The following is a 72089-nucleotide window of genomic DNA, read 5'->3' as shown; positions in this document are numbered from 1 at the left end:
CCAGAGGTCCGATGGATTGAAGTTTGGACGTGCTTCCCAGAGGTCCGATGGTTTGAAGTTTGGACGTGCTTCCCAGAGGTCCATTGAAATTGAATTTTGGACATGCTTCCCAGAGGTCCAATGGATTTGAATCTTGGACGTGCTTCCCAGAGGTCCAAGAATTTGAATTTTGGACATGCTTCCCAGAGGTCCGATGGATTGAAGTTTTGGACGTGCTTCCCAGAGATCCGATGGTTTGAAGTTTGGACGTGCTTCCCAGAGGTCCATTGAAATTGAAGTTTGGACGTGCTTCCTAGAGGTCCGATGGATTGAATTTGGATGTGCTTCCCAGAGGTCCGATGGATTGAAGTTTTGGACGTGCTTCCCAGAGGTTCGATGAAATTGAAATTTGGACGTGCTTCCTAGAGGTCCGATGGAATTGAAAGGTATTATTCATATCGATGTGTGTGGGCCTTTTACCCTAATACCTGCAAAATAAATACTTTCAATTAGTAACAGAGTTATTCATTGAAAAATTTTTGGCATACCTGGAGAATGCCCTTAGTTTGGGACATATTCCATGCTTCAATGAATGTTGAGGATGGGCAATTGACTTGATGTTGCACCACTGGAGAATATGGAAGAGGATGATAGCTTTTTGTTCCTGAAGAAGAATTTAATGAAGATTTTTTTTTTGAAATGAATTTGGAAAACTTGAGTTTTTTAAAGGAATTGAAAATTTTGATTGATGATTTTTTTTTTTTTTTTTTTGAAATTTGGTAATCTTGAATTTTTTGAAGGAATTGAAAAATTTTGATTGATGATTTTTTTTTTGAAAGCATAAGAAGTACGAGCCAATGCCCGTAGTCCCAAGGCCTTTTTTGAAAATTTCCTTCTTCTTTTTTTTTTTTTTTTTTTTTTTGAAATATGAAGATTTGTTCATTATCAAAAAGTGAAGAAGATGAAGATGGAGTAAAAGTGATGAAGATTTATTCATGATGATGTTTTTTGAAAAACCTATCCTTTGAATGAGAACAACTTTGGTTGGGAGTTGATGCAGATTACTGGATAAGTCCTTGCTTAATTCCTGTAAAAAGATAATTTCAATTAGCAATGGATTTATTCATTGAAATGAATTGAAAGTATTTAGCCAATGCCCCTAGTTTGAGGCATATTCCATGCTTAAATTGAAGTTGAGTTCATTTGATGTTGCAACAATTGGGGAACATGAAAGAAGATCACGGTCCGTCATCATTGGTTCCTGCAAAAAGGCTTTCTTTCTCTAGCTTGTTAGAAACCAATTATCCTGAAAACTTGCATACAATATAAATAGGCCAATGCTCTAAGTTTAAACATGCTTAATGCAAAACAAATGAGTTTAGCCTAACATGCACCCAAACAATTTTGTCACATTATTTTGACTTTGTTCTCCAAGGTTGTTTGAGTGAAAGGGATCGAGCCTCTGCAAGGTTGCCTATGTACCTCTGTCACAGAGGATCAGGTCAAGACGTAGTTCAAGAGAACTGGATTTTGAAAAAGATTGATTTTTTTTTTTGAAAAAAAGCAAATTTCCATTTTTTTTTTGAACAAGATGTGATCCTTTGAACAACTATTTTGGAAAATCAATGTGTTTAAGAACCAAACAAATCTCTTTGATTAGGAAGGATCAAGATCATTAAACTCATGTAATCAAATTTCCTACATCCTTTTGAACATCGTCAGATTAAGTCTCCAAAGGCAATCAAGAAATGAAATGTGATAATATTTATGAATCACATTGTTGGGTGCAAACAAGGAGAGTGCTCCAGGTTTGGAAGTTCTTTTGAGGATTTGAGAATTTGAGAAATTTTGTCTTCGGACATATCATCCTGTGGGGTTTGACAATTTTAAGCATTTTTCCTTTTTAATTCAAGAGAAAGATATTATTAGAGTTTAAGATGCGCCTACAACTAGCAAGACTTCAAGGAGGTCTTTACTCATGGGTTGTAATGTAGGCCGAGTTCAGGTTATGAAATGAAGGATATAAAAAGGCTCAAAATTTCCTATGATGTTCCCCCAAGTATGCATTACTCAAAAATCAAGTATTGGAGGAGTTGTCACATTTCTTCTTTGTCATCTTCTCACTAGTCTTCATTGGTCACTTGTATCAACATTTGTTTTTATGCTCATTCATCTTGAATCATACCTCTAGACTTTTATCTTGTAAAATCCTTTTCTTTTTAGATTACATTTTCAAGTTTCCAATTTGCTAGGATTTTACCTTTTTTTTTTTCTTTTCTTTGGCCCTAGCTTTTGCCTAGGCCGCCCTTTTGGGTTTTCAGCCTAACGGGCTTTCTTTTCTTTTCTTTCCCTTTTGGCCCTAACTTTTGCCTAGACCGCCCTTTTGGGTTTTCAGCCTAGCAGGCTCCTTTTTTTTTTTTTGTCTTTCATCTCTTGATTGAATGAACTTTTGGGGACCTTTTGCCCTACTTGTATTTCTCAGCTTAATGATTTTTGGTCATTTTGATGCACTCTTTAGACTTCTTTATTGCCTCAATGCACTTGCACCTTTCTGTGCTTGATGAATCTTTTCCTTTTTTGATGAACTTTCTTTTGGACGAACCTTCTTTTGGATGAACCTTCTACTCTTCTTGGCATGATGAATTTCAGGTTCTTCAAACTTGATGCACATTTTGTTTTCTCTCACATTGATGGAATTTCATTTCTCTATCCTTGATTGAGTGAAAAATCCTTTTACTTTGATGATCTCTTATCTTTAACTAAATGAATTCTCTACTTGTCTTTCATGTCTTCTAGGAGCGCTTTATCAATTAGTTTCAAAACTACAAGGTCAACTCCTCCTTAACATGAGATTTAAGCATGCATACTTTGAATTTTCCCACCCTAGGTTTAGATTTTAGTGGGTTTATGCAAAAAAGAGGCTAAGTGTTTAAAGGCTCAAATGGGCTAGCAATGGATGATGAACATTCTAGGTCATAGGAAATAATTTGGTTTAACCAAAGATGGCCTCCTATCCCTAGTAATGCTTGCTTGTAGGCACAGTGATTCAAGCTCTTTTAATAAATTCATCTTAAAAGAAAAAGTATGAATGCTCTAATGATGTGAAACAAAAGACTTTTGAAAATTGGATCAAGTGCATGGATTCTCGAGATTTTTCGATGGATGGATTTTTTGATTGCCTTTTAAGACCATTTCTTCTTATATTCTAAGTCAAGTAGCAAAAGTCTTTACATGGATCAAATGAAATTAATCATTCCTTGGTACAAGTTGATTGCTCAAGCTTTTAAACATCAAGATTCTAAAAATGTTTTGTCCAAGGGATCCTCATGTACCATTTTGAAAATGAGACTTTTTTTTTTTTTTTTTAATCTTGAAAGAAAGAAAAAAAAATTGGGTCTTTTTTAAAAAAGTCACTAGGAAGTTCAATGCCCCTAGTTCAAGGATTTTTTTTTTTAAAATGACTTAAGGGCTCAATGCCCCTTGTCCAAAGGCTTTTTTCATTTGGAAATTTTTCTCTTTTTTTGGGAAATTTGGAAATCTTGAATTGTTTTTTTTTTATTATATATATACACAAACAAAGCTCATTAAATGCTACATGAAGAATTTGAATTCAAAGAAACATAGAAACATGGAATAAACAATCAAACTTTAAGCTTAACCATGATGTTGCAAACCAAATGTAGAGTGAGGCAAAGTTGGGCCACTTGCTTCCTTTTGGTCCATTTAGGATGCTTGAGGCTTGGTGTGCTTGAACCTTGATTATGATGAAATGGCTTGGGCTTTCACTTAGAAGGCTTGAACATTGCTTATGATCTCTTGGTATCTGCTTGAAATGGCTTGGGCTTACACTTGGAAGGCATGCATCTTGTGAGCTTTTGGCCTTTGATGTTGATCATGAGTATACACCTTTGATGGGCTCAAGTGTTGGGCTTAGACTCATTCAAGAAACAAATTGGGCTTCCATTTCAAGTAGAGTTCAATCCTAGGCTTTTGGGTTTGAGTTCATTCACAACATACAATGTTCAAACAATCATGATGGGCTCAAGCGTTGGACTTGAGTCATCATGGTTCAAACAACGGCCAAACAAATGCGTAATGAAATGCAATTTACATGGACCGACCTAAAGGTAGGTTCTATAGGTCATTACAACATGGGTAGAAGGTAGGTTAAAGGTCCCCACAAGCTAGGACGTCGTACCTCCCAACTTGTGACGCCAGGAGCGCCGCGTTGGTCCGAACGGTACAGTTTGTCCCTATGAACCACCATGGCATAACCATGATGATCCTTGTCGCGGTGGGTGGTAGGTTCACCGCTGGGTATGTGAGTCTCAGGAAGACCACAATCCACGGCTAATACTACCGGGCTTCCAGGCTAGCACACAAATAAAATAAATTTCATTCAAGCAAATGATGGCATGACATGCAATATAATGACATATTAGACATATTATTACAAAAAGCAATAAACAAACAATGACATGGTTGGCCACCATAACCTAATTGAAGCTTAGCCCTCAATATCCCCAGTGGAGTCGCCACTGTGAGAGACCGCGCCCCCGGCCCGTTTTTTTGAAATGTGTTGGGCCAAACCCACGTGAATGGGTGGAGTCGTGTTATTGCCTCTCAAAATGGAGGTTCGACTAGTTATATTTTTCCCTTTAGATTAAGGGTTTTACAATGGAGTCGCCACTTATTTAATTATTGGAAAAATAAGAAAACCATGAATGAAAAATTCCTCATTTTATTAATTTGAAATTGAATTTACATTGATCATAGGAAAATTACATGGCTTTGGTCCTAGATACAATCTAAGATAAAGTACATGGCTTTATTTCCTAGTTACAATCTAAAAATCAAAAATTACATGGATAAGTATTTGATCTACTAACCCTTGATCTAAGCTCGGAGGCTATGTTACAAGATGGGAAGGTGTTAGGCACCCACCTTGCCCGGTGAAACCGGTCTTCTAGACTATGGTGGCCAACATTCATATCACATCATCCAATATGTCAATCAATTTGTATGTTGAATTTAATGTGTGTGCATGTGATAAACCCTAATTCAATTTATTAAGCATGACATTTGGATTAAAAAATGAACTCTAGTGAATGTGTGTGGATAGTGATAAACCTAGATTCAAGGATTTGAAAGAATTACTAAACAAACAAGTTTTTCATATTTTTGATGTGGATTTAAGATTAAATCTAGTGATATGCATGAACATGTGATGAACAATTAAGAACATGTGAAGAATACATAAGAACAATTAAGAACATTCAAACATATTCAAGAGAATTATCATGCTTTAATCTTAAATTCTCATCATGACAATATAAGCAAACAGTTATGGAAGGAGATTATACCTTCATGCAAGATCCATGTAATGGAGAAGGAGATTCTTGATGGAGGTCCTAAGGGTGGAGGAAAAGAAGAACTAGGAGAGGGAGAGTGAGTCTCACTCAATACCTTGAGTCTCAGGAAGACCAAGATATGACAAGACTACTCAACTTCACTAGAACTTAAGAGAAGAAAAGAGAGGGGGATTTTTTGTGTCCTTGGAATGAAGGAGAGGGGGGTTTATATAGTAGTGGTGGAGGAAATATGAATGGAAGGCCATTTAATGAGAGTTGACAAGGAATCATGAACCTAGACCTCATTTTAGCCTTTAGGGAAATCTGGTGCATTAAATGGAAAGATTGGTGGGAGTGAGGAGCAAGCCAAAATTCGGTTTTCCCGTAGCTGCTGTCACAGCCTATAGAGCCAATTTTGAAAAATCATATCTGCCTCAATTCTGATCGGAATTGTCTCATTCTTGTGCTCAAATTGAAGCCCTGGATGTCTAGTTTCTGGGAAAAATAACCTCATTCACAGATTCAAAATATTCTGAGAAGATATCAATGAAATGGTAAGCAGAGGTCATTTGTTAGAAAATGGTTTCAGCACAATTAACATTAATAGGTCCCCAAATTAGCTCCCAATTAACATTAAATGGCTCCAATCACTCCCATTTCAGACTTAATTGGCTCTAAATTTACTCTAATTAAAAGATAATTGAACAAATTACTCATTGAATAATTAATGTTTAACTATCTAGTTAATTAGGTGTGTGCAACCTTACCATAAAATGTAGTCCTAACCAATCAAATTATGACACATCATCGATCTCAAATTGATTATATTTATAACCAATTGAAATCAATCGTTCATAATCACATATAGTCAGACTCAATTTGTAATAGTGCATCTCAGCCATTCAAACTTGATTTGATGATAACTTTCAATCTAATGGTCCGATTAGGGCTCATGACCAATCGATTTGATCGTTACAATATCAAGATCATTTTGGTGAAATGAGATTAAGGATCTAATGACCAGGATCAAGATGCATATTTCCAATGTGAAATTACCCTTTTACCCTCCATGTGAGGTTAAATACGGGTTGCAAAACATGGTGTCAACAATGGCATTACTATTTCGGTTTCTTTTTCTGGGAGGGGAATGGACAAAACCCACTTTGATTATGCCCAAAAAAAAAAAAAAAAGCAATCACATTCACAGTTCCAAACACACCCATTTGCCTAGAAAAAAAAAATTATTAAAGAAAAGTACAACAATTAAACAAAACCTAGATGAGAAAATTAAAGTGGGTTTATGAGAGAGAGAGAGAGAGAGAGAGAGAGAGTTTTGTGAAACAGATAGAGCAGTGAGAAAGCAATATCTTCTTGGAATGATTGATCTGTTTGATTTTAAGCTTGTAACAAGCTTAAATGCTAAAAACGTGAATGAGAGTGTGTTTTTGGAGAGAAAGGGGAGTGTTTGATCTGTTTAGGGTTTTGTTTTTGTTAAAAAATGTGTTAGAGTAACGTCTGAAGGGAGGTGGGTTCCGGAGTAGTAACGAAGGGAAGCAAAGGTGGGTAAAGTGTCAAAAATGAAACCACGGATGGATAAGTTAAATTTAGGTTAAACCACAGATGGGTAATCTGTAATTATCCCCCACTTTATATTATACCCAACATCAAACATCTTATATTTTTTAACACTTCATTAAAATATTACTTTCTTTATTATTTATAATTTTTTTTATTGTAAATGCATTTCTTTCTCTTTCTTTCTTCCTCTCTCTTTCTCTGTGTATATCTTTTCTCCCAAACAAAAACACACAACCTATCACTCATGGCCACCGCCAGCCACTGCCATTATCAGAAAACCCAAGCCACCACCCACCATTAGAAAACCCAAGCCACTGCAAAACCAAAACCCAACATTGCAAAATCGAAACCTATTGCCACTTCCCACTGCCACTACCACCGCCACCACAACCTAGACCTACTCCCACTGCCCACTGCCACAACCACCACTACCCACAACCTCAAACCTCAACCACCAAAACCACCAAGTCACAAACTCAAAATCAAATCACAACCAAGTCACAAACTCTAACCCATAACTGCTAAACCACCAACAACAAATTTCATAAACCTAGACTCATTAAGAACGGAAAATTTTCACAAACTCAGACCCACGAAGAACATAATTGATTGGTCGACGACAGGCAATGAAACCAAATGATGGCATCAGGATTTGGCGTCTCTACCGGGTCATGATTCAAAGTCTAGGTGTTTTGAGTGGACCAATCAGACCCACACTGATTAACTCGATGACCCACGCCTATGAACCCAGATCCACAAAATCAAATCACCTCGCCAGACCACAACCATTGAACCATTGGACCATCGGACCATGACCCACGACCATTGCTGGACCATAACCATCGGGAGAGAGAAGAGAGAAGTGATAGAGGAAAGAGAAGAGAGAAGTGAGAGTCGATGAGAATATATATATATATATATATTTTTTTTTTTTTTAAACCAGCTACAGTGAGCTGTTATCAATAACAGTTCACTGTAGCTCAATGCTAAAATTTTTAGGATTTAGCATCTTTATTGTAGGTGTGTTTTTGTGATTTTAGGTGTTTAAGATGCTATAAAAAAATAGCATTTAGAATTTTTAGCACCTTTGATGAGAATGCTCTAAGGCTGTATTATGTAAACTAGGCATGGCTGCAACTGTTTACCATATTTGGCTTTAAAGAAATGTTTGGGGTATACCGCGAGCATGTTAAATCTCAAGATACCATTGTCAGCTCCATCAAGTGGTGTTGGATATATTTCAACCATTTACTTTTGTAATAAAGCAAAAGATACAACATACAGATCTAAATATAAGCAATAACACAATTAGATGTGATAGGCAAAAGCAATAAATAGATACTATATATATAGGAAGAAAACTGCAAATAATTAAAAACTCACCGACCAAATGTGTGAAGGATGAATGATTCAGATTAAGTCTTATGTTTGACACAATCATCTTAAAGCAAATTTCGTCCCTTACATAATCTATGGTGCTTTGAGACTCACAGACGTCTGCCTCCCTAAATAAAATGATCTACAGTACGGAGAAGAAGCACACAAGGTCTATGCTCTGCGAACTAATTTATGTCTCTTTCTCTCTCTTTGACTCAAATGAATGCACAAAATATTTTCTCACTGGAAGAGTTTCTTAAAAGTTGTTTTTCATGAATGAGGGACTATAAAAATATACATTACTAAATAGACATACTGTTTCAGAAAAAACTGTTGCATACAGACTTACTGACTCAAAAAATAAAATAATAAAATATTATTATTAATTGGACAAGAGGGCCTAATCCACACATGTCTAAAGCCCAACCTAATGTCCAACCCAAAACTCATATTCTCTATCATTTCCTATGTGGGACTCAAGGATTCTCACCAATTTAATATCATGTTCAAGTGGATATATTAGGAGTCAATTTCTTATTGACTCCATAATATTTATCTAACAATCCCCCACATGAATGGAAATTGATAAAACACAATGCAAATGATAATGCAACACACAGAGAGAGTAGAAGAAAAGTTACTGTATCGAGAGAAGTAGCTTTTGACTTTGAACTTTCCTTTGTGAAAGACTATCAGATATACTGGTTAACTAGTGAATATGATGTCTTGAACTGTTCAGCCATTTGAGTACTAAGACAATAGAATTCACACAGCTCCTTTTCGAACATATTCTGTTCTTATAGTTGTGTTCATTTCGGCCCTGAACATATCCTGGTAAATTCATGAAGTGCTTTAGAGCATTTAGCCTTAAAACTCTCATGGAAGCGGCCCACTTCAAACTTATATAGGCGACTCTTATTAAGAGTATTCTTGTTGACCTAAACATTGACATATGAGTATGAGGTATTCGTTAGTTTTCGCGGGGCAGATACCTGAACAAGCTTTGTCAGCCATCTCTTTGCAGCTTTAGACTGTAAAAGGTTCATGCATATGGAGATGGCATAAACCTCCTGAGAGGGGAAGAGATTGGGCTTAAGTTGTTGAAGGCAATTGAGATATCAAGGATTGCACTTGTCATGTTCTCAAAGAACTATGCTACTTCGGATTGGTGCCTGGGTGAGCTAGTGAAGATCATGGATTGCAAAAGAGTGTTAAAGGAAAGGGTGTATGTCTCAATCTGAGGTTCTAGAACAGAAGGGGAATTTTGCGGAGGCACTCCTCTATGGCCCTAAAGACAAGGTGAACATTTGGAGAGCTTCATTAATGAAGAGAATGCTTGGTTCTATAGAAGTTGACGTCCTTTTCAATTTGAAACCAATTTTTTTTTTGTTTGTTTAATGTTTTACTATTTATAGAAGACATCCATAATTTGTTATTGTGATTGTTGATGGGAATGACGAGGTTACATCCCACAGACGAAGCTAACACTAATGACGAAGAAAGCACTCGTGACGAGTTCATCATGAATAACGAAGAAGCCAGTCATCACTGACGAAGGCAGGGGAGTCATTCAATGCAGTCTATCAATGACCTGGGTAGTTACCAAATCAACCAGGCAGACCGTTGGGAGCCTCTTAAAAGCCCCATTATTGGACCAAAAGCGTTACCAGGGAAAGCATTAACAACCACAATGGCTAGCCCCTAAAGCCACAGGTATAAAATCTTCACACAATCAACAGAAGGTACGGATACACATTCACACTCTGAGAGAGCATTCTCTGGTCTTTTATCTTGCTTATCATTTTATAAGGTACTTTCATTATTCTGACTTTGGCAGGCACCACACCGGTGACCCTTATAGAAGACATCCGTATCAGTAAGGAGTTCCATCTGCCCACTTTGACTGACGAGCTCGTGCTTCATCAGTTTGGCACCGTCTGTGGGGAACGACATTTTCAGATTCATATTTGAAAACATAGTTTCCATCAACCCTCTATATTCAGATGGAATCCAACCCAGATCAAGCAACCTTGGCTCAGCAAGTTCAAGCCCTTGCAGTCACCATTGAAGAACTTACCAAACAGAACCAGGAAATGAAGCTATGACTCCAGCATGTTCAACAGGCTTAACAGGAAGAAAACCGGTCCAAGGGTAACCTGGAGGGGGAAGGGGATAGCCAGAGGAGAGGTACCCCTCACAGGCAGACTACTCCGGACAAACAGAGCTTAGATCTCCTTTGAGAAATGAGGAAGGAGATGGACGAATTAAGGAGCGCCATTAAGGAGAAGACGGACCGAAGCGTGGACAAGATGGTGAGGGCCACAGATTCACCTTTCACCACAGCGGTACTTGAATGCCCTGTACCGACAAAAGTTTCGCTTACCTCAACTTGAGCCATTCGACGGACTCAAAGACCCTCAGGATCATCTGAATACCTTTAAGACGACTCTAGGTCTTCAGCAACCACCTGACGAGATACTATATCGCTCCTTCCCCACCACTCTCAAAGGAGCAGCAAGAGAATGGTTCACGAAGTTGCCAACCTCGTTCATAGACAACTTCAATCAACTAAGTAGTGCCTTCTTGCGCCATTTCATAGGGGGGCAACGTCCAAAGAGGCCGGTAGACTACTTGCTCACTATAAGACAGGGGGAGAAAGAGACTCTGAGGTCGTATGTCAAACGATTCACCCAGGAGACTCTGGAGGTGGACGAAGCCGATGACAAGGTGCAGCTGACGACCTTCAAAGCGGGGCTGAGGTCCAGAGATCTCGTTGCCTCCCTCACGAAGAACCCACCAAAGACGATGACAAAAATGCTCCTGAAGGCACAGAAGTACATGAATGCTGAAGATGCTTTAGCTGCCATAAAGGATGCCGAGAAGCCAGGCGACAAGGCCAGGAGGGAAGACGACCGTAAGGGGCAGAAGAGAGATCGACCAGATCGTCGAAACAATGACGGGAACAGGAGGAAAGATGATAAAAGTCCTCAGACGGTAAGATTTACTCCTTTGGTTATGCCCGTTGACAAAATTTTCACGCAGATCAAGGACGAGCATTATCTCAAATGGCCCAGACCATTGCATTCATCCCCCAATGTCCGTGACAAGAACAATTACTGCCGGTTCCACAAAGATCATGGCCACAACACGGAAGATTGCAGAGACCTAAAAAAGCAAATAGAGGAGTTAATACGGAAAGGGAAGTTACAGAAATATGTGAAGAAATGAGAATATAGCAAGTTTAGGGACGACAATAAAATCCAGCATGAATCCTTCTCCCGGGATGACGACCGTCCGTCCCAGCCTCCGCACAAGGTGATCGGGGAGATAAACACGATTATAGGAGGGTCGTTTTCAGGAGGGTCGTTTAAATCACTCAAAAAGGCATACCTGAGATAGGTGAACAACGTCCACACCATACCTCCGTCAAAGCACCAACGAACATACCAGGACATGTCCTTCAGTGAAGGAGATGCCATGGGAGTGAAGCAGCCCCACAACGATCCCTTGGTCATAATGCTGAATATAGAAGGGTTCAATACCAAGAGAATCCTCGTCGATAATGGCAGTTCCGCAGACATCATCTACCTTCCGGCTTTCCAGCAACTGAGGCTAGACCTGAAGAGACTACGACCCTTTGACTCTCCACTCATCAGCTTCAGCGGAGACCAGGTATACCCCAAGGGCATAGTGACATTGACAGTGATAGTGGGGACCTACCCAGTGCAGCTGACCCGTCAGCTAGATTTCTTAGTGGTGGACTGCCCCTCATCTTACAATGTCATCGTTGGGAGGCCCACGCTCAACAAGTGGAAAGCAACGACATCCACCTACTGTTTGAAGGTAAATTTCCCAACAGATAATGGCGTTGGAGAAGTGAAAGGAGATCAAGTCCTGGCAAGAGAATGCTATCAAGCCGTCCTGGCTGCGAAAGAAAACCACACGTGGATGATCGAAGAGAAGGAAGAAGACAGAATGGAGGCCTTGGAAACGGTGGAATTGGTTGAAGGAGAAACCAACAAGACGACGAAGATAGGGACAACGTTAAGCCCCGAGATGAGAACAAAACTCATAAGGTTCCTTAAAGAAAACCTAGACGTCTTCGCATGGAGCCACGAGGACATGCCGGGCATAGATCCAAAGGTCATCCAGCATAAGTTAAATGTGAACCTAGAACGGAAGCCCGTCCAGCAAAGACGAAGAACTTTCGCCCCGGAACGAGATCAAGCAGTAACAGAGGAAGTTACTAAACTCTTGTCGGCAGGGTTCATCCGGGAAGTCTACTATCCTGAGTGGCTCGCGAACGTCGTCCTAGTAAAGAAAGCAAATGGAAAATGGAGAATGTGTGTAGATTTCACCGACCTGAACAAGGCGTGCCCGAAGGACAGCTTCCCTCTACCGAGAATAGACCAGCTCGTAGACTCCGGGCACAAGTTATTGACGTTTATGGACGCTTTCTCGGGATATAACAAAATAAAGATGGCTGAGGAAGACCAGGAGAAGACCGCCTTCATCACAAGTCAAGGACTCTACTGTTACAAGGTAATGCCTTTTGAGTTGAAGAATGCCGGGGCTACGTATCAGAGTTTGGTGAACAAAATGTTCAGCCAACAGATTGGCAGGAATATGGAAGTGTACGTGGACGATATGCTCGTCAAGAGCAAAGAAGAGCTCGCATATCTAGACGACCTGAAGGAGACATTTGCAACCCTCAAAACACACCATATGAGGTTGAATCCAAGTAAGTGTGTCTTTGGGGTAGCTTCGAAAAAATTCTTGGGATTTGTGGTGTCCCAAAGAGGAATAGAGGCAAACCCAGAGAAAGTACGAGCCATCATCAACATGACGTCGCTGAGGACCATCAAGGAAGTTCAAAAACTCACAGGAAGAATAGCAACTTTGAACAGGTTCGTTTCCAGGGCTATAGACAAATGCCTGCCCTTTTTCAAGACCTTGAAGCAGGCCTTTGCCTGGATCGACGAATGCGAAGCCGCGTTCCAGGAACTAAAGCGTTACCTGAGCAGTCCACCCCTCATAAGCCCGTCCAAAGAAGGGGAAAACCTATACTTATACCTGGCAGCGTCAGCCTCGGCAGTAAGTGCAGCCCTAATTAGAGAAGAGGGCAAGAAGCAGCTCCCGGTTTACTACGTCAGCCAAGCCTTCCAAGGAGCTGAGTCTAGGTACCCAAGGATCAAAAAGATCGTGTTTGCGCTAGTAGTAGCTTCGCGCAAGCTAAGGCAATAATTCCAGGCAAATCCCATTCTTGTAATGACGGACCAACCAATCAAAAAATCAATGAACAAGCCTGAAGCAGCAGGAAGGATGGTCCAATGGGCGATTGAACTTAGTCAATTTGACATCGAGTACCATCCCAGGACGGCGATCAAGGCGCAAGCTTTGGCGGACTTCATCGCAGAGTTCACTCTCCCAGACGAAGACAGGATTACCGACGAGGTAGATAGATGGACAATACAAACTGATAGTTCGTCAGCTCAGAGGAAGGGGGGAGTAGGGGTCGTCATAACCACCCCTAACGGAGAAGTGCTGAAATATGGGGTCCAATTAAAATTCTCGGCCACCAACAACGAAGCTGAATACGAGGGGATACTGACAGGACTGAGGCTTAGAAAGGCACTTGGTGCTAAAAACTTGTTGATCCAAAGTAATTCAAAGCTAGTGATTGGGCAGATTAGGGGAGAATACGAAGCAAAGGAAGAAAGGATGCAGAAATACCTCAAGTTGACGAGACATCTGACTCAGGAGTTCGATGTAGTGGAGTTCGTGCAGATCCCAAGGAGTCAAAATATGGGGGCTGACGAAGTCTCGAAACTAGCATCATTAGAAGAAGGGGAGATTAGCACAGATCTGGCGATGGAGGTCCAAAAACACCCCAGTATTGAAGAAATTGCAACATTCACCATCCAGAGCACAGACAGTTGGATTACACCCATAATATCCTACCTCCAAGACGGGTACCTCCCTCAGAACACGGAGAAAGCTAAAAAGATCAAGAAGAGGGCGGCCAGGTTCACGATCCTTAATGACGCCTTATACAAGAGAGGCTTCTCTATGCCTTACTTGAAGTGTGTCGACGAGGAAGAAGCTAGATACATCCTGGAAGAAATCCACGGAGGAATTTGCGGCGACCACGCTGGCCCCAGATCCCTGGTGAACAAGGTAGTACGAATAGGGTATTTTTGGCCAACCATGCAGGTAGATGCTGCTGAGATCGTCAAAAGGTGCGACAAGTGCCAGCGATACGGGAATGTGCAACGGCTTCTAGCAGAGAGACTGACGACTATAGCTTCCCTATGGTCATTCGCACAATGGGGAATGGACATCGTCGGCCCACTACCCCAAGGTAAAGGTCAGGTAAAGTTCCTGCTTGTTGCTATTGATTATTTCACAAAGTGGGTTGAAGTAGAGGCTCTAGCAACGATTACTGAGGCTCGAATTCGGAGCTTTGTGTGGAAGAACATAATCTGCAGGTTCGGGATTCCCTTGACGATCATATCAGATAATGGGAGGCAGCTCGACAGCCAAGGCTTCAAAGAATTCTGTTCAAACCTTGGAATCAAGAATCAGTTCTCATCCCCGGGGCACCCCCAGGCAAACGGACAGACGGAAGTGACGAACCGAACGCTGCTCAAGATTATCAAAACCAGGCTGGACGATGCGAAGGGTGCCTGGCTAGAAGAATTACCTAATGTCCTGTGGGCCTACAGAACCACAGCTAGAACCCCGACAGGAGAGACCCCCTTCAGACTTACCTATGGCACGGAAGCAGTAATCCCAGTAGAGATGGGGGTAACGAGCATCAGACGAGGAACGTTCAGTGAAGGACTCAATGACGATGAACTACGACTTAACCTGGACCTTCTGGACGAAGTAAGAGACAGCGCATCCAGCAAGATGACAAAGTATCAGAAAAAGATGGCCGAATACTACAACAAGAAGGTTAAACTCAGGCGACTGGACATAGGAGACCTCGTCCTGCGCAAGACCACCACAGCAACTAAAGACTCTACCCAAGGAAAGCTGGGTCCTACATGGGAAGGACCTTACCGAGTCATTCATTACTCAAGACAAGGAAGTTACTATCTGGAAACCATGGATGGACAAAGGCTTCCTCGTCCATGGAATATTGAGAATTTGAAAAAATACCACCAGTAAATGTAATAGACGAATGCATTCATTCTTGAATTTAATAAAAGAATTATTCCTCTGATGTCTTTGTGCAAGCAGGTCTAGTCAATCATAAGGCATACAAAAACTAAGTAACAAGATTCCGTCTCGACGGATGTAAGTTACTGACGACAACCCCAACGGGTATGAGACATACTAAAGTAACAAGATTTCGCCTCAACGGATGTAAGTTACTGACGACCACCCCAACGGGTATAAGACACTAAAGTAACAAGATTCCGCCTTGACGGATGTAAGTTACTGACGACCTTTATAACGGGTACAAAGGCTGTAAAAGCTAAAGTGATAAAATTCCGCTAAGATGGATGTAAGTCACTAATGCAGCCTGAGTGACAAAAAGTGACAAGATTCCGCTTTGATGGATGTAAGTCACCACAGGCACAATCCTTTAGCAGGTGCAATTGACAAGATCTCATCTGACGGATTCACACAAAAAGATGGGAAAGAGAAAAAGAAAAGGGACAAGAACCTTGCAACAAATTAAAACAACACTCAGACTGCATCCAAGCTCGTCAAAACAATCAAGTAACAGATCATTGATGAATAAAGAGATCGCAAAGTGCAAAATATGGGCGAATGCAAGTCGGTCAAAACATCTGTTAAACAAGTAAGTATACTTCATTAAAAACCCATAAACACTAGGCCATAAGCATTGTTTTCAAAATAAGATAACAATTAATTGTTCCGGAATTAGATTTACAAAAAAAGAAAAAGGCTCAAAACATGACGGGCATCCACCAAAAATAAACATAAGAAAATTCTCTAAGTAACAAAGTCAGGCGTCAGCAGCATCATCTTCACCAGTGCGTGCATCAATAGCAAGCTCAGGGGCATCACCATCTGGGGCAGAAGACTAAGCAGCTTCGTCCATAGCCATCTCTTTATCCACCTCCTCTAGGTCCAGACTCTCCATGTCGACCCCACCAGGATGCCTGACCAGATACCTCCTAAGAAGCTCGAAGCCTTTGAAGTACCAACTGAAGAGTACGGTATTGTACTCGTCAGTGGTCTGGAAAGCCTCCACAGATTTGGCAGCGATGGTTATAAGTTTCTCCTTGGCTGAAAGAAGCTGCTCATCCTTCTCCTGAGTCAACTTGCGCTCAACCCTGAGGTCGTCATCCAGTGTCTTGACCTTTTCTTTAAAAAAAGTTGTCTCGTCCATAGAGGCAATCAAATTCTTCTTCAGGTCAGAATTTTCTTTCTCCAAAGCCTCCATCCGGGATGTCAGAGACGCCATCTTGGCCTCTTGAGTGAGGTATTCGGAGGTAATGTGAAGGCTCTCCCCCAACACCTGGAAGAAATCATAGAGTTGTCAGTAAAAAAAAATAAATAAAAAAAAAAAAAAAAAAGAAGAACACCGTACTTGGACGAGCTTGTGGACGTAACGAGACGTGACCTCGTTTAGCGACATGTCGGAAAGAGCCCTCAAATCCGCTGGAGTGACGACCTCGTGAGCCCTGTCCACGGCCAGCCTCTCATCATCCCAAATTGTGGACGAACAGGTATTAACCTTCTCCTTCTCCTTGCCAGTCACATGTGGCCTTTTGGAGCCTGGAGTAGGGATTTCCTCTATTGACGTGATTGGAGAGGCTGTCCTCGTAGTTTCAGAAGCAGAAGCTATGGGAGGGACGGAGCTAAGGGGATTGGGGGCAGGGCCCTTCTCGGTCACACGCACGGTTTTCTTCCCCAGGTTGGACAGCGGTTCGTCCTTTTTGGACCTCATCTTCGCATACATGTCTTTTTAAAATTTGGTCGTCATCTTTGCAAGAGGAAAACGTTTAACAGGAAATCCTAAGTGTACAAGAGTAGAATTAACACTGACGAGGAAAATACTTACTTTTTTTTTGCCCTCAATGCCAATTTGACAAAGAACGTAAGGGGATAGGTCAGGACCGAGGTTGTAAAATGCGAGGGTCCGGGGATCAACCAGGTCGTCCCAGTTCTCGATCGTCCCAGCGTACCCGATTGCGGTCTCAATACGCTCCTTGTGCCTGCTCTTAAGCTTAGGCCGTCTCTTAACTATACCAGATAAAAGAAAAAGGAGTTAGAAATACTACAACATCAAAAATGGCCAAATTGAAATGACGGGGAGAAATACTGATGCACCTAAAGTCGGGGTTCCCTACCGACGAAGCAACCTTGGGATATCGCCCCAATCACTGCTGGATTGAGTCTCAAAATCATCCCCGGACACAAAGAAAAAGTGCGTCTTCCAGTATCTGAAGGACGAAGGTAAGCCCTTGACAATCCTCGTTCTTCTCTCCCAAGGGACTAACTCATAATACCCACACTCCTTTGACTCTTTCAACCGGTATAGATAGGTGAGTTCACCTACCCTGATCATATCTCTGTTGGAGGCCAACCATATTTGCATATAGTTGATCATGATCCTCCACGAGTTGGGCATGAATTGCCCTGGAGCAATGCCAAAATAGGCCAAAAGTTCCATCAGGAACGGGTGGACGGGGAGCCTAAGCCCGCAAGAGAAGGTTGACTCATAAAAACACACTTCACCCGGAAAAAAGTGGCAAGCCCTATCTTCGTCCCTGGGTAGACGGACACGAACCCGCGTCGGAAACTGGAACCTATCCTTGAATCTATTCACAGTTTCGGCGTCTAAACCACATGCCTCCCTGAGAGCATAAAAAGCCCTAACCTCCCGAGGAGCAGAGACGGCTGTGTCCCCTTCCACTGGGTCGCTATTAGACGACAACCCAGTCTCGAGGTCGCTAGACCTAACCTCAGACATCACTTCCCTCCTTACTAAACCCTCAAACCAATTAAGCGATTGACGAAGCAAAGGCAGCAATTCGCCCAAAACAACACTCAGACAATTTCCCTCAAACACAAAATTTTCCAAAAATGGGAAATCACCCAAAGACCCCCCTAGGCGCGCAAAAAGAAAGGAGATCGATGGGCAAGCTATCCTAACCTCCAAACTATCAACCATGGAAATACAGAACACAGAGGGCAAAAGAAAGATAACACAAGCTAAACCCCCACGAAAATCAAAGGACCGACAAAAGCAAAGGAAGAAAAGAAAGAGAGAATCAGAAACTACGCTACAACAAGGTAAAAGGAAAAGGTAAGGAAAAGACCAGTAAGGAACAACATACCTCCAATGGAGAAGCACCAAGGCGCAGCACAACGGTTGGGAGAAGAAGGAAGTCTCGAGAAAAACGGACAGAGTATTGGTTAAGTGTTTTTTTTTTTTTGTTTTGCTTTCTGAAAAGTAAAAGAAACTAGAAGAGGAACAATTTTGAATTAAGGCTAAAAAACGATTGAAAAAAAACCAGCGAGAAATCCAAGAGTCATACCCTTAACTCCACGAATCAGCATGCGCCACGTGGCCACGTTGCGTGTAGTGCCGCCACTGAGCATTAAATTCGAAACGGAACCCCAAGAGTCACAGACAGCTTAAGAAAACTTCTCATCTTCCGTGACCGTCATGACACGTCACAAACGACCACGAAACTTGGGGGGCAACTGATGGGAATGACGAGGTTACATCCCACAGACGAAGCTAACACTAATGACGAAGAAAGCACCTGTGACGAGTTCATCATGAATAACGAAGAAGCCAGTCATCACTGACGAAGGCAGGGGAGTCATTCAATGCAGTCCATCAATGACCTGGGCAGTTACCAAATCAACCAGGCAGACCGTTGGGAGCCTCTTAAAAGCCCCATTATTGGACCAAAAGCGTTACCAGGGAAAGCATTAACAACCACAACGGCTAGTCCCTAAAGCCACAGGTATAAAATCTTCACACAATCAACAGAAGGTACGGATACACATTCACACTCTGAGAGAGCATTCTCTGGTCTTTTATCTTGCTTATCATTTTATAAGGTACTTTCATTATTCTGACTTTGGCATCGGAGGCATTGTGGCAGACACCACACCGATGACCCTTATAGAAGACATCCGTATCAGCAAGGAGTTCCATCTGCCCACTTTGACTGATGAGCTCGTGCTTCATCAATTGTAATCTTGAAAAAAAAATTATTTGATTTATTAAGAGTTTTCTATAATTTGATGATCAAATTTTAATCGTATATAATTCGTTTGTATGTATATAAAATTTTAATTAAATTAAATTATATATATATTAAGTATAATAATATGAGAGAATAAATAATTTAATAATGTGTTATTATACCTTTTTTTTATTATTATAAATGTGTCATTATACTTAAAAACACTACCAAGAAAATATATATACATAATTATATTGAATATATTTAATTAATTGGGTTTTGATAAATATCTTATCAAATTACTATAAAACAAAAATCAAATCGTTTTTTGTGTGGTTATTGTAGGGTTAAGGGCCCAAATGGTATATTAGGCCTTGGGCTTTGGCCGAGAGTATAGTGATCCGAGAACAAATGAATGGTGTTGGATGGATCAAGCTTAGAGTCTAATGAGCAAGATACGGATGGGAGGGTGGTCCGAGGAGGAATGTCCCCTCAGATAGGTCAAGCACGGCTCAAATGTGTACCCTAAAGGTCCAAGATAACCTTCCAGGAAGCTCCAAAGATAGGGACGTGTGTCTCGAGTGTACCAGAGGGCTGGGAGCTTAGAAATATCTAAAGGAAAGCTGCTACCACCGCATTAAATGCTCTGCAACTAACCTTCTAGCTGCATTAATGTGGAGAAAATCCCTAAACAGTGCTGCCTTAGCTATCCCAACTTAGGGGTATCTGATGGGACAAGCATTCAAGTACTGACTTGGATGACCAACAAGTGGAGGACCAAGATCGTTCAAAGGAGACTATAAAACCTGGGAGACACTCCATGAAAAGGGGATCGGAAAAAGGAGAGAAACACTGTAGCAATAAGGAATCAAACTTGTAATAGAGCTTCAAGAGGAATTTATAGGACAACCTATTCTCTACAAATTTATTGTTTTGGGCATTTTGGGCCTAAGTCCATATACCTTTTGGGCTAAGAGTTCAAATCAGGTCCTTACAGTTATATATATATATATATGGTTGTTACTATGAAGTAGTTGGTTCTAATCTGCCATAGAAATATTGTAAATCAAATAAATTTCAATGAATATCGATTTTTGGCATTTCATTCCATTTTTATTTCCTCTTACAGCATTCACATCCAGTTTTTACAAATTTTCCCTGTGGGAGTCAAGGAGTCGAATATGAGATAGAAACTATGGGTCTAGCCCGAGGAGAAAAAAGGAGCCATACACATGTCAGATCTTGGCCCGAATCGAGGATCGAAACTCAAGGAAAAAAAATATAAAGAGGACAACCCATCGAGGAGCAAACATCCCTTGGGAATCCCCAGGCAAGCCCACAGTACTACTAGACAAGAAACCTAGAGAGGAGGAAGAGACAAGAAAGCGCAGGGGAGGGGAAATATCTAAATAAAGTAATCATCACCTCCGCATTAAATGCACTGTAACAACACAGGTAGCCGCATTAATAAAGGAATGACCTCTAAACAGTGAACTCACAACTTGCAGCAAAGTTTACCACCTCCAATACAACTCTAACGGGACAAGCATCCAAAAGAGAAAGCCTGGTTGTACAAGTCGAGGGCTAAGATGCAATCCTAAGACCTATATAAAGAAGAGGAATACCACCAGAATGGGGAAGGAGAAAAGAAAAGCACAAAAACTGAAGAACGAGACTTTGTATTAAAGACTCAAGCTTTTCTTTGATTAATACATCCTTGGCCAGACTTAAAAGGGCGTTGTTTCTTTATCGCTATATCTCTTTTGTTATCTTTGAAATTCTAACTATACTAGCTCTCTAACTAGACCATAATTACATGTCAAAGTTGATATTGCAAGCCCACACTCTAAAAATTAATTGTAATAGGCCTAAAGAATCTGACTCCACTATTCTAAGTGGGCTTTACGTTCCAGGACACGTACAATCCTATTTTATTATATCAAAAGTTACTTTATTTATTAAACCATACCATTTTACAACACCTTACCCCCCAAACTCTATTTTTTTTTTGCCATTTTATTTAAATATTCTTTTTTTATTATTTCTCTCTCTTCCTCTCTCTCTCTCTCTTCCTTAAAGTAACCAACAACCACAACACCACCACCATCACCATGCCACCACCATGCTAACACCACACCAGAACCATGCCACCGTACAACAACACAACCACCATGGAAACCCACCACCACCACCATCAATCATCCATCCCCACCACCACGAAAACCTTCCACCATCACGAACAACAAATACAGAGAAACTCACCCCCAAAACCAACAAGGCAACCCCCACCTCCACCACCATCAATCACCTACCACCACCACCACCACCACATCAGTCACAACCCCAACCACACCCACACCACCAGAGAAAAAAAAAACCAGCAAAAAAACAACCAACCACCACTATATATAACCCATCAACCACAACCATAATCCCCATCATCAACAACACAAACACCACCCATACCCAAATTAACTTAACCAAACTAGGACCATTAAGACCTCCACGGCCAAAACCCATCGCCAAAACCCATCACCAAAACCAATTAGCAAGCAGACCCATCACCACCCATGACCAAATCTGATTAGCAAACCCACGAACATGCCGTCGCAAACCATCATACCCATGCTGATCTCATAACCAAAACCACAACAACCGTTGATCACGCCGATCTCGCCACAAAAAATCACCCAGAAAAACACCACCACCACCGCCATAAGAGAGGAAGTGATGAGTGAAGGAGATCTCAGCTAAGGACTGAAGGAGATCTCGGCATTGTCAGAATCACTTTCTCGCTCATCTAGTGGCTGCTTGTCTCAAAAGTCAAGCTCATGCCTTCGTTGGAGCACGCTTCGGCCAACAACGGCGCCAGAAGAATGAGGAAGACGAGAGTGAGTCAGAGAGTGAGAGAGGGGGAGACGAGAGATCATAGATGAGGAAAGAGAGAGTTGAGAAAGAAAAGGAGACCATCAGACCAGAGAAAGAGAAGACAGTGGAGAGAGAGAATAAAAATGATTAAAAAACAAGATACAATAGTCTACAGTAATTTCCATAAGTAGAGCGCCCTTGTAAACACAAATTTTTCTCAATAGCAGAAAATCAATCAATTGAAAAGAAATATGGTTTGCAAATATAAATTTATATTGATAAATAATGAGTACAATCTCTATTTTAATTTTTTTACAAGAGAATGTCCTCTGATTCTATCTTCTTTGGACTCAACTCGATCAAGAATCTTCTTGACTTTAATTGGAAGATGGATTGATTGGTCTTCACAATAAATCTCTAGCTTTGAGCTTATTAGAGATTTATTGTCCTTCAAGTTCTTCAAGCCCTTCGAATTTTCTTCAAGTTCTTCAAAGATGCTTCAAGTTCTTCAAAATTTCTTGAGACGAAATTTCTCCAAAGCTTGGGCCTCTTGAAAACTTTGTGGTGAAAATGAGAGGGGATGTCCTTTATTTATAGTGATTTTAGAGGATAAGCTCCACTTTGAATTGATATACTTGAAAGTATGTAGTAGACTTTTAATTGGCCCAAATTTTTCTTAGAGATAATTATCTCTATTTATCTATTTTGATAAATATCATATTTTGATAAAGATAATAATCAATAAAGATAAATAATTATCTCTATTTAATTTATTTTAATAAAGATAATTATCTATCAATTTTGAATAGAAAATTTTATCTTTATATTATTTATTTTGATAAAGATAATTAACCATAAATTTTAAATAATTATCTTTATTTTGTGGGCCATATGACATGTGGCAAATTTTGATATGCCAATGTGATGCCAATTTGGATGACACATGTCATCATCTAATTTGATTAATTTAATGACATTAATTTAGAATTTGCCACTAAATTTTGATGTGGCATTTTATAATTGGCTTAAAATTTTGCCTCCTACAGCATTATAGCAAAATAGTAAAACTTTTAGATTTACAAGTCCAGGTAATGCATCATTTTTGTGCCTTATGGAAGACCGGATGTGAATGCTCACTAACTTCTAACTGTGGGTACACTTGTAATTAACTGCAATGCAGAGTCGGAGTTTATAAAGGAAATTGTTGAAACGATTTCGAAGATGCTAATAAATGGGGAATTATCTTCCACCCCTGGTCAACACTCTTCACCAATCATCCCGAAAACTTTTTTCTAAAAATACTGTAGATAAAGCTAAAATAGTGTAGTGGAGTTCATGAATAGTATTAAAAAGTGCAGTGGGACCCATGAATAGTACCAAAAATAAGTTGAAATTGCAAATAAACTAAAATTTTCAGCTTGTCCAAAATGGACACTTACCAACTTTTTTTTTCCTTTCTTCTTATAGTCCTTCGCTTTTTAAATTTTTTTTTTTTTGATAAGCTCTTTTTTTAAAATACTATCGGCAATCACCATTCTTTATTGTTTCTAAGTTAGGGGTCCAATGGACCAGCAAGTCTGGTTTGTGGAGAAGGTAAGCATGGCCCTCACAATTGGATCATTCTCAGCTTGATCTTTGTTAAAAGAACATGTAGTTTTTAAGTTTGATCACATAATTGATGTTTGGTTAGAGATGAATTGTCCTTTTTTTTCATTACTGTTGTGCCATCCAGACCAAAAGTAGTAGGGAACTTAGGATCCATCCATCCCTCCTTTTGCGAAAATATGCAACACTTCCACCTATATGATAAGTTCTTTGCAGTGACTACGAACTTTATAGTTATCATATCACATGCCTTGTTGCATGCTAATATATTAAAGATGTGGAAGCTAGGGGTGTCAACGTTCGACCCAACCTGTGAACATGACATGAACCTGACACGGGTGTTTGCGGATTAAGGTTGAGCCTTAGCGGGTTTGGGTCATATACAGGTAAACCCAAAAGTGACACGATAAGAAACGTGTCATAAGTAGGTCAACCTACGTAACCCACAATAGACACGTTTGACATGCCAATTTGTTTGTGTCTATAGACACTCGATTTTGCACCCATAATTTAATCTTGGAAGATGACTAGAGTGACCATTCATATACCCAAAATTTAGAGTTGCATTACATACATTAATTCATTCATTACATATCATAAAAATGATCTTGAGATTCTAACGGTAGTGACGGTATGTCAAATTTCCAAATCGGACCGTTGAATTAAAAATATCAAGAGATCAAGTTTTCATGGTCTACATGCATTTTGATTGGGTGGAATCAATCATGCACGATTAATTTAAATTAATTCTGATTGGTTAAACAATTAAAATTAATTAAATAATTTTGTGATTGGTTGTTGGTTAGTGCCAAAAATAGACCTGCTTGCATGAGAATAAAATGGATAATCAAATAACAAATAAATTGTGGATAATCAAGTCTTTTTGGAATATTTATCTACAAGATAATTATCACTTTAAAGACCTGAATATCAAGAAAAAGGGATTAATTTTTAGAATACGAATTAAAAACGTGTCTATGTGCAATCCCCGGCTCAAAAACCCTAAAAAAAGGAGTACAAATTGGTCCAAAACTCAAACACGAGCCTGGCACCCAAGAGCACCTGTTGGCACTCTTGGAGTGCCGATTGACCCAAAAGCTTGGCCTGGCCCGGGGACCCCCTGACTGAGATAAAGCCTATCTTTTTCAGATTTTTAGAGATAAGGACGTGTTTCAATTCGTATCTGATCTCTTTCAACTTATTTTTTAAGCATCCCAACCTTTATAAATAGAGGGGGAAAAAAAATCAGAATTAAGGGCTCTTCTTTTCTGACTTATCTGCTCCCCTTACGTTAAAGACGTTTTGGAGGCTTTTGCTTTAGGAATATCTTTTTTGTTAGTAAAGTATTTTAGACTTCAAAGAAGTGAATAAATTTATTTGATTTCTAAAATATTCTTTCATTTGAAGAGCACACTCATGCAAGAGGTATTTAGTTATTTCTTATGTTTTTCTTTTCTTTTTTCCATTAATTAGTATGTTGTTGTTCGTTGCATGAATGTGATTAGTATGTTTTATTATGCCTTGTTCTTAATACATAGTTGTCATGCTTAAATACTTTGTTGGAATTTTTTTTGACATGTTCTTTAACTGATTGTTAGTTTTAATTCTTTTCTTTGATTTCAAAATTTGCTAATGATCATCAAAGTTTTTTTTTTTTTTTTTCCTAAACTCAAAACTGATTTGTATTTTCATTAAATACAGATTTGATTTTTTTTTTTCTAATCTCAAAACCGATATGTATTTTTGTTAAATACAGATCTAATTTTTTTTTTTCTGATCTCAAAACTGATTTGTATTTTCATTAAATATAGATCTGATTTTTTTTCCTAAACTCAAAACTGATTTGTATTTTTATTAAATACAGATCTGAAAATTTTTCTAAAAAAGTTTTCTTTTTATAAAATTGCAGATTTTGAAAAGGTTAAAGTCTTTATTTTAATATGTGATGCATGCATAATAAGTTTGTCTCATGAATGTGAACCGTCTTTCAAAAGTTGTTTATTTGTTTTCAACAACAGATCTGATTTTTTTTACAAACTGAATCTCATTTTTTTTTTAACTTTTCAAAACAGATCTGATTCTTTTTAACAAAATCATTTTTTTTTTTTACAAAAATAGATCTAATTTTTACAAATCAAATATCTTATTTTTTTTTTTTAAACTTTACACAAAAATAGATCTGATTTTTCTTAATAAAATCTTTCTTTTTTACCCTTTACAAAAACAGATCTTATTTTTTTTTTTTAATTTTTAAAACAAATCTAATTTTTCTTTTAAAAGAAAACATATTCATAAGGCAGATTTACTTAAATTAATTTTTGTCAGTGTTTGTCGTGTGCATTATACCATATCATTCAACATCCTGCAAAAACGATATATAATGGTCATTACAGTCTAGAAGACCAGACTCTGCCTGGGCAGAACGAGTGCCTAACACCTTCTCATTCCGTAACCTAACCCCCAAGCTTAGGATTTTTGGATAGGTAGATTAGTGTTTTGTTTTTTTAATTTTAGTAGATTGTAACTAGGACCAAAGTTTTGTATTCTTTTGCATAGATTGTAACTAGGACCAAAGCCTTGTAAGGTTAATTTACCAAATTGTACTTTTGTTATTCAATCAACGACATTTGAAGTATTTGAACATGTAATTTTATTTATTTTTTCTTTTTTTTTTGTATAAAAAATAAGTAGTGACTCCACACCACTACCTAAAAGAGAGGTGCCCTTAAAAGCACTAAAATCTCTTTTTTTAGAGCACTCCTTCCTTCCAAAAGAAGCACGGTCTCTCACAGTGGCGACTCCGCTGGGGATGTCGAGGGCTAAGTTTCGTGTTAGACTTTAAGTGACCAATTATATACCCTTGTTTTTTGTATGATGTTTTTTTTTGTTTGGTTGTCTATGTCTTGAAATGTTTGTATGATATTTTTTTTTGTTTGTGTTGTCATGTTGATTGTTCAAAGTTTTCCCTAACTGTCATAGTGTGTAACATCAAAACAACACATGTATGCACTCATCTCAACAAATGGTGGTAGTAACCACAAATCACAGGTCTTCATTAGATTTGGGTACCTAGTGATGAACTCACCAACTCATAGCCCAAAGTCACTGGATCATTTTTTGTTTGTGTTGTCATGTTGATTGTTCAAAGTTTTCCCTAACTGTCATAGTGTGTAACATCAAAACAACACATGTATGCACTCATCTCAACAAATGGTGGTAGTAACCACAAATCACAGGTCTTCATTAGATTTGGGTACCTAGTGATGAACTCACCAACTCATAGCCCAAAGTCACTGGATCATTTTTTGCTAACTATAAAGGATAGACCATGTTGTTTGGACCAACATAATGTTCATTACATTACAAGTTGGGAGGTGTAACGTCCTAGTTATGAGAAACAATGAAACAACAAACCCACCCTACAATGTAATGACTTAGAACCTACCCTTAGGCCAGTCCATGTTTAAATTGCATTGCATGCTGTGTGTATTTGTTTGGTTGGTTGATTGATGTAGATGGGGACCTAGCTTTGATTGACCCAACCAAGCCTTTTCTTAGGGGATAATTTGGTCAAGATCAGAGGGAAGACTCCAAAGAGAACCTAAGACTGACACTCAAGCTAGTAGTTCCAATTCCAAGCCCATCACGATACTGAAGCCCGTGAGCATAGAAGATACTCCATTGTTGCAACATCACAATCCCATGTTCGACTTACAAGATAGTCCAAGCCACAAGAAGTCCGAAGACTCCATCACTATGGCGGAAGGGGGAGAACATCCAATATATTTTTAGGTTTATGGGTTTTAGCTCTATGGCTAAAGCAAAGGGTAGGAATTGATTTGTAAAGAAATCATGCTTACTGTGTGGGGGGATGAATTCAATTTTGGGCTGAGGCCCAAAGGGCTTGAAAGCTCATACTTGAAAGGACGGGCTAGACCCATCTATATGAGTCAATGAGTCATAAGGTGAAATGTCCCCCTAGAAAATTCCCGCGGAGTTCTAGATATGCCACCAACATTGAAGCTCACATCCAAGGTAATAAACACGAGTGACCTTGGAGTAGGCAAAGGAGTGATCTTGGGGAACCAATTCCTCTTTTAATCGAGATGCCACTCTCAACGGGTATACCTCGGGAAACACCCTAAGAGGATAACGATCACAGAGACTGTCACCTCTGCATTAATGAGAGGTTCTCTACCTAATCTCTTTCGCATTAAATACATATAGGACAACATGAACAGTACAGATACCCTCCCAAAAGTCTTGTTTCAGGATAAGAGTAGGGGAATACCATGGAAAGAGGAGGTAAATATCCCCAAGAAATCTGGCTGGGAGCAAGCCAGCTAGAGAAAGAGACCAACTGGAGAGAAAGGGAAAGAAAGATGCTTATAAAAAGGGAGGAGGTTGCAACCGGGGGGGGGGGGGATTGAGAAATATTGAGAGAACACTTAGAAAAGAGTTAAAAGGGAGAAAGAGTCATATGGTGCTTTTCTTTTCCTTTCTTTAATTGTTGTTCCCCTGTACCTCGGGAAGGCAATTAGTATGTCACTACTCTTCATATTTGTAATCCTATTCTCTTAATCAGTTGTTTGAGCTTCCCATTGTGGAATTTCCACCTTGTTCTTGTAATAAATAAATTGTGCTAGTCAGTCATACACAAAATCCCACTATTCCGAATAAATAGTGCTTTTTATTGTGTTTCCGTCCCCCACACTTACCTTTAACCATTGATTTAATCTTTTTATTGGAAATAAAATTATTAAGGGGAGAGACCAGGAAAAAAATACTAATTAAAGTCTCTTCTTCTTTTCTTTTTTTGGAGGGCTTCAGGGTTGGGGTTATACTCTCCACATGGCTTGTACATATGTTGCATAAATGTGAAAAGAAGAGAATTTTTTTTTTTTTTATCCAACTTCAAGCCATTGTAATATCTTAATTAAACTTGCCCAAGCATTGGAAAATTTATTGGTTTTGAAATTAAAATTTTTTATAGTTTAGTAATCTATTCATGTACCATATATTGTATAACTAATACTTGAAATATGAATGGAGAATGAGCAAGAAACCTGATTACTTATTAAGCAAAGGAAAATGTTGAGAAATGATAATATTGGCTATTTGGAAAGAACTTTTATACAAGAGAAGTTATGCTTTGATTTTTAGGACACTTCTTCAGTGGTAATTAGAAATGTTGGTCACTTGAAAAGGAGTTTGCAAACCTCTTTTAATTCTTTAATGGGAAGTGCCTTTGTTAACCTTCTAGTAGGTGCAGAATTGTCAACAAATTGTGTTGTTCTCGTCGATTTTATGCTAAATTACCAGAGTGAATATTTTCGAAATTCTGTCACCAAAATGGTTCATATTCCATGGTGCCTAAAACAAATTTATATCTAAAATGCCAAACTACTATAATTTCACAAAGACACGCATCTGCTGGAGTCCTTGTTTGAAAATTCAACTTTTACCAACTAGGAGACCCATTTTTACTTTATTCTGAAGGTAGAATTGAAGAATCGGAGACTAGAATACAGTTGGTCCTCATTAAGAAGCATTCTTTAGATTCCCCTATGGTTCTATATAACTTCTGTTTCTAGATATTTGCATTGATCTGCTTTCATCTTACTTCTTTTTAGGAAAGGAGTTGTGTGAGGGTCCTGTGCCTTGCCTAGATACGTGGTTTTTCATGTTATTGCTCATTAAGACACTTGCTGTTGATAATATTATTGTGGAAGAAGAATGTGAACTTATTGATGGAAGTGACACAATCCTACCAATCAAAGGATGGTAAAATAAGGTCTTGGGAAAGCGTGGCAAGAAGTAATAGATGTGATGTAAAGTTGATACATATTAATGGGCCTAATTTTTATTCATAAAAGAATCTTTCTAGATGGCCCACCTTTGCATTTGTTTAATTGCAAAGAGATCAGGTCGATCATGCTGAATTGGGTCACTCCAGTTGGACCTAAAAAAAATGATGTCTCTCTCTAATTTTGTGTTCATCATGGATTCTTTTTTTCAGTAATTTTTTGTTTGCTTTTTTAGACTAGCTTAAAGGGCCAAAATGGCCCATTAGCATTAATTTTTGAAATAGTTAGCAACAGAGCACTGTTTCGGAAATAATTAGGGAAGTACCACTTTTCCGAAAACGCCGCTATAGGGCACGAAAACGTCACTATAGGGCTTAAAAAACGCCACTATAGGGCCCCTTGAACCTGTTATGGGGACTTGCAAAAAAATTTTGCAGGAAAACGCCGCTATAGGGCCCAAAAACGTCACTATAGGGCTTAAAAACGCCACTATAGGGCCCCTTGAACCTGTTATGGGACTTAATAAAAAAATTTTGCAGGAAACGCCGCTATAGGGCCCAAAACGTCACTATAGGCTTAAAAACGCACTATAGGGCCCCTTGAACCTGTTATGGGACTTTATAAAAAAATTTTGCAGGAAAACGCCGCTATAGGGCCCAAAAACGTCACTATAGGGCTTAAAAACGCCATATAGGGCCCCTTGAACCTGTTATAGGACTTATAAAAAAATTTTGCAGGAAAACGCCGCTATAGGGCCCGAAAAAGTGGTATTTCCCTAATTATTTCCCGAAACAGTGCTCTGTTGCTAAATATTTCAAAAATTAATGCTAATGGGCCATTTTGGCCAGCTTAAAGGGCTTATATTCTATTTTCATTGTTGCTTTTTATTGTTTTTCTTCCATGCAAATTTGGTTCTAGTTAGAGCTCCTCCCTTATATTCCTGATCGGTCTTGATATTTGCCTCTATGGTATTCTTGTGAGGCTTCTTATATTCCGGTTTGTTTATTTGTTTTCTTTTTTTTATTATTATTTTTTTCAGCTATGCGACATTTGATTGTTGAGGCTTTAATGCAAGGAACCTGATGGGGTAAATTCTAAGGGACACATTGGTATATTCTTGGCCACGTCAAGAATGAATATGATCCTGTATTAGATACTTACAAAACGAAGGGTAATTAATGGAGAAGTGCTACGTTTACAAATATTTTCACAACAAATCATAGGTGATTAGTTGTTATTGACTTATTAGTTCAAATTTGAACTTACCACTAAGATTATTTTTTTGCCCCAACAATAACAACTTACCACTTAGGATTTATTGTAAAAATATTGTAAACATAACATTTCTTGTAATTAATGTGATGTATTAATGGATATTATGACATTTTGTAAAATTCATTGTTATTGGAAATTTGAAGTCCTTACTCCTTGGAGATATCAATTCTAAATTTCCAATATCTTTTTAGGGTTTTTGTGGATGTCTTATAAATAAGACAAGTTATACACCTCACTATAGTCATTTAAAACGTTATAAACAAGTTCCTCAAAAAAAAAAAAAAAACATTATAAACAATATATTATTGATACGAGTATTAAAAGAGAGTAATATGAAAACCTTGGCACAATACATTTGGTTTGAGAAGAAATATACTTATGTTAATACAAACTTATGGAAATAAATAATACTTGTAGGGTTTGTAAATGAATATTTTTTATACAAGTATTAAAAGTTCAAAATTACCTTAGAACAATATATTTGGTTTGAGATGAAATCTACTTATGTTAATATAAACATATGGTAATGAATAATACTTGTAGAGTTGTAAACAAAAATTGTTGATACGAATATTAAAAGTTCAAAATTAGTTCATTTAATTTTATTTTGAACACAAGTTGAACTCAAACTCATCACCAATTTGAATTTCATAAACAAATTTTGATCCAAATACAACTTTCATTTTTTGAATCCTTTGTTAAAGAACTAAAAATGAAAAGAAAAAGGGAAAGGAGTTTCCTTGCTTTAAGAGTTTTAAAAGAAAGATGATCAAAGTTGCTATATTTCCAAAAATAAAAATAAAAGAGGTCTAAAATAAATAAATATTATTATTTGGATTAAAAAAATAGAAATTAAAAAAAATCATAATTCATAATCAAATGATTCAAATTCTTGCATTTGTTGAAGATCTCGAAAACCCACATCATATTCATAGGAAGGAAGAACTTGAAGATTCGCAACAACGAGAAAAATAATGAATGTAAGAGAACCAATAATAGGAAAAAAAAATGGCTTAAATTAAAATATAGTTGTTTGCCTCATGAGTCATGATGTTTGCAAAAATGGATACTGTAATTTATAGCAAAATTTAGATTGAAAATATATGGCTTCAAAGAAAAGGAAATGCAAAAATATATATTTTACAGGTTTGGAAGAAAAAAAAATCTGATAAAATATATCAAAAAATTAGAAAATATATTTTACCTAATGGCTACATGAAATAGATTCACATGCTCTTTGAAGCTTAAATCTTGGCAACAAACTTGGTTGTAGTTTGAAGTTACAACTTCACTTAATATATTTTTAGTTGATGTGAATTTTGAAAAACCCACCATTGTATTACATTTTCTAAATATATTTTCCATGCTTGCAAATTTTCAAGAAGATTAAATATCAAGGTATGTCATTAATTATATGTTTAAATTTTAAGTTTTTGTAATGTAAAATCATATATAAAAAATAAGTTTATTGATCGAATAGTAAATAACATCCGATGGTATGAAATTTGAAATATGTATTAAGAATATAAATGACATGTAATCCAATGGTTGGATTTTCAAAATATATGGTCATGTTAATTTTTTTAGCTAGGGTGAGCCCACATTCTTAAAAATTGGATTTTTAGATTTTGCTAATTTAGGGACTGTTTGGTAAGAGAGTTTAGATATTGATTTTCAAAATGGTTTGAAAATTGTGGTATAAAAAGTGTCGAAAAATCACATGTTTAAAATGCTCATAATGCAAAAAAATGTATTTGACACCATGTTTCTAATAACAAATTTTCAAAAGTGAAAGACACAATTGAGCGTTTGATATGAGTATGTGTTTTTAAGAAATAAAAAGTGTGTTTGATGTGTTGTCACTTGTCAACATCTGCAAAAGATGCCTTGAACCATGAATACTTGAAGGAGAGGGATGATTTAATCCTTCCATAAAGGGATTGCGGAATATTTTTTTGCTGTTTGTACGAGATACTTCTACAAATTGAAGCTCACACTACTAGTATAGTTCTATCTTGCTGCTATTTTTGTAAATTGTAACACTACTATATTTCTAGTAAACAATGGTTCAAACGAAGGGAGGGGGAGGAATAGTACATACGTTATGTTAATGTATAGTTCTGAAAATACGTTTTGATAGATGAAACATAAATAGATAACATGTAAATTTTGATAAATAATTGAATCTTAATGTGAAATGAGCTTGCTGTTTTGAGGCTTAACACAAATAATTATGAACCTTGAATTTATCTATGAACAGGGGCGTAGCTAGGTGGAGTAGGAGTTAACAAAGCACATTTTTGGCACTTACACCATCTTTGGTTGGAGTGAAAAGGAGAGGATGAAAAATGTCAAAAGGGTGAGGAAAAATGGAGGGGAAAGTAGGAGTTTTACCATGTTTGGTTGAGGTGAGAATGAAATGGAAAGAAAATGGGAGAGAAATTTCAGCTTAGAACTCTGTTATGCCAAATGGTCTAATGGTGAGCACCAATTGAAGAAGGTGCTCGGTTTTATCTTAAAACCATCTAACTGAATTCTTTTTTATTTTTTTTATTTTACAAGCAAAATGATTGCCATCGGTCGATTGTTGAGCACCTCGTATGAAATCCTAATGCCATGTGGTCCATAAATTGGAGGAATTCATACATACTATAATTGCTGTGGATATGAGAAAAATGGGTAAAAATGAGCTATTTTTCTAACTTTTACTAAAGATTATAATGTACTGTTAATAGTTTCCACATCTTTCACTCATTAGCATGGAACGAGCCAATGTGATATGATAACTATAAAGTATAGACTATAGAGTAAAGAAAATAGCATATAGGTGGAAGTATTGCATACTTTCATAAAAGGAGAGATGGGATGAATCTAACAGAATAAGAAAAAATTCCTCTATTGAAACATCAATTATGCAATCATACTTAAAAAGGTATACGTTCTTTCAACAAATGGTACATGTCCACGTTCAAAATTCAAATTTTCTTTACTCATTGTAATTATCGAATTACATTTATATAAAATAAAATACAAAAAAAAAAAAAAAAAACAACAACAACAACAAAAACATAAATGTAACAGATAAAATGAGTAAAGCAGGGAAGGAGCCGAATGGGATAAATCGACTGGGGGAGGAATAGGTTTCACTTGCAATCCTTACTTGGCAATCTTAAAGTCTTATTGCTCTACACGCAACGTCAAAGATTTTAAATAAATAAAGCTAGTAGTTCCAATTCCAAGCCCATCACGAAATTGAAGCCCGTGAGCATAGAAGATACTCCATTGCTGCAACATCACAATCCGGTGTTCGACTTACAAGATAGTCCAAGCCACAAGAAGTCCGAAGACTCCATCACTATGGCGGAAGGGGGAGAACATCCAAACACTAAAGAACCCATGAACACTCAAGAGCTACTAAACACCATGGTAGCTAGTCAACTCCAATTGAGGGAGGACATGAATCTTATGGTACAACAGTTCCAGAACCTGAAGGGTGGCCAAGAGGAGAACAAGACCGATCATACTTCCCCAACCATGGAGGGTGAGAAGAAAATCAACGAGAGGATAAACAAGGTGGAAGAGATGATCCAGAGAGCTCGCAAGATGGAAGACCTCATGGACTACCAATCATTCTCACTTTTACCCGATGTGAGATTGCCTCTCAAGTTCAAGATGTCGACCTTGGACAAGTTCGATGGGACTGGTTGCCCAAAGTCCCATTTGAAGATGTACATGAGGGTCATGCAGCCCCTAGGAGCAACTGAAGAACTACTTGCTCAAATGTTTCAAAATACCCTGACTGGGCCGCTCTTAGGTGGTTCCTCTACCTAGATGATGCTAGAGCAAGGAGTTGGGAGGACATCTGCCACGAGTTTCACAATCAATATAAGTACAACATAGAGGTGGATGTGACAAGGAGAGATTTGGAGACCACTAAGCAAGAGCCGAAAGAATCTTTCTCCACCTTCATTAGTAGGTGGAGGTCCAAAGCTGCACAGATGATGAATAAGCCAAGTGAAAAAGAACAATTAACCATGGTTGTAAAAAATTTATTACCTGTATACCACAAGTATTTGTTTACTTAGTATTTTCCTAATTTTAAAGCTTTGATTGCTGCTTCCTTATTTTTGGAATATGCTATGGATGGATCACGGTAGGCAGCAACTAGTGCTGAGTGCTTCGGTCTTTCATTTACCTGGAGTGGATGATACTTTAGTTCTTCTGGCAATATCATTGAACCAGAATTATTTTTGCAGTTTTAGTAAAGGCTCTGCAAGATGTTAATGGAACCATGTGGCACAACTCATTTTTAGGTTTGTGGATTGCAACTCTACGGCTAGTGCAAAAGGTAGGAATTAATTTCTAAAGAAATAATGTTTGGGGGGGGGGGGGGGGGGGGGGGTTGTGTGTGTGGGGGGGGGGGGGCGGGGGCGGTGGGGTGTGGGTGGGGGGGGGGGGGGGGGGGGGTGGGGAAGTGGAGAGGGGGTGATACTCGATCTCTACATGTCTTGCATATGTGTTGCATTTAAAAAAAAAAAAAAAAAAAACTATTGTTCAACTTCAAGCCATTGTAATACCTTAGTTAAACTTGTCCAGGTACTGGAAAATATTTGTTTTAAAATATAATTCCTTTGTAAAAAGTTAAAAATTCTTATGAACTAGTAATTTAATGCGTATAACATATGTTGTATAACTAATACTTTTTTTTTTTTTTTTCTTTTTTTGAGAAGGAATATAACTAATACTTAAAGTAGGAATAAAGGATGAACAAGAGACTTGCTTATGTATTTAGCAAAGGAAAATGTTAGAATTGATAGCATTGGCTATTTGGAAAGAGCTCTCGTGCAACAGAAATTAAGCCTTGATTTTGAGGACGCTTCTTATAAGGGAATTAGGCATGCTGGACCCTTGAAAATGAGTGTGCAAACCTCCTTTGATTATTTAATGGGAAGTTCCTTTGTTCACCTTCAAGAAGTGCAGACTTATAAAGGAATTGTGTTGTTCCTGATGATTTTATACTTAGTGAATGTTTTCATAATTCTTACATTAGAATGGTTCATTTTCCATGGTGCCTAAAACTCATTATATCTAAAATGATAAACTATTTTAACTTAACAAAGACACGTATATACTGGATTCATTGTCTGGAAATTCAGGTTTTGCCAAGTGCAATACCAATGTTTATTGTTGAAATACATCACTCGTGTCTGTTTCCATGAATCAAAGCATTTAATATATTTGTAAGGTAGAGTCAGAAACTAGAATGTAATTGTATCTGAGGAAGAAAAAGATTCCCGTGGTTCTACATAACTTTTTTTTTTTTTTTTTTTTTCTAGATATTTACATGATCTGCCTCCATCTTACTTCTTTTTAGGAAAGGCATCCCTGTAAGGGTCCTGTGCCTTGCCTAGGTATGTTTTTGTGCATTTTATTGTCTATATTCCGATACTTGAGGTTGCTAATAGTATCGAGGAAGAGAAATGTGAACTTATTGATGAAAGTGAGCCCTACCAATCAAAGGATAGAAAAACAGGTTCTGGGAAAGCGTCCCAAGGAGTTAGTTACCAGCTTGCACTTATTGGGAGATTATGAGGGCTTGTTGACACCACCTCAGTCTGTTATTTCAGTATTGTATGGCTTACTTGTTTAATGGAAGAACAGACTTATATATCTGTTTTGTTGCTTCATGATTCCCTCCCACAGTGGGTTCTGCCTATCTTTATTTATTTTAGTCTGTTATGATTTTAATTGTTTGCCAGAGGACACCATTCTTTTTATTACCAGATTGCTATATTATCTCCAATTCCTGCAGAATACTCTGGAGTGAATGATAGCTATCTGATTATCCATGCTCCATTTTTTAATGTCCTTGTTGTAAGAATATCAAATGCTGATTGTGTTCAGATGTTCTAACTTTTACTAAAGATTATAATGTACTGTTAATAGCTTCCACATCTTTCACTTATTAGCATGGAAGAAGTCAATGTGATATGATAACTATAAAGTATAGACTATAGAGTAAAGAAAATAGCACATAGGTTGAAGTATTGCATAGTTTCATAAAAGGAGAGATGGGATGAATCCAAGAGTTATCTACTTCTAGATAGTAATAACAAAATAAGAAAAAATTCCTCTATTGAAACATCAATTATGCAATCATATTTAAAAAAGTGTACGTTCTCTCAACAAATGGTACATTTCCATGTTCAGAATTCAAATTTTCTTTACTTATTGTAATTATCGAATTACATATATATATATATATATATATATATAAACAAAAAAAATAAAAAATAAAAAAACAACAACAACAACAACAACAACAAAAACATAAATGTAACAGCTAAAATGAGTAAAGCAGGGAAGGAGCCGAATGGGAAAAATCGACTGGGGGAGGAATAGGTTTCACTTGCAATCCTTACTTGGCAATGGAGTTGAAGGCAATATTCGGCTTGTAGCTGCTGAAGACTTCAGACTTCAGACTTGTGACTCTTTAAAGTCTTACTGCTCCGCACGCAACGTCTGAGATTTTAAATAAATAAAAAAACTAGAAAGTCTTTTCGTCAGATTCAAAAAGTAACTTCAAAGGGCCCCGCTTCCGACTAAAATAGTCCTGTTTAACTTACGATACAGAACACTCCCTCGCATTTGCGTGATCGTATATAAGGCTAACTGGCCCACAAAAAAAAAAAAGACGACTCCACTCAGCAATAGCATTTTGAACAGATAAAGCATCATTTTGCGAGATGATTATTGAAGAGTCTTCACCGTCACCGGCACTGGGATTATCAATCTGACGACGGGATTGAACGGTGGATGATTCCCCTTTTACTCTTTTCCAAATGACTTCAACAATTTCCTCTATAAACTCTGGCTCTGGACTGCAATTAATTGAACCCACAAAATTATTCTTATTATTATTATTTTATATAATTGAATTTTGTGATCATCACATCAACTGATGTTGAATAAACAGAAACTGAGTTATGAAATAACACCATAAACCCTAATTGGATATTCCTCGAAATTTTATTCCATCAACGAAAATACTTCAAAACTAACCAATTTAATTTTTCTTATCTAACGTATTATCAAATTTAATATCCATAGAACATCTAATTCTATGATTTAAAATTTTTTGATCATCAGATTCTAGAGAAGGAACTCTTAATAACTCAAAATTATAATTTCAATAATATCATCAAAATATGGACATCATACCGAGATGGTTCCAAACGAAAGCCAGCCAAGTTTGCAACTTCAGTCAAAGCAGCCGTCCAACTCTCCACCTTTTCTTCAGGGCCATTGGAAAGAGACTCTGCAAAATTCCCCTTCTGTTCTACCACCTCGGATTCAGTTACATCGTAGAAAATAGGCAGCACCCTTTGATTTAACACACTTTTGCATTCCATGATCTTCACCAGCTCGTCCAGACACCAATCCGAAGTAGCATAGTTTTTAGAAAACACCACAACTGCAATCTTTGATGTTTCAATTGCCTTCAACAACTCAGGCCCAATCTCTTCCCCTCTTGGGAGGTTTATGTCATCTTTATAGACACGAATACTTTTACGGTCTAAAGCGGCCAAGAGATGGGCGGTGAAGCTTGTGCGGGTATCTGCTCCACGAAAACTAACGAAAACATCATATTCATATGTTGGGGTCGATAAAGAAGGAGACATGGTTGCAACACACAAATCGAATCAAGAGCAAACGAGCAAGAATCGGTTGTTTCTTTCTGATTTTTCTCTCTCACTCTAGTTTTTTTTTCTTTTTTTCTTTTTTTGGCTTTCCGATTTCTCTCTCTTCGTCTTTTTTCTCACTCTAGTGCAAATTTTCCAAAGCAGTGTAAACTTGACTTTGGCTTTTTGGATGAAGGAAGATGCCAGGAAATTGCCATGAAAACGCAGGAGGATTTGGGTCTAGTTTTACACTGCGTTTTCCTTTTTTGATGAACTTACACTGCGTTTTCTTTTGTTTTTTATTTTTTTATTTATTATTTATGGACCACTGCCTTTTCTTTTGTTGTTCCTTGCTTTTACAAAAATCAACATGCGGAAAAAGTTAGTATTCTAATTATTTATTGTAAATGTGAGATGAAGTTAGGTGACTGACTTGTTGATCACCAATTTTTTCTGAATTTATTAGATTACTGGGCCTTATTGATTTGTTTTTTATTTAAAACCTATGGAACGATAGTTCTGCTAGAATTTAGTGATTTGGAATTTTCTAATACAATATAAACTATAGAAAATTTGTGGGGTTGCATTCATTTTATACCTCACGAAGAAATGTTTTTACCAGGTTCTGACAGTCATGCCGTATTTGAAATTTATGTTTGTAAAATTACATCATGCAGGGTTATGTTACACTTGAATCTTTATTACTATGAAAAACATCATAATACCTGTTATCAATCATAATACTTGTTATCAAATTGAGAAATAAAAGACTGCTGAACGTTTAATGTCAATCTGTTATCCAACACAATACTTGTTACTCTGAGAAACTTCAAGCTCATATTGTTCATGTGTTGAGAATAGGAATTGAAATCTATGATATCTAATCTCTCATTGTTCCTCAATAGCTCAGTAGTAAAGCATTTGCTTGTTAATTGATTGGTCATTGGTTTTACTTGACATGTCTAACAAAATTTAGTATTATAAGAAGTCTTGATCTTTATATAGAAGGGTTGAGGTATACACTACTGTTCATCTATAAGTTCCTAGCATAAAGTTGTTAGTTTAAATATATATGGTGGGTTGAAAGATATGCAAAAAAACGCATGGTTGACACATTTCCAAAGGGTGGATCCATTTAGCGTTCTTGTTTATATACAAATTACATGTCCTATGGCCTTAGATGATGAGTATGTGATAGCCACAATTCTTGTGTTTCTTGTATGACTCATGGATCTTTTGTAACACCCCCTTTTATTTCTTGAATATTTGGATTTTAGGCTTTAGTGTCAACTTTATGATGTTAGGTTTTAGAGTCAACTCTATGGTGCCTTTTCTTTTTGTCTCTAATATCTTTTACAAATTAAATTCATGGGACTAGTTGGCCTGCGTTTTGGCTCCCTATTGATTTGTTTTTGGAAGATGATATGGATGGATCACAGGAGAGCAGCAACTAGTGCTGTTGAAATTCTTACTATTAGGATTTAGGAGTCAATTCTTATATGTGAGTGCTTTGGTCTTTGATTTTCCTGGAGTGGATGATACTTTTGTTCTTCTAGCAGTCTTATTGAACCAGAATTATTGTTGCAGGTTCAATAAAGGCTCTGCAGGCTGTTAAAGTGCTAATGGCACTACACATTTTTAGGTTTATGGATTCCAGCTCTACGGTTAGTGCAAAGGGTTGGAATTGATTTATTAATAAGGGTTATGTTAACGAGTGTCCTTAGGGTACTTATTAATAATCAATTTTAAGAAAGTTTTGATATCACTTTTATGGGAAATGAAAAAAGTTGTCAAAATATTAATTACTTTTTTTTTTCATTTCCCATAAAAATTTTCTTTAAATAGATTATTAATGAGTGCCCTAAGCGCACTCGTTAGCATTTTCCTATTAATAAATCATGTTTACCTTTAACCATTGATTTGATACATATTTCTTGATGTGTCTAATTTATTTAAAAAGAATTTTTCTAGATGGCCCACCAAATCCCCTTTATTGTTTATTCTTAATTCATTCTTGAAGTTTTCTATAGAGAAAAGTCTTTTTAGGTACGTTTGAATATCGCTTATTTTACTGAAAATTAAAAATTAAAAATAATAAAAAATTAATAAAAAGTTACTGTTCACACGTGGGTTACTGTTCATATAACTTGGTACACTATTCATGTAAAAAAAAAGGGGGGCTGAAATGCAAAACATCCAAATGTGGACGTGATCCAAATGCTCACTTAAACTAAAAGATCAAGTTGATTATGCTGAGTGTAGACACCCCATTTTACAACTTGCATTTAACTAACCGGTAGATCTTCAGATTTGTGATACAAAACAAATCTTGATATTCTACAGATCATAATGGTATGTCATGGGTTTTGATCGGATCACCTGATCAAAAGTTATCATACAAACAATTTTCAATGATCATGGCTTGCCTACACGATGGGCCTGATCGCGTCATGTTCTAAACACTTCATTTTGATTGGTTCTCACAAGAATTAATTTAAAATTAATCAAGTGTGATTTTTGAATGGATTTCATTTATTTCATTTTTTTAAGAAAATAATAAAATTTTTTTTTTTATGGCATCTTATCTGCTCTTTTAAAAAAAATTCCAGAGATATGATACATGAAAAATTCAAAAAAAAAGAAAAAGGAAAAATGCTCAAAAAACGTCATTATCTTCAGCAGTAACTTGAATCGCATTTTTGGTCAGAGAAAAATTGAAATTTGGATTTCTCTATTTCTATAAAAGTTGTAGAGAATTAAATTTCCTTTCAAAAAACATCAATCGCGAATCAATTGGAATTTTGAGCAGCAAGTTATGGCCAAAATACGAAACAGGTGCAGAAGACAACACAAATTCAGCATTATCTTCAATTTTCTCTCAAAATTTCAAGTGAGTTCAACGTCAAATCTGTTCAAGCCTATCTAATAGACTTATCCTTTCCCTTTGCTTCAGAAGAAATATTTTTGAAAAATAAAATGGGTAAAGAAACAGATACAGCCTATGAAAAAATTCAAAAATGCTCAAAAGACGTTACTATTTTCAGCAGCAATTTGAAACACATTTTTGGCATGGATAACTTTAAAATTTGGCTTTCTCTATTTCTGAAAAAGTTGTAGATAATTGAATTTCCTTTCAAAAAAAACCCATCTTGAATCAATTGGAATTTTGAGCGGAAAATTGGAGCAAAAATACGAAGCAGGTGCAGAATCATTTCAAAATTTGAATGGGGATCAACACCAAATCCGTCCCTAGCTCATTTAAACAGGTTATCTCCTCCCTTAGTTTCAGAAGAAAGCTAATAACTTAGCTTTAAAGCTAAGCCATCCCTTCCCCTATAAATAGAGAGGACCTCTTCCATTCTTTGGACCCCGAATTCCCTCTAGAGAGCTAGTGAGAAAGCAGAAAAAAAGCTATTGAGCAACCATTGTTCTTACTTTGGTTGTAGTTGAGTACTTCATTGCTTTCTCCTTAGCCCTTTAGATGATCATTTCCCCTTTTAATTTATGCTGGTAAGTAGTTAACTTTTTTTTTATTCTTTATACATGCTAGAATAAATGCTTACAAATCATTATTCACTTCTTTTATGCTATGCTTGGATGAACATGCCTATGTTTTATTTGGTTTTCTCTTACATGCTTAGTTGAACATTTCTAGGCCAATACACAATTTTCTTTTGAATGCTTAGATGAGCACTTCTAGGCTAAAACACAACTTTCTCTTTAATACTTAGATGAACATGTCTAGGTAATTGTTTTACATTTTTAAATGCTTGAACAAACATGTCAAAGTATTTTGATTTTGCCTAGATAAACATGTCTAGGGTTTTTCTTTTACTTCTCTTCATAATTGCTTGGATGATCAAATATGCTTAAAGGTTGTATTTTTATTTGCTTCTCTTTGCAATTATGTTGATGTCAAATCACATGACAATTTTGTTTTCCCTCACATGCTTAGATGAACATGTCTAGGCTAGGAATTCTTTATTTATATTGATCTCTTGGATGAACATGCCATTACCTTCATTTTTTTGTTATCTAACAAGTTTTATTTTATTTTATTTCTCTTCATGTCAAATTCCTCTAGCATATATTTATTTACACTTCTTGCAAATCACATGTTTATATGACATATTCTTTGTATTTGTTTGACATGACATGACATTGGCCACCTTAACCTAGGAGACCGGTTTTACCGGGCGAGATGGGTGCTTAATCCCTTCCCATCTCGTAAATTAGCCTCCGAACCAAGATCAAGGGTTCTAGACAATTTTTTTTGTATATACAATTTTACCTTTTTTAGAATGTAACTAGGAAATAAAGCAATGTAATTTACTTTTCTTAGATTGTACCTAGGACAAAAAGCATTGTAAATTTTTGTTACAAAATTCGATGTAAATTGTCATATACATTAATACAACAGAAGTATTTTTCATTAAAGGTTTTCTTGTTTTTCCTTTTTAAATTAAATAAGTGGCGACTCCATGTAAAACCCTCGATCTAGGGGGGAGCACATTTTACACTGAGTCACTTTGGTTGGACATGAAAAAATGATGTCTCCCTTATTTTGATTTGTGTTCATCTTAGATTTTTTTTTTTTTTTTTCCTTCAGTAATTTATTGTTTGCTCTTTCATCAGTTTAAAGGGTTTATATTCTATTTTCATTCTTGCTTTTTCCTATCTATCTTCCACGCAAATATGGTTGTCTAGTTGAATCTCCTCCCTTAAATAGTTAAATTCCTGATGGGTCTTGATGTTTGTCTTTGTGGTATTCTTGTGAGGCTTCTTGTATTCCTTTCTCTCTTTTTTTGGGGCAAATTACAATAAACTCACTTGTGGTTTGACTCATTTTCACCTTACCTACCTGTGGTTTAAAACTTAACACTTTGCCTACTTGTGTTTAACTCTGTTTGGTCTCTGTTACCTACCTCAGTTAAAAACATGGTTAAATAAGTATTTTTACTTATATTTTGTCTCTCCCCTCCAAAACATAAAAATAACAAAAATATACAAAGAAACAAGATCAAAAGGGGGATTTCGAAAAGAAACTAAAAAGATAAACCTGGTATCAATTTTCATATGCTTCATCCTCTCTCTCAGAGTCTCAGACTCTCATGGTCTCTCAAACTCCCATCCCATCATCTCTCTCTCAAACTCCCATCATCCCTTTCTTTCTCTCTCTCAAACTGAAATCTATGATTTCTCTTTCTCCTCTCTTCTCTCTTTGTGGCGTTGAGTAGACCAATTGAGCATTATAGCAAAAATCCAGCTAACCCAGTGTTATGGAGGTTGATCAGATGAAGAACCAACAACACCTAGAGTTGAGGAGGTCAATCGGACTACACCATTTTTATGGGTTTTTTTTTTTTGCTTTTAGGCTGTGGGTTTGATCTGATTTTGGCTTGCTTATGGTGGTTGATCTAATTTTGGTGGTGTTGTGGCTTATGGCTTGCAATGGTTGTGGATTGTGGGGTGATCAGTGGTGGTGGTGGCTTTTGATGGTGGTTGCATTGGTTGTAGATGAATGTGAGAGAGAGGACAACAAAGAGAGGATTAGATTTGTGGTGTTGTGTAACAATCTAATAAAGAATTTGGGAGTTTTGAATGCGATAAGTAGTTGAAGTTAGGATTAGGTTGTCTTGTTTGATTTTTGATTTTGTGTTTAAAATGTCTGGGAAAGAACAACGGGCAGAAAATGTTGAAAGTTTCAAATCTGCATTCAAAGATTAACAAGATTAACTCTACTAGAAAAGGCCAAAAGCCAAAATTGATGAACCAATGAAAGGAGATGGATTTTGTTCAATACCAACAACTATGTGGTTCAACATCCTTTCCAATTATGTTTTGAATTTTTGTGTCATTTGCAGGAACATCCTTTCCTATTATGTTTTGAATTTTTGTATCATTTGCTCCTGCAAATGAATTGTAACTTCAAGTGTTTTTAAAGACATGCCCGTCTTTGTTTCTTTCATTTTTTAAGCATTCTTTCCCACTTTTTTTTTCTTCTGCAACATTTCCAAGTATGCCATTTTCTACTATGGCATGGAGATCTTCCAAACAGTAAATTCAACTTCCCTGCCCAAGCTCTTTCACACAATTTGATTTGTAATTGTTTGGAATTTTATAAGTAATGTTCATTTTTGGTTTTTGAAAAAAGTTCAAACTCTAACCTTTTTATTCATGTTATGTTATGTTTTGGAGGTAAAAGTTGTTTTTTAATGAAAAACCCAAAGGTGGGTAACTGAGACCAAACGGAGCTAAATACAGGTAGGCGAAGTGTTAAGTTTTAAACTACGGGTAAGCAAGATGAAAAAGGGCCAACATGATTGCACCAACACAACTTGAAACCCAAAGTCCATAGCCCAAATCCTATCTCATAAGCCTATGCCCACAACCCATCCACTATCTAACCCAAACCCCACTGTCCATACCAAACTGAACTTTCAACCCACAACCTGAAACTTCCATTCAGTAGCCTAGTACCCAAAAAAAAAAAAAAAAAAAAAAAAAAATCCTAGTACAACCGCGACCACACAACCAGCCCTTACCCAACCCAATACTGCTTCTCGGGTGAGATCTCTCCAACTGCCCCTGGAATTCTCTACTTTAAGAATGCATTGGTCTATCAGAGATGTTATGTTCATAAACATAAGAAATTGTCTCTTTGCTAATAATTGCCTAATATAGATTCTAAAAAAAATAATATTAAATTCTTAATATTGGAATATATATTTCGATTGTAACTTTTTCTTAGATTTTAATCTAGGGCCTAATTCATGTAATGTCGTAGTTATTTTCAATGAAATGTATATTTCATCATATCAATAAAAATGATCTTTTATTTATATGATTTTCTTATTTCTCAATTAAAAAAACTTGCTAAAAATAAAATAAATATATATAGAGACAAAACTGTTTGTTTCTCAGGAAAAAAATTCAAATCAAAGTAAATATCATTCTTCAAATTACATTTCCGAAACAAAAATGAAACTAAGCGACGAAACTCATTCACTTCAATTAAACCAATATTAAAAAAAAAAAAAAATTGCTTGTTAAAAAAACAAAGAGAGAGAAGAATGGCAAAGGCTAATAGTTTGAACATCAAGAGATTCATGATTCAGTGTCCATGAAAGTTCACTATTTTGCAAAGCTTTTTTTTGCTTTGCTTTTGCTTTGATGTGTAGATTTTTGATAATCGACTATGTGGAAACTGTGAAGTGTGATTTGGGATTTGGGATTTTTATCTAAGTGTTTGCTATTGCTCTCTCACTTTGAGTTTGATGATGAGTCTCCCATCGTATCTGAGAGAGAGAGAGAGAGAGAGAGAGACTCTCACAATTTTCCACGTGAGCACAATATTTAAAATTATTTTTGTCTAGTCCAAACTTAACAAGGAATGAAACTCTATCTCTCTAACAAATCCAACTTAAACTCAAACTCATCATTATCATTTTTTTTAAATTAAAATTATTTTTGTTTAATTCAAACTTAACAAGGAGTGAAACTCTATCTCTCTAACAAGTCCAACTTAAACTCAAACTCAAACTCAAACGTTGATAATTTATCTCTAAATTTGTAAAGTTAATCATGAACACTATAAAAGCAATGCAAACCCCAATATTTTTTTTAAAGCCGAGTGGAGATATGAGCTCTTTTTATGTTATTTTCTTCTCCTCTACTTTGTTAATATATATATATATATAATGGTTTTTCATGTATTTTTTAAAAAGTAATTTTCGTACATGAACCACCAAACTCTCTTCAGCCGTTTTTTACAAGATAAAAAGCTTGCAACAATTGAAATTATTTTTTTGAGTGTAACCCATATATTTCTCTATTGTTTAATCATATATTTTTTGGTTTTTTCAATAATTTCTAAGCAGTGAATCATTTAATTTTTTAATATTTTTTGGTTTTTCCGAAGTTTTAATATCTGAAATTTTGAGTTTTTTTTTTTTTTGTAATATCTGAAAATGTCTGACAAATATTTTGTAAGCCATTACCTGTTCAAGCAAGGAGTAATTATCAACAATGAGTAATTATTATCTTTTCTCTTAAAATATAAAAAAGAACGAAGTAATTAACAACCTCTAAGAAAAATGTGAACAAAACTTTTACTTATTTATTTTAAGGGTTTTTTACACTTTATGTCCCATCTGTTGCTAAAGCAATGTGTAAAGTTAATTAAAAAAAATTATCCCAAAAAAAGAAGAAGTAAAGTTAGTTAAAATTATTCGTACATTTGCAATTTGCACCTTGATCTTCAATATTTAACAATAAATACAATTTTATGAGATTAATATACAATGTCCCTCCATTGTTTAAAGTAGTATCTAAATTAACAGATAAGTATAGGTTCCAATTAGTTCAATTTGTAAAATCTCTGATGATTGAATAAGAGATTTGAGATTCAATCTCTGCTTACATAAAAAATGGATTGGTGTCTTAGTTTGATTATAAAGAGCTACTATCATTAGGAGTGGACACTATACACTGAAACTTTCTATAAAGAAGAAAAAAAAGAAAAAGAAAAAGATAAGTACTCTTCCTGAACATGCGAGTATTTGTAACATATACTTTTATATTATAAAATTTTTGCAACTAGCATCTAATTTAGTAATTCTAAGATTAATCTAACAACTAATATAATAGTTTAGACACTAATTTGGGTGGGTGGAAATTTTAATATTGAAATAGAGTGTTATAACTTGATTGCAATATTTTGTAATTTATGATACACATCATAAATACGTAATCTTCTTCTTCTTTTTTTTTTTTTTTTTTAATTATAAAATTTCAACCTAGCCCACTCCATAATAATTTCTCTTATCATTAAGTTAAGACATGAAACGATTTTTTGTGTAGATGGCATTCGAACCCTAGATTTTTTACTTGACAACAAGAGATTTTACCAATTGAGTTAATTAGAACTTAAAATACACCATCTATTTTAATATGTATATCTATAATTCTATATTATTGAAAGCATAAAACTTTTTTATATTCACTTTTCAAATGGTTGAAAATACACACATTACTTTAAAAACTTGTAAACACTACATCTAAAATTTAAAACAAATTTCTCATGTTCCTCACTTTTTTTGCATTAGAATGACTACTTATAATTACTTGTATTAAAAAAATATATTTTATACAATTTAAATAGAAGTTAAATATGAAGAAGTTCTTCTAACTTCTTACACTATTATGATTATAGGAAAAAAAAAAAAATTTGCGCTAAAAATGGCCATGAACCTCTAAACTGTCCAGAACAGTTCTTATTCTGCGTGGTTTTTCCAGCCTTAAAGAAAGAACATGGCAGGGATATGACACCGTTGACCTAACCTTGTCCCGACTCATTGCCATATTTACTTTTCACGTAGAGTATAGTGTATAATTAAGCTAATAAAATGGGCCAATTGACATCTACTTTCATATATGAATTTTAATGGGGACTCAAATGGGCTTTAGTTTCTTTTTAAATATATGAAAAAGCCCATATATGAATTTTAATGGAGACTCAAATGGGCTTTAATTTCTTTATGGGTTATTTGTTGACAAATGCTAAAGTTGTATCTCGGAGATGGAAACACGAACTTAAGGAGGTTTTGTTATTTCCTTCAAGAAACACGATTTTGCATTTTACTTAAAAATGTTGTTTTGGGCATGATTTCAGAGTGGATCATGTTTGGACTTGACTTTGACTTTTTGGATTAAGGAAGATGCCAGGAAATTGTCATGAAAACGCAAGAGAATTGGGTGTAGTTTTATGCTGCGTTTTCTTTTGTTTTATGGCGTTTTACACTGCCTTTTCTTTTGTTGTTCCTTCTTCTATTTTAACGGAGAAAGAAAGACACACTTATTGTATTATAGAAAGTAAAAACCTTACCTTTTTAGGTAATGAAAATAAAAAATAAATATATTTTAATAATTTTTAAATTAGTAATCTGGCTAAGTTTGGATACCTAAAAACTCCCCTTTGAGCATTTACGTCATAGGTATTAAAAATAGTTAAAATGCTATTTTAACACCAAAAGTACTTTAAAAACCACTACATTAAAGGTGTCAAATCTATAATTTTTTAATACTTAAGCTGTGTTTGGCAACATATAAAATAACTTCTGAGTGTAAAATATTTTTAATTGAATATATTTTACAGAAAGGAAAACATTTTCATCTGTTTGGTTGTGTTCTAGTTTCCAATGTTTGGTTCCCCAATGTAAAACATTTTCTAGAGAAAATGTCAAAAAATACCTATAATACAATTGTAGTATAATTTTCAATGATTGATTGATCAAATCTATGGATCAGTTATAGTTTTCAATTTCTGACATACAAAAACAAATCAATTGCAACCCAAGCACAAATCATTGTTATTACCTCAACCAAATCATGAAAAAATAAAAATAAAAAAACACTACACTATAAATGGGAACAACCTCATAAAAACCTAGATCTTAAGATCTCAATTAGAGGATGTGGGTCTTGAGGGAAAAGAAATGAGGAAGATGGGTCGGTGGTGGAAAAGGGATGGGTCGGTGGAGGTTGGTTAGGGGAGGAAGAGGGATGGGTCGGGGGAGGAAGAGAGAAGTGCCCAAACTACCTTTATCAGCGGCAGGGCTTGTAGGCACGACGATGGAGCCGTGGGTTGGTGGCTAGTTTTGGGCTTCACTGACGATGCCTTTCTCCTTCCTTTGGCTTGGGCATGACGTGAATGATGAGAGTGTGAGTAAGGAGAGAAATTTTGTGAGGAGTGGAAATGATTTGAAGGTAGTTTCAAAGTGTAAAACTTTTTACACTTTAAGGGGGGGTATTTTACAGTCAACTGAATGTATTTTCAATTTGACCGTAATTTCTTGAGATGCCAAACACCATCAGTGGTGTAAAACATTTTATAAAGACCAATTACTGTCGAATCAAACACAACCTTAGCTACAATAAACTGTCATCTATAGCAATTTACTATAGCTAGATGATAAATACAAAAAATGTTATTTAAATGAAAGTTAGAGAGAGAAACTTGAGTGGTAAAAGAAAAAAGAAAAAATAAAAGAATATTTAAATAAAATGGTAAAAGAATAGAGTATATGATGTTATGTGTATTGTATAAAGAATAGAGTATATGCTAGAAGCTAAATTTTTAGCACTTTTGATGTGAATACTTAATGAGTTTTAAAATAAGAAGCTAAACCCATTTTTAAATTCCCAAACTACTACTATTAAGATTAGTTGGGTCAAGAAAAACTGAAAACCCCAAAAAACTAGACCCATTACTTTAATCAAGTCAAGCTTTGTAATTTAAATGATGTGATTTTACTTTGTATGTATGTTGGGTTTGGTTTGACCCATGATTCGCCCACTTTATTTTGGTACAAGTCTGTTTGTTATATGCCGAGGAATAAAAAGTCTCTTTTTTTTTTTCTTTTCTTTTTTTGAGCTTTTTTTTCATATGTGCTTGTGATGTCTACTAGGCCTATTAAGATTTTTGAATGATTTTTTTTCTCTCGATAAACTAAAATCAAGTCTTAATAATAATAATAATAAAAGTAGTTACGCTCAATCTTTTGAGATTTGAGAGATTTACACTCTACCTTAAATTTGAAGAGAAAAAACATTTTTCCCTCTATTAATATCCGTTTGATCAAAATTTGTCAAATTGATATTAAAAATGTTGTGCATTGACCTGCCATTTGCTTAATGAAATATTTCCAAAATTATTCTCACTTCTTATAATTAAAATTCATTGTTTTGAATTTTTAATTAAAAAATATTTTTAAATATTTTGAACGGTTTTTGTTTTTTTGTTTTTTGTTTTTCCAACATATTGAAGAGAGATTTGTTGTTGCAAAGATTTGTTGTTGCAATTCTTTTGGTGCTTGTTAAACTTTATATTTTAATTATAAATTTATTAGTTACATTATGACTAATCATGATTAAACTTTGTTAAAGAAAATTTTATAAAAATTTAAAATATTCTATTACTAACATAAACAAAAGATAAAAATGTTATTTTTTTTTTCAAATATAAAGCAACAGGAGTGTTTTTTCTCTTAAAATTTAGGGTGTATTGTTATTTCCTTAAAACTCAAAAGAGAATATTGTAATTACGCAAAAAAAATTAAAATTAAAATCACTATATTTTCAACAATCGAGCCGGAGTAATTATTATCTTTTCCCACCCTTAAAGAAAGAACATGATAAGTACAGGACACTCATGATTTGACCCTGTCCCATCTCGTTGCTATCCTTACTTTTCATGTAGATATAGTCTAGTTATGACTAAGTTAATAGAATGGGCTAATTGACATCTACTTTCATTTCCATTTGAACTAATTTCTTAATGTGGTATTATTATCTTGGATGGAAGAAAAAGCCCATATATGAATTTTAATGGAGACTCAAATGGGCTTTGGTTCCTTTATGGGTTATTGTCTTGGATAGAAGAAAAGGCCGATATATATATATATATATATATGAATTTTAATGGAGACTCAAATGGGCTTTAATTTCTTTATGGGTTTTTTGTTGACAAATGCTAAAAGTTGTATCATGGAGATGGAAACACAAACTTAAAGAGTATTCACAGTCACAAAGTTAAAAAATTTAGCTAGTACTTTATTTATTTTAATAATTTATTTTATATTACACTTAATTTTAACACATTAAAATAATCCTAGTCTTATCACACGCACTCCGCACATATTATGAGGCTCTTTTTCTTATTTTGAGTTTAATATATTTTTTCAATATGAATTTATCTATTGTTAGTGAAGTTACACATGAAGAAATTTTTTAAAAAAAAACTAAAAATTTATGATTTGAAATAGAGTAAACTATTGGTTTAGTGTGAACTAGTTTTTAAGAAAAAATGTATTAAACTTGCATGGGATATATTTAAATAGAGAGTATGTTAATTTTTAGGAAAAAAGTTTCTCTAATAGTTTTTTTTTTTTTTTGAATTTTGTTGAATTACAATTTTAACCTTTTTTTTTCAAGAATAAAGAGTATCTAATTAAATTAGGGATATTTTTGAAATTTTTTAAAGTCAAAACTAACTTTTTAAATCCCCTTAATCCGTAGAGATAAAAAATACAATAAAATAATATATCTCTCGTATAACCATTACCCACATCCTATGAATCGGAACCCCAAGAACTACCGTCACCGACCCACATCCTGCGAATCGGAACCCCAAGAACCACAAGCACCAACCCACGAACCCTCCTACTCCTCCTAGACTTTGATTCTAGATTAGCAACCCACAACTTGCAACCTACCGCCAGCCACCATCATCACTACCACCGGGAAAAAAAAAACCCACAAAACCCATAACCACCACACCTACAACCAGCCACAAAACCCATCACAATAACACCCACAACCAACCACAAAACCCATTACCACCACACCCACAATTGGCACAAAACCCATCACCACCACAAAAGTGTGAAAAAACTTGAAAGAAAGAAAAAATAAATAAAAGAAAGAGAGGGTGATATTTTTGGCCATAGCTTAAAAAAAAAAAAAAAAAAAAAAGAAAGAAAGGAGGAGGAGGTAGGCAGAGATCTGGAGGAGAAGAAATGAGAAGAATTTTGGAGAAGAAAGAGAGAAAAATGGGAGAGAAACAGATGGTCAGTCGTAGGAGAAATTCTTAGCTAGTCCGGGACTACAACTTCATCTTGCTGACCTTGTAGTCTAGACCAACTAAAATGAGACACCTAAGACAAAGTGCTGATATCATTTAACAAGAAACCAAGTCAGCAATAGAGTTAAAACCCGCCCCTTTCTTTCTCAAAACTCTCACTTTCTCTTTCTCTCTCTCAACCCAGCCAAGGTTGCTGCCACAATCACCTTTACGCGAAGCCGCACCAACTAGTGTCATGGCTTCTTTCCCCAACGATTCCTTTTGCTCTTCTCTCAACCCCAACTGCATTGTCGTCGACGCAACTGCCCAGTAAGTTTTCTGTTTTTCTCTCTCTGTCATTTTTTTAATTGATTTATTTTAATGAGCTCTGTTTGGTTGCTGGAAAAAAAAAAAAAAATAAGCTTTTTTTTGTGTGATTCGTGGATTGTGTTGATTTGTTCTCTTTCAAAAGCTATGGCATTTATGGGTTTTTCAGATTGTTTGGGTCTGTGGTCTGCTTGGCTTTTATTCTCGAGTTGTACTCTGTAGCCTATAACAGTACAGTCATGTTTAATTTGAGCTCTTATAATGATGTTTCAATTTTGAATGAAAAGATCACCGTAATATTATATGATGGAAAATGGAAAAACCCATATGACTTGCATGAGTTAAGGAAAAAGACATGAAATTAAAACATATAATAAAAGAACGAGTATTTTTTTTAAGCACCTATCACGATTAGGAACCTTGAGTGCATTGTCTCTTTTTTAAAAAGTCGTAGTTGTGCACCATCTGAGAACTTAGTGCATTGTCTACAGAATAATTAGCTCTACTTGTGCCAAATAATCGTTGAACAAAAATAAAGGTTTTTTCTTTCAAAAGGTAATCATTAGGTGTACAGTGTACTACTATTCTATTACTATATTCCATCTTTGAGTAATTTTTTAGTTTTTGTGTTGAGGATTTTTTTTTTTTTTTTTTTTGGGTGTAGGCTGTAGGGTGTGGTACTGTGGTTTTGGTAGTTTTCCCACTACAATATGAATGTTGCACATCTTCAAATGGGCTCTTGATTTTGCCAAGGATGTGCTCATAGACAAGGCTGTTTCTTCTATTATTCCCCTTCAAGTACCTCATATTCAGACGTTTGTGAAAATCCAACTTGTTGGCAAAGTCCATACTTTTCTTCCAAATACGTCAATTTATCATGTTGATATTGCTTCTTCATATGCTAAAATTGGAGAGAGGCATTATCTTAGTTGCTTTTGGTGCCACTGCAAATTTGAGCATAACTTGACAGTATTCTTAAAGCATTTGGTTGGTTTGAATTGCAATTACAGATAATGGGGGTGCATCCATTCAAGTATACAACTAGGATTTTTATTTGGTTTCGGCTCTAATTCAAGTAAATGATAGATAAATTGCTGAATTATGGTAGATATAGTTTTTCTTTTGTTGGGTTGCCTTTTTCATGGTACTTGCAGTCTGTTTTAAACCAAGCTTGGAATAAGGGCTTTTCTTATAAAAAAGGTGTGGGTTGTGTGGATTACTAGAAAAGTGCTTATAGCAACTATGATTTAATTTCCAGTCGAATTGTTGGTCTATTTCACTTGAAACCAAATGAATCTTTTTTTGCTAGTAAATAAAGGATTGGTCTTCTAGGATGTTACTGTGCTGATTGAAATTTGTTTTTTAACATTGCAAGATGATGGAGCCCTAGCCAAGCTACATTGCTAGAAAAGATTTTGAAGCATTCATTAGGGATTGAAGTCATTTATCTTGAAGTTAATGGGACCAATTTTTAGTTTTACTGAAGCTTTAAATTTGATATATGTATTGTCCAATTTTGACACTTAGTGTCTTTGTGTATTTATACAAAACCATTACAAGGATGTATGGTACAAACCAAGATAATGTAAGAAAATGCAGTTATTCTTTTCTTAATATTTCAATAACTACAATGATGTTTGTGATTTATCTTTTGAAATGTTATGAAGCCAATTTTTATGATGAGGAGTGGCATTCTGAAATTGGTGCTCAATTACTATTTTTGATTAATGAAATTGAAGCTCAACTGCAAAACCTTGATGCTAAATGGTAAAATTAGAAGAAGTACATTGTGAAGTATAATTTTTGCTTTTCACATTATTAGTAAAATTCATTTTGGAAATGATAATCTTTACTTTAAAGGGTGGAATATGAGAGGAGTTTTGAGAAGGTGCCAACCTCAATTAAAGCTAATCCAAGCAAAGCAATGCAAGCAGTCTAGAAGTCATTCTTAATAAAAATATGCTAGAGGCAAAAAATAAATAAATAAATAGAGAATCTGTGAAGATTGAATAACCAAGGATAGAGACAATGGGTAGAAGATGCAGAATTTTGCCAGGAATACCTTCTAGCTGTATAACCTCATCTTTCAAGAATTGTGCATGTCTTGCAAGTGTATAAGGTCCATAATTCACATATCTGCATGTATGCTCAGAGGACCAGATTCTTAACTGACTTACTAGGTGTCTTATATCCTCTATGATATGACCAATAGCTAAGGATGCTATTTGCATTTGCAATAAGCATCAACCACAAGTTTAAAGGGCACAATTTTGTAGAGCTTAAGATGTTGTCTTTACTCCTTTAAGTTTATAAGCCTTGAAATTATGCATTGTATAGAAGTTGCAAAAAGATCAAAATTGTACTATAATGTAATTACAGTTTGAACTTGGAACCAAATCACCAATTGTACACGTGCTATTTTATGATTAGGCCTAATTAAAGTTTCTGTTATTTGGAACTCATGGAACAACTTTGTAGCTTTCCTTTCTTAATTTCTCTTGTAAAAATGGAACATCACATGGCATGTAGTGCTTGGTTTCTCTAGGCATCATTATTTGAAGAGACAAAGCTAACATGAAAAATTTTGTTTATTCAACAAATGGTCTAAAAATTAAGTTCCAGTTACCTCAAAAAAAAAAAGGAGTTGGTGAAGAATTGTTTTCACAAGCTCAACAATGAGCTATTACAATCTCTATAAGAAACATAACTTAACAAATACCAAAAATATGTACATGACATGTCACTTGTTTCAAACTAAAAAGAAGTTAACATGTCTTAGGATTACTTCTTTTGGGTCCATCAACAGGAAAACAAGAGCCTTCTAAGGGGGATCCATACTATTGATCAGAAGGAAGAGAGGTTCAGCGCAAGATGTCCCCACAGGTTGATCTGACCCCTTGTTTCGACCTCAATCTTAGGTAGTGGTCATGCAAGACAGGATACATGATTTCAATCCATCATGAATGCTTCAAATGCTTTTTTGGCGATGTAGCTTAGCCGGGGCTTTATCATCTTGTAACTTTGAAAAAGAAATTTCAATTAGTACAGGAACATCCTGGAAGACAACCCTCTATTTACTTGCAAAAATTCTATATGTTCATTTGGTTTCAAGTGAAATAGACTAACAATTTGATTGGAACTTGAAACATAGTTATAAGCACTCTTATTGTACCACACACAACCCATACCTTTTGAGATTAGAACAGCTCCTATTTCAAGCTTGGCTAAAAACAAATGGCAAATACTTTGAAAGAGGCAAGCCAATAGAAGAAAAACTATTTCTACCATAATTTAACAATTCATCCATCATTAACTGCAATTAAAGTAGAAGTAGAAAGGTGAAAAAATGATAAGCAATCAGTGGAGCAACAAGAATATAACGCACATTCCTTGAAAATAGTTGCAAAGCATACACTATGCCTATGCTTGTAAATTTGCCAAAAACTAAAATTGGTGAAGTATTCTCTTACCCTCTAATCTCTTCAGGCCTAAGTATTTGTAAACACGTGCCCAAAAAAATAAAAGGGATTCTCAGGCCAATACCTTAAAAAAAAGTAGGTAGAGAATTTAAGCCAATACTAAAAGAAAAAAGGAAGGCATGGGAGTTCAAAAGTTCATGTGACTAAAAACTCAAATTATAGCGTATTGAATGAATAAGAGCTAAAAACGCCATGTTTTTTTCTTATCGTCTTTTGAAGAAACTATGAGAACAACAGTTGGAAGATAAAAACTAAATTGGCACTACCTGGCTCAGTGACATCAACTATGGAAACAAGCATTTTCACAAACACCTTTAAGGCAATCTTTCAATAGGAAGCTCGTATGGACTAAGCCCATCCATTTAAACTTTGATTTACAATCTTAACACAAATTCAATAAACTACAAACATCAAATACGGGACCTAATTTGTACTTATCACACACCCTTAGACCATTTCGAAGCATATCCATAAGCCATATTTTATTCCCTGTGAATATGAGATTATGTTACCATCAAAAGCATTCAATTAAATGATTGTTCATTGAAAAAAGAAGAAGAAAAAATGACAAATTAACAATGACCCAAGTGACCAAACAACCATAAAAACAAAACCAAAGAGAATAAGAAGATGGGACATGCAGTTCAAGTAGACCGAATCTCAACCAAGCATAGACCATTTTGCTTAGGGGTGGTAAAATAAGCCCAAACTCGTTTGCCCACCCAAACCCACCCAAACCCACCCACTCTAATTAAATCCAAACCCACCCAACTATTAGTTGGATTAAATGAGCATCAATCCAATTAAACCCATTGATAATTGGGTTTTAACTAAAAACGCATTGAACCCCATTTAACCCAATAACAATATATCCAAACTCAACCCAGCCCTTCCCACCCAAAAAAAAAAAAAAACCCAGCCTTTACCTCAAACGTTTCAGGGTTAAGTTTTCATTTTCCCCCTCACTTTCTCAGCCTCCAATCACTCATCGGTAAAGCTTCGAATCTTGGATTTGGACCTTCTGGTTCGACAACCAGTCCAAACCCAAACAAGGTGCGGCATGGGGCACCGCTCTTCGCAAGGTCTACACCTTCGACGCTGTCGAAGATTTCTGGTGGTACCTTTCTAACCTTCCTCAATTCCCTAATTTATTCATGTTTTTGTGTCTATTACTATGATTCTTGATCTGGGTTCCTCTTCATCTTTGCCCTCTTTTGTTTTTGTATGTGTTAAGAATAGAAATATAGCTTGCTTTTCGAGGCTTTTCATTTTTTAAAGATCTAGAACAATACTGGGTTTTGTATTAATTTCAATTGCCTGAACTTTTGTTTGGTAATTTAAATCTATGAAAGTAGTTAGTAGATGTCAAATTTCTTTCACATTTCCAAATTTTATAGATATGTAAATGCATTACAAGGTATGAGTTTGCTTGTTTGAGATTCAATTGCAAGGTTTATTAGATTAATCTTTCTTCTTGTTGGTATTATTGTTTTAGTTTCTCATGAGGTATATTTTTGTGAATAAGTTGCTTTGATTGAGCTTTTAAGAAGATGTGATGCATTGGTTAATTTAGCCACATGGTTGAAATTAATTGGGACCTAAGGAACGGGATTTTTGTTGCTGCCTGTTTGAAATTTTGAGCATTCCATGGTTGAATGTATGATCAAATTTTAGATAATACTATATACTAAAAAGTAGAGGGGTGAGGTTCTTGGATCAAAACTATAACTGGGTATGTGTGTAATTTACTAATAAAGAAAGAGTTTTGAAAACCCATCTTTGTGCTAAGCTAACCTACCAAAAATGTAAACTTTACCCAACATAAAGAACCCCAACAAATTTTATAACAAATAAACAAAAATAGAAGTAGCAGAACAAGTGTTTGTAAGAAAAACCGAGAGTTTGGTCCATTTCTTTACTGGATCAACAACCCATATTTCTTGCGCTTTTTGTTTCAATTATGTGCTTCATTAAGTAATAAAACTTCATTTAGTAAAAATAATAACTTGTATACGCATATGTAATACTACCAATCAAAAGCATATTTATTACTTTACATTTGATTATTCATCATTAAGATGGCATGTATTATTATTTGTAGTAGACTGCTATACCTACAAAGATAGTATTGGAAATGAGCCTAGAAGGTGGGTTAAATTGGTATTGTCTGAAGAACGTTATTGAACAATTTCTTATTCACAGCTCAACTAGCTTGAATTTTCAAGACATAAAACATCGAGGCAAGTAGAAATTTTTTCCGGATTGGATTGTTTAGCTTTTGAGCCAAAGCAACAGGTTATTTGAATGGTTCCTTTTTCCAAGCCAATGTCAAGTAGCTTGATTTACCTTTTGAGCCAAGCAGTAGATATACCCTATTAAAAAAGATATATATATATATATATATATCCACTTCCAAACAAATCTGAAATCTCTGTCGGATTAGTAGAGACCAAGTAGGATTTCTTATTTTTCACAAAAAGATATGTCCTCATCAATTACATTGATGCTGTCTTTATATTTTAGATTGTTAGAGGCTTATTTTATAACAATTATTGCTATGGAAAAATCTTTCTCTACTACGAATATTAAGAAATTTAATAATTCTTTTAGAAATCTAATTATTAATATAATTATGTGAATCACATTGGGGTGCCCACACAAACACATATAGTTAGTATATTTTGGGATACTCTTAATACGGTCATAATGTGGAAAAAGTAATGTAGGTTCATGTAGGTGCGGCAGAATGACATACCTTACTAATTATTATCAAAAAAATGATGTATCACTATCATCTATAGCTTAAAGATAAAAACAAAATAAATTAAATTAAACCAATATTTTTCATGCATAGCATGAAATGAAACCAGGGCAAAAAGACTAGAGGTGCAATATAAGAGGGTTTGTTTAATGTTTCGGGGGTATTTTGGTAATTTTTAGGTTTCGAGGAAACTTTGGTTTTTTTTTTTAGGTTTCTAGGGTATTTTGGTTATTTTTTAGGTTTCGGAGGTATTTTGGTAATTTTTTGGATTTCGGGAGTATTTTGGTCATTTTTTGGGCTTCAGGGGGGTACTTTGGTAATTTTTAGGCTTCGGGGCTATTTTGGTCATTTTTTGGGTTTCGGAGGTATTTTGATAATTTTTAGGCTTCGAGGGTATTTTGGTCATTTTTTGGGTTTTAGCGGTATTTTGGTTATTTTTAGGTTTCAGGGATATTTTGGTAATTTTTTGGGTTTCAGGGATATTTTGGTAATTTTTGGGTTTTAGGGGTATTTTAGTCATTTTTTGGGTTTCGGGAGTACTTTGGTCATTTTTAGGCTTCAAGGGTATTTTTGGTTTTTTGTTTTTGGATTTCGAAGGTACTTTGGTCATTTTTTGGGTTTCGAGGATATTATGGTAATTTTTAGGTTTTGGAAGTATTTTGGTCATTTTTTGGGTTTCGGAGGTATTCTGGTCATTTTTGGGGTTTTATGGGTATTTTAGTCATTTTTTTAAGATTTTAGAGTACTTTGGTCATTTTCACTTTAGTGACATTTTGGTAATTTTGATAATTGGGTAAGAGCATCCGCATCAGATGTGGTAAATGTGCCAAATGCCAAATACTTGGCACATTTGCCACATCAATCACAAAAATGGAAGTTTATCAAATGTTCCAAATCCCAAAAATTATGCAACACGGCTACAGTATCGTCTCAAATATGAGACGGTACGGACAGATGTTACAAAATTTTTTACAGTTTTTTATTCTCTTTTCTCTCTCCTCTCTCTTCATTTTTTTTCTTTTCTCTTCTCTCTCACCGGTTCCCTTTCTCTTCTCCCTGTATTATCTCTGTACTCGTCTCTCAAGATCTTCGACCAGTTCGGGATGTTCACTGACAGTGATGACGACGTAGCTCCGACGACGACAGTGCGCTCCGCCAGCGAGGGCTTGGAGGACAGCTTCTTGGAAACGCACGCCGATCTCTCTCACCCTCTGTAGCCGCCACCGCTGATCTCGCCTAGCCGCCATCAATATCACTCAGCCACGCTCGATCTCGTCGATCTCACTCACGGGCCGACCTCACCCCAAGGCCGCCGTCGATCTCACCCTCTTCCCTCTCCTCTCTATCCGCCTTTCACTCTGCCTTTCTTTGGTTTTTTTTTTTTTTTTTGCTGCAATTTGGGTTGATCTGATATTGGTGAGAAATTGTGGTGGTTGGTTTGTAATAGAGATGGGTTGTAGTGGTGGTGATGGTGGGTATTTGTGTTTGTTTTTTAAATTATAGGCTGCAGGTGGTGATTCAGTTGATCTGGGTGGTGGTGGGCTGTGGGCTATGGTCGGTGACAGTGGCAGTGGTGGTGGGCTGTGGTGGTGATGGCCGGTGGTGGCTGTCGGTGTTGTTGCCGCAATGGATATTTGTGGCTGGTGGTTGTACCGTTGATGTTATTGCTGTTGTTGATGATAATGGGAGAGGGGATAATATATTATTTTAATGTGTAGTAAATATTATTTTAATGTATAGAATTGAATAATAAAACATCTAATAAATGGGATGTTGTAAAATGATGTGGTAAAATAATAAAATAGGTCTTTAATGTGGCAAAATGGCATAATTTTTGCCACATCTGCTGTGGATGCTCTAATTGGGTGGGTTGGGGTTTACCCATAATAATTGGGTTTGGGTTGGATTTGGGTTAAAAGCAATTAGTTAAATGGGTTTTAATGGGTAAATGAGTTTTATATATCCAACCCAATTATGCTTACCCCAATCCCACCCATTTGCTACCCCTAGTTTGTTTTGCTGCACAAGAGTGAGAGGGGAAATTCTTAGCTTGCTGACCTAGTAGATCTCATTGAGCTTGGGCCTAAAGTGAGCAATCTAAAAGCGGAAGGAGGAGAGGTGGTCTAGAGATAGAGCAGATTCTTGGAGTTTGATGCACAATGAAAAATGAAATTTGAAAGTTGGAATTTTGAGTAGAGGTGTGCGTGGGTTGGGTCGAGTCGGGTTAAGGTGATTTTTTGACCCAACCCACCATAGTAGGTTAAAAAAAAAATTCAACTCAACTCATCACATAAGTCCAACCCAACCCAACTCAACTCACCCGGATCGGGTTAGGTCGAGTTGAACCCATGGGTTGGACAATTTTTTTTATTACTATTATTATTAAATTGAGCAAAAAAATATATAAATATAAATATATTAAAAAAATCCTAAAGATTAGTATCAATGTAACTCCTTAAAGGCAAACAACTTCAATAACTAAACAACAATAGTAATTTACTAAGGTTTATACAAACTAATTGGCTTTTATATAATATAGGAAGAGCTAGTTGTTTAAAAAAATTTATTAATTATATAATATATTTTAAATCTATATTAAATATATGGGTGAGTTGGGTCGGGTTTGAAATTTTATGATCCAAGCCCAACCCGACCCACCATCAAAAAAAATTTTGTAACCTAACCCAACCCACCAAACCCTAAAAACTGACTTGACCCGACGGGTTGGGTTGGGTTGGGTCGAGTCAGTTTTGGCAAGTTGGCAGGTTGGTTGCACACCCCTAGTTTTGAGACTGAAAACTTTCAATAACTTGCCTAATTCACTTCTAAATTTTGATTTTGCCTTTCAGATTGAGATTTGATTTTTATGGTGTTAACAGACGTTAAGTGGGTGTTGCTTTTTATCTGATGTGGCACAAAAGTAAGCAAATTTTAGTGAGGTGTCTTGAATCTATTGACTGGGACTACAAGGTCAACTTGGTGACCTTGTAGTCCTGAACTAGCTAAGAATTTCCTGAGTCGAAGAAGAAAGAGAGAAGAAAAAAAAGAGAGAAAAGAAATATTTTTTAATGAGAAAAGGACAGAGAAAGATATAAATAATATTTTTTATGAGTTTGGAGCTACAGTGAGCTGTTATTTTTGGCAACCCACCGTAGCTTTGTTGCTATTTTTTTTAGATTATAGCAACTTTGTTATAACTTGCATTTTGGTGTTTTAGTTGCTAAAATAGTATTACAACAATTATACCACATTTGCTGTAAATGCTCTTAAAGGAGGTTTTGTTATTTCCTTCAGGAAACACAATTTTGCATTTTACTTAAAAAGGTTGTTTTGGACATGATTTCAGAGTGGAAATCATGTTTGTAAATACGTCTTTAGCACTTGAACTCGTGTTTTGAAAATGCAACATTTTAAAATCACTAGATACCAAATATTATATAAAAATTTGCATTTTCAATAATAAATATTTATAAAAAGAAACATTAATTTACAAAATTCTCCTATTTCTACTAGTACCTTTTTACTACCCACTCCTCTTGTGTTAAGACATATGGCAACCCCATTGATCTTCTTACAAAAATTGTTGGGTAAATTTCATTAAAATAGTCTCTACTATGAAGTGATGATAAAAAATGCTAATATAGTTAACGACCAAAATAAAATATTATATAAATGCCATGTAGGCTGCCGTGTGTATCGCCACATCAACATAAACTTAAAAAAAGAAACTAGATAATGTTCAAAATTGGGATCAAAATCCCTTAAAAAAACCGATTTCACACACACACGGACACTACAAGAAAGGTGAGCCGTAGACTTTGTCATTGCCACCAGTCTTCAACGAATGATTAAAACAACAAGAGTAACACGACAACCACAAAGTTACGACGAAGATCTAGGTCTCATTAAGTGCGATCATTTTTATATGTTTCATATTTTCCTTTTAATGTCATTCATCTTTGGTTAAAAACTCTATCAATTGTGTTTTGTCTCTTTGTGGAATTGTTGGCATGATTTATTTTTTTTAAAACAAAGTTCTCTAAATTAAAATATTATTTATTAAAACTTATTATTTAAATATATATTAAAGATCAATATTTTTATTGAACTTTCCTATGTATTTTGGCAAGTGTTCATTTTAATTTTCTTAATGTTGATGTCAAATAAGTCATTTACTCACCTAAGTAAATAATCTCATAATCATTATTATTGAATGTTTTTGTGTGTAAGCATGGATTACAACCTAGTATCATATAGAGAGAGAAGTCAGATTTGGTTTGGGATAGAAATTTATGTGTATCTCTTTTCTATATATTAAGAGGCTCAAGAAAGTCTGTTATCGCCATTTCTACTTCCTAAAATATCCCCAATATGTTATTCTTTGGATAAAAAAAAATCAGGGTATAAAAGTAATTATGAAAATAATTATTAATCCAATAACAAAAATACTTTCACTTTTCAAAGTGAGATAATGTCATTTACAAAATTTAACCTTGAATAATTGACTCCCACTCTTCAATCACTACACACAAATGTCCCACTATGCAAATACTAACTTCCCACTAAATCAAAATCTCCCACGATCACTCACTACTTTTGCATCTCTCTCTCTCTCTCTCTCTTCTACTCTTCTCTCTATGTTGGATTGTGAGTTGTGTCACTCCACCTTAAAACCAAATGGTGATGAGGAAGACACACTCAAATCTTTTATGACTTTTGACATCACACCACACGAGATAATTTTAAAGTGATTGTAGGGAGTCAAATTGTGGTTCCCCCAACAATCTCTCCAGCATAATAACACTCTCGTGACTCGAACCCATGACCTTGGCTCGGATACCATTTGTCAGATTGTGAGCTATGTCATTCCACTTCAAAACTAATTGGTGATAAGGAAGACATACTCAAATCTTTTATGGCCTTCGACATTACACCACACGGGCCTGTTTTTAGAGTAGTTGTAGGAAGTCAAATGTGGTTCCCCCAACACTCTATTCCAAATATATTTATTCTATTCCTATTTAAGAATTAAGGTTTAATTTTTACTTTTCCACATTTCCCTTTCTTTTTTTTTTGGGTTTTTCCTATTTTTTTCATCAATTTAACTATATTTCTAAATGAAAACTAAAACTTTGAAAACATGCAACAGGAATCAAAGGAGAAATGCATGCAAGGTTAGTAATGCAAAACTTGATTTAACTATAACATATATTTTTTTATGCTGATGTGTTGTTGGTCCTTTTCCATTTAGCTTTTTCAAACTGAATAGAAAGGACATGCTATTAATGAAAAAACCCAAAAAGTATGATCTTTTTTCAACAAAAGAGAAATTCATTTGTGCTAACGTATTACTAAGAAATTCAGCTGCTTACCTTGGGTATACATGCGGTTAAAAAATGGCACCTAAAGTTGCAGTCTCATGTAACGCTGAATAAAAAGATATGTTCAAATTTATTTATTTATTTTTAATAAAAGAGTGTTATTGAAATTATAGTAAACTACATATTCATGATTATGTCTTTCTTATGTTTGTTTCCGCTACTCGATCATTTATTACTTGAGAAACAACTTTCTCATTACTTAAATGAAAAAAAAAAAAAAATGATAAGCATCATTGTTAGACCTTTTTTAATTCTTTGGTGCGAGAAGAATCATTGTTGGATCTAATAGATGGTTTTTTTTTTTTTTTTTTTTTTTTTTTTTTTTTTTTTTTCTGAGAATTAATAGATAGTCTTAAGTAAATGACAAATGAATGTAAGTTTTTTAGGCTTGTAGTTTCACACTTTCATATATGACTTTAGTCTTGAACAATGTTGAAATTTTGAATATGTTGAAAAACTTATTATTTTTTATTATGTCGAAAAAGTATTATGTATTAAATGATATCACGTTCATTTGGATCAAAATACAATAAATGAGAGACACGTATGCAAAAATAACTACCCACTAACACATGTCTTTCATTTATTAGCGGTGTAGTTATTTTTTGTAAATATATCTCTCGATTATTGGATTTTGATACCGCTGACATAGTATCATTTGGTACCAAATACTTTCTCTTACTATCTCATTGCATGTTGTACACTTGTCTAAAGTGGGTTGTTACTCTCTCTCTCTCTCTCAAAAAATGTAAAAATTTTCCATTCTTAGAACTTCTCATGAACTATTGAGTTTTTGAGTGTGATGAGAGATTGGAGTGATTGTTGGAACTTCCCTTCTTAATTAAAAATTTCAATAGCTAACTAGTCTCATCACATGCGTTCTTTGATACTTTTTTTTTTAGGGTTTAGTGTCATAATTTTCAATTCATTCTAATTTGAGGTTTACATATATGTTCGATCATATTATGCATTTGCGAACTACTAATTTGAGGTTTACACACCTGACTATATCAATAGTTCGCAAATGCATAATATGATCGAACATGAGTATAAACCTCAAATTGGGATGAATAGAAAATTATGACACTAAACTCAAACAAAAAAAAGAGCCTTAGAGCACGCATGGAGCACATGTGATGAGACTTACGTTTATTCTTGATTTGTGTTACAGTTTGGTTTTCTTCACATTTTGGAATTTTTTATTTATTTATATTTTTTAACATTATCCATTTTTTAAAAAGTTTATATTGATGTGGCAGTACATGTGGCATAAAAATAATATTTTATTTTAGCTGTTAGTTAACTCAGCATTTTTCATCCATCATTTAATGGCAAAAACTATTTCGACACAATACCAAAATATTCAAGACTAAACTAACACGTTCAAAACGTAGGGACTAAATTGACACATAGTATAAAGGTTAGGAACTAAATTCATAATTTACCCAAAAAATTTATATCAAGAATGAGAAAATAATAAAATATGATGAGAAATAGTTATTAGGAATTTAGGAGACGGGATGGGATAAAAGATGAAATGTCTCACAATAGCAAAATCATTTACAAATAACTAATTAACTATATGACTCTGGCAAGTGAAGGTTGAAGCTAGCATAGGTCGCTCAAGAAAGACTTGAGCTACCTGTTCTACATAACATTCACTCACGATATTCTTACACAAAAATTTAAATAAAGAATAATAATACAATATAAAATATGATTCGAAATGGTTATTACAACAACACATGATGGAATAAAAATAGAAAATGCCTCACACAATGGTAAAATTATTTACTAATAATTAATTAACTATATGACTCCAGAATAGAATTACAACAATAAAAAGAAATACACGGTAATGCACGTTAAAGTGTCCTTCCTCGCTCATCGCCTCAATTTCTCTCGAACTTAATCTTCCTTATCAAAGGAGCAACTTTAACCATAATGAAAACAACAATCCTATCTTTCAAATTATCAAAGCCTCGAAAGTAAGCTTGTCTCCATGATGTTTTGATAATTAGTGTGCCACAAACTCCCCAAAATCCAACAATATAGCCAGCTACCATGCTAATGTAGAATGATAGCGACCCAAATTCCATTCCATCATTGTTATCTTCTCCATTGCCGCTGCCATTTGGAGTTGTTCTAGGATCAGTTTCATCCCCTAGACACTTCTTGGAAAGCGGAAGTCCGCAAAGCAAAGGGTTGCCTTGATAGATGGAAGGGTCAGTTAAGGTTTGAAGTTGATTCCCAGATGGGATTTTCCCAGACAAGTTGTTGAATGACAAATTCAAGTAACTCAAGAAAGTAAAAAAAGACAGACTTTCAGGAATGGGACCAAAAAGTTGGTTTTTAGAGAGATCAAATGATTCCAAACTTTTTAAGTTCCCTATGTTTTTGGGAATTTTTCCTGTCAGGTGATTCATTGAGAGATTTAGGATATTGAGTTTTAAAAGGTCTGTTATACTATCAGGTATTTCCCCTGATAGATTATTTCCTGAAAGGTCTAAAGAATGGACAAGATAAATTGTGTTTCTATATAGATAGTCTCTTCCTTTATAAAATATTGCAATTTGTTCCAAGAAATTAGCAAATTTACTTTCACCATTTTTACTCAAGTTCCCTAAACATTGAGGGATTCCTCCTGACAAATCATTATGTGCAAGATCAAGGATGTGAAGGCTTGAAAGAAGACATAATTGTTGAGGTATGACTTCATCAAACAAGTTGGATCTTAGGCTTAACCTTGATAGATTTGATAAGCTTTCTCCTATCCATACTGGTATGTTTCCAAAGAATTTGTTCCCTCCAAGATCAAGGCTTACCAATTTTGTGCATTCTCTCAAGAAAGAAGGGAGCTCCCCCTCAAGGTGATTTTGTCCCAATGATAACCACTGTAGTGAACTCAAAAATCGCATTGAACTTGGAAGTTTACCGGATATATTGTTGCGTGATATGTCCAAAAAGTATAATGACTGCATATCATCCCAATGAGGAGGGAGTTCCCCAGACAAGCTATTATTTCTCAAAGCAAGAATTTCCAAGCTCTTAAGTATTCCAATAGAAGGTGGAATTCTACCGGTAATGAAATTTGAAGAGAGGACCAAGTGAAGTAAATTGGGCAATAGTTCACCTATGTTTTCAGGGACAACTCCAGAAAACATATTTTCTTCAAGATATAAAACTGTCATAAATTTGCTATGAAAAAGTGGGACCTGCCCCACGAAATTGTTGAATCTCAAATCCAAGTAATATGTAATAGAATAAGATTGATAGTATGGTACCTGTCCTTGAATTTGGTTCTGGGAAAGGCTCAAATAGCTAAGACTTGAGCTGGAATTCCAAAATCCTTGCGGAAGGGTATCAGAAATGCCAACATCAACGAGGCTAAGAGAGTTGAGCTCATTTTGAGTTTGAAGCCATGCTGGAAATTTGGGACCAATCTTCATGCGATTGAATACAATGTATGTCAAGCTGAAAGGAGGAACCCATTCATGTTTGACATTTAAAACCAATGACCATCTAGTGGAGATACCCAACTCTATAAATGTTAATCGCGTAAGATTTTGGAAATGAGCTTCAGTTAAGACACCTTCCCAAGAATTCCCTCCACCAAGAGCCAACTTTTCCAGCGTTGATAGTTTCCCCATGCTGTTTGGAATGCTTCCGTTCATTTTATTTGCGGTAAGGGCAAGTAATTGTAAGGAAGACATGTTCCCAATAGAATCTGGAATTGAACCCCAAAAGGAACAACTTGAAAGATCTAAGTTTTTCAAGTTCTTGAGTGCTCCCAGTAAGGCAAGTTGCCCCCAAGCAATTTATTACCACTCAAATCCAGCAATTCAAGGCTGTTGTTGGAACATTGAGATAAACCATCTACAAACTGAGTTTATCTCCCCACTTATGCCATTGGCCATCAGTCTAAAAGTTTGCAAGTTGCAAAGGTTGGCAAATGAGCTTGGTATCTCACCAGTAATATTGTTTACAGATAAAACCAATGTGCTCAAGTTGGTCAGATGTCCCAGACTAGCTGGTAACTGACCTTCAAAATTGTTCAGGCTTAGGTCCAGGTAACTCAAATGCGTTAAATTGAGTAGAGAAGGACTTATCTTACCCCCCAAGCACGACTTGCAATTGTAAGTTTCTCTCCAAAGTGGGTTGTAGAGATCAAGCTTGACAACATGTGATGTAGTGTTGTCACATCCAACACCTATCCATTTACAGCAATCTTCACCAACCCATGAAGAGAGGCGATTTGATGGATCTGTGAGACTTTCTTTGAAGTTAAGAAGAGCATTTTTCTCCATCTGTGAGCATCTAAAAGTGAGGTTGCTGGTGCATGAAGTGGGTTTAATAACTCCTAGGAAGGCAGGTCCCAGCACACACAAGAAAAGAACCTGGCAGAGGAGATGAGAATTGGAGATGTAGATGTGGGTTTTAACCATTCTGCTAGTAAAGATACTTGGACCTCAAAGGATCTTACTAGTCTGTTGTCTGTTTTGTGGGGGATTCTTGAGCTGTTATCTCAAATCAATATATAATGTAACCATAGTGATATGAAACGAATATTTTTGAATTGCAACAAGTCTAACGATATTTTCACATTTGAATTGCAATAAGTCTAACGATATTACTTCATGGGGAATTACTGTCAATACTCCGTTAAGCCACATAGAACATAAACTAATGGACATAAATAGAAAGATGAAAAGTAAAACATTGCAAAGTTTAGGGACAAAATTTTTTTTTTGAAAGTGTAGGAACGAACAATGAACTTTTGTAAAAGTTTAGGGATGAAAATGATATTTTACCCATAAATTAATTATTCAATGCACCATACAATTTTTGATAACTATGGACAAGAAACGGGTCAAGTACGGATCGACATTTGCTTGCCCTAAAGGATAACTATTGCACCAAATCCAAACCTCGCCTTTAAAAACGGGAGAGAGAGAGAGAGACTAGAACTAGAGTCAAGAATCTAGTTTATGGCTCAGTGACACTTTTGTTGTTCTTAGTGTAGACTTTGAGTTTTCCTGACTTTTCAAATGTGGCGCCCTTATCATTTCCACCATTTGATTTGCATGAATTAAACAAGACTGAAGCAAACACAAACCATTCAAACTCCAAAAGAAAGACTTCATCCTCCAATTTGCAAACACAATTCACGGCCTAAAAACAACAAAATCGAAAAAGAATGTTGAGACTCTAGAATCTTGATTGTTCTGCATGTTAGGTGATCAGAAGCAAACAACTCAGCTCACAACATTAAAGTCATATTTATTATCAACAACATCATTTGAGGGGAAAAAGAGAGAATTTTATAGGAGAATTGAAATATCTATGAGGGGTTTGCGCAAGTAGATAATTTCTTGATAACATTGCAAAGTTTAGGGACAAATTTTATTTTTTTTTGAAAGTTTAGGGATGAAAATGATATTTTACCCTTAAATTAATTATTCAATGCACCATACAATTTTTGATAACTATGGACAAGAAACGGGTCAAGTACGGATCGACATTTGCTTGCCCTAAAGGATAACTATTGCACCAAATTCAAACCCCGCCTTTAAAAACGGGAGAGAGAGAGAGCAAAGAACTAGAGTCAAGAATCTAGTTTATGGCTCAGTGACACTTTTGTTGTTCTTAGTGTAGACTTTGAGTTTTCCTGACTTTTCAAATGTGGCGCCCTTATCATTTCCACCATTTGATTTGCATGAATTAAACAAGACTGAAGCAAACACAAACCATTCAGACTCCAAAAGAAAGACTTCATCCTCCAATTTGCAAACACAATTCACGGCCTAAAAACAACAAAATCGAAAAAGAATGTTGAGACTCTAGAATCTTGATTGTTCTGCATGTTAGGTGATCAGAAGCAAACAACTCAGCTCACGACATTAAAGTCATGTTTATTATCAACATCATTTGAGGGAAAAAAGAGAGAATTTTATAGGAGAATTGAAATATCTATGAGGGGTTTGCACAAGCAGATAATTTCTTGAAACTCCAATTTCATGTTAATCATGGCTGTCTGGCTGACTTAATATAGTTTGAGGTATAAGCCGATAATTTTAAATGAGAGAGAAATATCACTCAATATTATTGAGTTAATGTTTTATATTATAATTTTTTTCTAACCTTTTAGTCTTTAATATGACTAATTCACTTAATGGTGGCCAAGCGCTTAATAACTCAACTGATTGATACCTATTTCCAATGGAGATATTTACAATTCAAATCTCTTCATCCACAACTATTGAATTTATAAATTTTTTATAAAAAAATACTTAATAGTGATTGTGTTGGATTTCTATTTATTCATAATTTTTTGGAGAAAATATTAAAATCATTACACATTTTTTTCTTGTAATTTTTTTTTTTTTTTATAAAAAACTTACAAATTAATGGGACAATGAATGTAATTAGTGGCTTTTTAAGAAGATAATAAATAAGTATTTAAATATGAAAATTTGTAAGGATAATAAATGAGTATTTTCTAGTATGAATATTTTTTTTTTAAAGTAGAAGAAATGTTTGTAAATAAAAAAAAAATTATTTATTACCCTGGATTTGAGGCCCTAGGCCCTGGTGTTAATTATTGCAGGTAATCAACCTTGTGATAAAGGCCGAAAGGCCCAAAGTAATCAATCATGTTCCATAATCTTTTGTCGTAATTAAAGTGCAAAACACCAATTTCTTGCTTGGTGGCACGAACTGACTTTGTCTCTTAGAATTGACTTTGAAGTTCCCATACCAAAACAACATGATTCCATCAAAAGTTTTCCGTAACGTACAATGTAGAACAAACTTCCCAGTAATTCCCCGCGGCGTAAAATCGTTAGAAATCAATGCGAATGGCACATAAAGAAACATAATTTCAACCTTTGACTCTTACCCTTTCTTTGGTTGGACTTGAGGAAAGAGAAAGGAAAAGAAATGAGTAAGGGAAAAGAAGGAGAAAAAAAAAGAAAACAGTGCTCATCAATGTTTTGAATTTCATTCCAATCTAGCTGGAATGACCAAAATTTTTCGTTTGGGTGTGTAGACCGGTACAACAAACCACCTTGTTCCATATTGTTCAAAATTTCGGTCTGTGCTAGCCTGTAGGCCCTGTACCAACGTTCCAGGCGAAATATATATGTTTCAGTTCTGCTTTAAAAAATTGATTTTTTGTTTTTATCATATCTTCGGTTCTTCTCTCTGAATCTCTTGCAATCTCGTATCTAATTGTCGAGCAACAAATATCCAAGGGAACGAAAAAAGAAAAGCCTTTGTTTGCTTTGTAAATGGAAAGAAAAAATAAATAAATAAATAAATAAAAACACTATATATTTTTAGGTATAAATGAAATCAGGAAGGAGAAAAAAAAGAAAAGCCTTTTTTTGGTTGGTAAAAGGGAAAGGAAAATATATGGGGCCATATAGCGCTATGTGCATATTTGTTATTTCAATCTTCATACTTAATGCAGATATGCAAATTAGGACAGACAAAATAATGTATTTGTCATAATTTTATAATATGTAATGACAATTTTTTTTTGGTTACGAAAAAATGTGTAAGGACATGTGATTGTGTAATTTGAGTTCTACCTATATAATGCAATGTTAGTTCTCTTAAATAAAAGCTTGTGCATAGCCGAGACCACATTTATTAGTATAATTATTGCAGTGTCCATTTAATAGAAAATAAAGAACCAAAAGATTACATGCATATACAAAATCAGTAAAATTATTGTAGTAACCAATTGCACTCATTTTTCAATTGCAATGTAATTTCCCTAAGGACATGTCAGATATATAATGCAGTGAA

The 72089-nt window shown here is 35.5% G+C and overlaps 3 protein-coding genes across 3 annotated transcripts; 1 reads left to right on the top strand and 2 right to left on the bottom strand.

The window, feature by feature from the left end:
• The first annotated feature begins 13580 nt into the window (after nucleotides 1–13580).
• LOC115961954 lies at nucleotides 13581–15458 on the top strand. Its single transcript, XM_031080839.1, has 2 exons — nucleotides 13581–14646; nucleotides 14803–15458. Exons 1-2 carry the CDS (start codon nucleotides 13581–13583, stop codon nucleotides 15456–15458), a joined length of 1722 nt encoding a protein of 573 aa, XP_030936699.1.
• A 19395-nt stretch (nucleotides 15459–34853) lies between these two features.
• LOC115961953 (TMV resistance protein N-like) lies at nucleotides 34854–38932 on the bottom strand. Its single transcript, XM_031080838.1, has 3 exons — nucleotides 38248–38932; nucleotides 37653–37907; nucleotides 34854–35016 (listed from the first exon to the last, which is right to left on the bottom strand). Exons 1-3 carry the CDS (start codon nucleotides 38706–38708, stop codon nucleotides 34854–34856), a joined length of 879 nt encoding a protein of 292 aa, XP_030936698.1. The 5' UTR covers nucleotides 38709–38932.
• A 27237-nt stretch (nucleotides 38933–66169) lies between these two features.
• Nucleotides 66170–67927, bottom strand: LOC115961952 (receptor-like protein EIX2). The gene has a single exon (XM_031080837.1). It carries the CDS (start codon nucleotides 67925–67927, stop codon nucleotides 66170–66172), a length of 1758 nt encoding a protein of 585 aa, XP_030936697.1.
• Nucleotides 67928–72089: the final 4162 nt, after the last annotated feature.

The sequence above is a fragment of the Quercus lobata genome, chromosome 9 (genome assembly GCF_001633185.2).
Source record: "Quercus lobata isolate SW786 chromosome 9, ValleyOak3.0 Primary Assembly, whole genome shotgun sequence".
NCBI classification, from domain to species: domain Eukaryota; kingdom Viridiplantae; phylum Streptophyta; class Magnoliopsida; order Fagales; family Fagaceae; genus Quercus; species Quercus lobata.
Note: the sequence above shows the minus strand (reverse complement) of the source record. Positions and strands in the feature narration are given on the sequence as shown.

What these genes read in the sequence shown, in the direction of transcription:
- LOC115961954 (XM_031080839.1), top strand. Translation starts at nt 13,581, where the DNA reads ATGAACAAGCCTGAAGCAGCAGGAAGGATGGTCCAATGGGCGATTGAA. An exon ending in CGTCGGCCCACTACCCCAAG is followed by an intron (nt 14,647 to 14,802) that starts GTAAAGGTCAGG and finishes CGATCATATCAG; the next exon opens with ATAATGGGAGGCAGCTCGAC.
- LOC115961953 (XM_031080838.1), bottom strand. Translation starts at nt 38,708, where the DNA reads ATGTCTCCTTCTTTATCGACCCCAACATATGAATATGATGTTTTCGTT. An exon ending in TTTCGTTTGGAACCATCTCG is followed by an intron (nt 37,908 to 38,247) that starts GTATGATGTCCA and finishes AATTAATTGCAG; the next exon opens with TCCAGAGCCAGAGTTTATAG. An exon ending in GCGAGGGAGTGTTCTGTATC is followed by an intron (nt 35,017 to 37,652) that starts GTAAGTTAAACA and finishes TCATCTGTGCAG; the next exon opens with CTTTGGACCTCCACCTACTA.
- LOC115961952 (XM_031080837.1), bottom strand. Translation starts at nt 67,927, where the DNA reads ATGGGGAAACTATCAACGCTGGAAAAGTTGGCTCTTGGTGGAGGGAAT.